General features: G+C 43.5%; 2 protein-coding genes across 5 annotated transcripts; both read right to left on the reverse strand.

The window, feature by feature from the left end:
• Positions 1-5410: 5410 nt before the first annotated feature.
• Positions 5411-20464, reverse strand: FBXO5 (F-box protein 5). Of its 4 annotated transcripts, none has more exons than XM_077813219.1 (6): positions 19591-20464; positions 17408-17516; positions 11232-11968; positions 10561-10651; positions 8808-8990; positions 5411-6593 (listed from the first exon to the last, which is right to left on the reverse strand). In XM_077813219.1, exons 3-6 carry the CDS (start codon positions 11948-11950, stop codon positions 6342-6344), a joined length of 1245 nt encoding a protein of 414 aa, XP_077669345.1. In that variant the 5' UTR covers positions 11951-11968; positions 17408-17516; positions 19591-20464; the 3' UTR covers positions 5411-6341. The 4 variants fall into 4 exon arrangements, with proteins under 4 accessions (XP_077669345.1, XP_077669343.1, XP_077669347.1 ...); XM_077813217.1 differs by lacking the exon at positions 19591-20464 and adding an exon at positions 17697-17807; XM_077813221.1 differs by lacking the exons at positions 17408-17516; positions 19591-20464 and adding an exon at positions 16076-16095.
• Positions 20465-20530: 66 nt separating this feature from the next.
• Positions 20531-44278, reverse strand: MTRF1L (mitochondrial translation release factor 1 like). The gene is made up of 7 exons (XM_077813222.1): positions 43646-44278; positions 34348-34427; positions 31301-31484; positions 24832-24995; positions 23715-23832; positions 22425-22561; positions 20531-20993 (listed from the first exon to the last, which is right to left on the reverse strand). Exons 1-7 carry the CDS (start codon positions 43944-43946, stop codon positions 20778-20780), a joined length of 1200 nt encoding a protein of 399 aa, XP_077669348.1. The 5' UTR covers positions 43947-44278; the 3' UTR covers positions 20531-20777.
• Positions 44279-55498: the final 11220 nt, after the last annotated feature.

Below are 55498 nucleotides of genomic sequence, written 5' to 3' on the forward strand. Positions count from 1 at the left end.
CTTTTGGCCCAATCCTCCAATTTGTCTAGGTCCTTCTGTATCCTATCCCTCTCCTCCAGCGTATCTACCACTCCTCCCAGTTTAGTATCATCCGCAAATTTGCTGAGAGTGCAATCCACACCATCCTCCAGATCATTTATGAAGATATTGAACAAAACCGGCCCCAGGACCAACCCTTGGGGCACTCCACTTGATACCGGCTGCCAACTAGACATGGAGCCATTGATCACTACCCGTTGAGCCCGACAATCTAGCCAGCTTTCTACCCACCTTATAGTGCATTCATCCAGCCCATGCTTCCTTAACTTGCTGACAAGAATACTGTGGGAGACCGTGTCAAAAGCTTTGCTAAAGTCAAGAAACAATACATCCACTGCTTTCCCTTCATCCACAGAACCAGTAATCTCATCATAAAAGGTGATTAGATTAGTCAGGCATGACCTTCCCTTGGTGAATCCATGCTGGCTGTTCCTGATCACTTTCCTCTCATGCAAGTGCATCAGGATTGATTCTTTGAGGACCTGCTCCATGATTTTTCCAGGGACTGAGGTGAGGCTGACTGGCCTGTAGTTCCCAGGATCCTCTTTCTTCCCCTTTTTAAAGATTGGCACTACATTAGCCTTTTTCCAGTCATCCGGGACTTCCCCGGTTCGCCACGAGTTTTCAAAGATAATGGCCAATGGCTCTGCAATCACAGCGGCCAATTCCTTCAGCACTCTCGGATGCAACTCGTCCGGCCCCATGGACTTGTGCACGTCCAGCTTTTCTAAATAGTCCCTAACCACCTCTATCTCCACAGAGGGCTGGCCATCTCTTCCCCATTTTGTGATGCCCAGCGCAGCAGTCTGGGAGCTAACCTTGTTAGTGAAAACAGAGGCAAAAAAAGCATTGAGTACATTAGCTTTTTCCACATCCTCTGTCACTAGGTTGCCTCCCTCATTCAGTAAGGGGCCCACACTTTCCTTGGCTTTCTTCTTGTTGCCAACATACCTGAAAAAACCCTTCTTGTTACTCTTGACATCTCTCGCTAGCTGCAGCTCCAGGTGCGATTTGGCCCTCCTGATTTCATTCCTACATGCCCGAGCAATATTTTTATACTCTTCCCTGGTCATATGTCCAACCTTCCACTTCTTGTAAGCTTCTTTTTTATGTTTAAGATCCGCTAGGATTTCACCATTAAGCCAAGCTGGTCGCCTGCCATATTTACTATTCTTTCGACTCATCGGGATGGTTTGTCCCTGTAACCTCAACAGGGATTCCTGGAAATACTGCCAGAAATTCCTTGAAATTCTAGTCTTATCCGAGAGTTTCCTTTCTTGGACTCTTCATATCCCACAGTCTCACATGGGTTTCTTCTCCTGTAATGTGATTTGACAGGCAGACAAAACCTTTGGTCCTGACTGGAGCATACTGCCTTTGAACCTTTCCCAGAATGATAATTTCCAAAACTATGAAAGATTAATTTTTTTTTGTTAACCAAAATACTTCAGCATATAAAATGTAAACCATTTGTAACTGAGCCTTCAGCTACTGGCATCATGTCTGAAATATAGCTTAATTCTGCAATTTCTTAGACAATCTACCAAGTGAGGGTCAGAATAAGTTGTGAAACATGAAGGGTCCAAAACCCAAATTGATCAGGTAAGATTTTCCCTTATGTTTCCTCCACTGCAGGAGAGGCCATTCCTCACAGGTGGATTAAACTGATAGTTTAGATTCTGAGGCAATATGCTTTTGTTTGGAGTTTTTGCCATCCTTCACTACCTCTGGTTGCTGAGGTTAGAGGTACAGGAGAAGTCTCCTGGAGTGTCATCTTCCTCAAGAGGGACAGTTCCCTCTTCTTTTGGGAACAATAAACTAAGTGACAAAGCCTTTTCTTGCTTTTTGATTTCTGAGACTTGTCTTGAGGTAAGTGACTTCTTTGGATTGCAAAGGTCTAGAGCTTAAAAACCCTTTCTAATTTTAAGGAGCTAGTCTGGGTCAAAAGCAGAATTAGGGCACAAGATTATCTGTCTATTCTTTTTATTCCTATTATTATAATGTTGGGGTGGGGTGAGTTCTGGGGATAAGTGAAACTCATGGGAGGCGTTTTTCTTTTTGGTTTACTTCTTTGGGGCAGGCTGAATATCCATCTGACTGAGGATTGTGGGTCTCAGCCCTTTCAAGTCGATTCTGACAACTGGTAATCTGGGACTGAGGCTGGGAACCTTGGACGGCAATAGAAGCCATAGAAGCAACATCCCATGAATTGGGACGTAATAGTCTCTAGACTGGGGTTCCCAAACTTGGTTCGCAGCTTGCTCAGGGTAAGCCCCTGGGAGGCCGCGAGAAGCTTTGTTTACCTGATTGTCCATCAGTACGGCCGCTCGCAGGTCTGAGTGGCCGCAGTTCGCTGTTCCCGGCCAATGGGAGCTGTGGGAAGCGGTGTGGCTCGCACCACCGCTTCCTGCAGCTCCCAATGGCTGGGAACAGCAAACCACGGTCCCTGGGAGCTGCAAGTGGCCAAACCTACGGATGCTCAGGTAAACACAACGTCTCGTGGCCTGCCAGGGGCTTACCCTGAGCAAGCTGCAAACCAAGTTTGGGAACCCCTGCTCTAGATATAGCGGTGCTGGAGAACAGAAGACATATTGGCCCAAATCCTCAAAGGTGCTTAGACCAGTGGTTTTCAAACTGTGGATCGTGACCCAGTACTGGGTTGCGGAATGTAAGGTGCTGGGTCGCAGTGGCTCTGGTCAGCACTGCCAACCAGGCCATTAAAAGTCCCGTCGGTGGTGCTAAAGCAGGCTAGTCCCTACCTGTTCTGACACCACGCTGTGCTTTGGAAGCAGCCAGCAGCAGATCCAGGTCCTAGTTGAGGGGGAGGGGGGCACAGGGCTCCATGCGCTGCCCCTGCCCCGAGCACCGGCTCCGTACTCCCATTGGCTGGTTCCTGGCCAATAGTAGCTGGCGGGAGGCGTGGGACAGTGCCTGTGGGCAAGAGCCCTGCGCCTCTGCCTAGGAGTCAGACCTGCTGCGGGCTGCTTCCAGGGTGCAGCAAGGTCCACGATGCCAGGACAGGCAGGAAGCCTGCCTTAGCACCCCTGCTGCGCCACTGACCAGGAGCTGTTTGAGGTAAGCCTGTGCCCCAATCCCCTGCCCCAGCCCTAAGCCCCCCCCAAATCCAGAGCCCCTTCCTGCACACCCAGCCCAGAGCCCTGACTCCCTCCTGCACCTCAACACCCTGCCCCAGCCCTAAGCGCCCCCTGCACCCCTTATCCCCACCTGAGCCTGCACTCCCAGATCTGCCCGTCCCACACCCTGAGCCCCTCATTCCCGGCCCCAGCCCTGAGTCCCTCCCACAACCCAAACCCCTCATCTCCAGGTCCGTTGGGTCAAGGGCATCAATTTTCTTCAACTGGGTCACCAGAAAAAAATGTTTGAAAACCACTGGCTTAGACATTGATCAGTTCAATGTTGCAATGCCTGCCTGCTACATGCCCTGTTGTCTAGTAGAATCGTCAGCCACAAGCTAGGCACTCATGCTTCCCAAACAATTCACGGTGAGGATTAGGTCTCTAAGGACTTGTTTACATGATGCGTTAGTGCACACCAGCTGAGTGGTAAATTCTAGTGCACATCAGCATGTCATACACTAACTTGTCCATATGGACCCTGCTGGCTCATATAAAAAGTTTCCCAGTGTGTACTGACATAGCACTGTGAAACTGAACTACGTCAACACACACTAGGAACTTTTAATGGAAACCAGCAGGCTCCACATGGCCATATTAGCACACAACACGCTGGTATTCACTAGAATTCACACCCAAGTTGGTGGGCACTAACAGTGTAGACAAGCCCTAACAAAGGAAAGCCCTAACATCCTCAGAAGTCAGCAAGCTGAGCAGGGAGCTGCCCAAACTAGCCATGAAGAAAATGCTGAGAAGGATGTAGGCACCTAAACAGCTGACTGACCTGGTTTGTGGGCTAGATAAGCACTACACTCCACTTGGAATCCTCAGCTGTGAACTTCTCCTGGAATTAGACATTTAAGCCAGGTCAGCCGCTTAGGTAGCTCATGTCTAATAGCCAAAACTGCATGGCACCTGCTCATTCACAACACCTCATGCTTGCCTATGTTTCCCTGTTTCCTGGCTGTCTTCTTGAGTGCTGTCCTGCACCCAGCCTATCAGTGGTCTGCATTAGAGCACATCTACAGAACTGGGTCCTGCTGGCAAGATAGGTGTTCCCCTACTTAGTCTGACCTGCTCCAAAAAAGCAAATTTGCTGGCTAAATAAACCTAAGTTCCAAAGCAGGCATAGAAAAGTTTTGAGTTAAGACATCTGAATGTTCTGCCAAAAAGGTCCGAGACTTAATGCTTGGCTCTGTTGGCAGAGATCTATAGAAGAAGGGGAAGTCCTACGGCCCCAACCAAAATGTCTGTTCCGCAGAAAGTGTTACAACTGTGAGACATGATGGATACAACAAAATATATTTTACAATCCATAAGCTTGTTAACCTATAAATCTTTGTAATGAGCTCAATGTATCACCTTACAACTATATGAAAAAGCAATCACTAAAGCAACCTTATCTTTTCCAGTTCCCGGCAAATGGCACTGGACACCATTTTCCCCATCCTCAGGGCCATCTCCCTTGCAAACACTATTCTTCCTCGGCCAGAAGAGCATGTCTGCATAGACTTAGAAATAGTCTTACCATATAGCTCCACTTGTTGGAGCACTAGTATAGACAAGGCTCAGGCACACACTGGCATTTTAACCACATTTAAGTCTGCACTAACCGATGTTAAGACAATGATTAACATGATCGAGGTTGGTCTGCACTACTATTCCCAACTTGGTTGCAAAATTAAGAAAAAAGCTGAGCAAAGCCAGGATGCAGCATTCTGACAGAATAATAAGAACAAGCACTAAGAACAGGAAGTCAATATACGACCTACTGTGCTGCTCTTTCGTTGTCTGAAATCTATCTACCGAGGCTGTAGGGGCCCACAGCGGTTGCCAATACTCAGGTAGTTACATCTGGCAGCAGTCGTTTCAGAGTCTTCTGTTTCAGAGCCTGCCTTTAAACACCACAGAACAGTAGTGACAAGTTGTCTGTGGACTGGATCCAGAAAATTAGAACCACAAACTACTGAGTCCACAGTAGATCTTCACTGATAATGGGCTTGTTCTTGGAGTGATGAGCACTCACCTCCCATTATCTTTCATGGGAATTGCAGATGGCCTGAACCTCAGGAACGGATTCAATGCGAGTTTTACACAAAAAGGGAAGGTGGAATATTTTTTTTTTTATAATTAAACTTTTAGGGATTGGAAATCCCAAAAAATGTTAGACGTGGACTAATGTTAGAACTGATATTATGATGTAACAAAATCAGGAACTACAGAGCATCTACATTAAATTCTGTTGAAAACATTTTAATTTATTTTCACATTTACAGTATAAAAGGTAGACTGACAAATATTTAAAGTCATATTTACATATATACAAACATCTAAAATTTAACATACAATTTGAAGAAAAGTGACAAATCATTTCTTTAGCAATGTACTATATACTTTTTTTTTTTTTTTTTTTTAACACTTTTTTGGAATGGAGTCAGTATGGCAAGAGTCCTAGGTCAGTTTGTAGCTCCTTGATCATACCAGCAGGCGAGGAATGAAGAAACACCAGTCAAATCCAAGATTAATTTCACGTAAATCATCAGACCAGCTAGTGTTTTGAAAATTTAACTTAAAGTTCCAATTTTAGACTGATGAGGCTCAAATGCAAAGCATGTACTCTAAAACAAAGAGTCCCACAACTTTTTGTATATAAAAGGACCTCATTAATATGCACACTCCAATTCAAATTTCCACTGTAAACTCATTTAAAAGACTTTTCTGGAACAATAAAATCAAATATTACTTAATTAAAACAAAATTCAATCCTTAAAACAATTCTTCTTCCACCCCCCCATTGAAAAATGCTAGCTTCAGACATGTAGGAATACTTGCCAAAAATGATCATTTAACCTTGCTTTTTTTTTTTTTTAATTTAAGTTAATAGTTAAGAACATCCTTTAAAAGATACTGTAGAATTCGTATCTAAATTTTTCTTTTAAATTTTATAAATCAGTAAAAAAACATGTTTGGGTATGGACAAATTTCTGAAAAGTCTCAAAAGTTTTTTAAAAATTGACTACAGCTGAGAAATGGATCTAGAATACATTCAACTTATTTTTTAAAAAGATATTTACTAAGAACCACTCCCACATTCACTTTTCTTTAGGATAACTTTCATCTCTGAATTAACCTCTGTGATAGAATAGCAGCTGCTGACAGCACAACAGATCACAATCTCCGCAAATTCTGTTTGCTCTTTTTGGTGCCAGGAAGAAGTCCTAGCTGAGAGCTTGATTTCACAGGTTTGCCACTTGCACAGTCTCTGGAATTGTGGTAGCAGCACAGGCACTTGGTGCAAAAGTCAAAGCTACAGCTTTCACGGCTGCATGTTGCCCTCTGTAGATAGGAGTCATATTTTGCAGGTGAGCTGCAGCGACTACAAACCTTAAGGTTTTCAGTGTTTTTCAAGGTCTTGGCAGCCTATTGGGAAAATATACATTTATTTTTAGCGAAATAATCACTGGAACGAGTAAATACACAAACACCAAGTCTTCCCCCTTGTTTTATAAACTTCCCCCTGAGTTTGTTAGTCTTCAGGGAATGTTGCAAGACCCTTCTTTTCTCCCTTCTCCCGAAGGATGAGTGAAAGAGCTGGAGAGTGGTGGTATGGAACTCTAGTGGGGATTCTGTGGTGAGGTTAATCAACTTACTAGAGTTATACTGTTGATGAGCTATTGGATATGTACGATTTTATGGAAACAGATCTAAGACGCTTTCTAAAACATTGTCAAGGGTAACCAGAACATTGGACTAAGTCTCTCATTGCAGAGTAATAAATAAATAAGTAAATGGAAATAAGCCTGGATCCCTCAGCCCTCATCTAAAGAACATATATGATGGGCCTCAACTACATTTACTTTCATAAGGGACTACCATCCATTTAGAATTACATTCAACTTAAAACACTATAAATAGAACTAATTTTCAGAAGTGGTGAGCATCCACGCTCTGAAAATCAGTCCCTCTTCCCCAAAAATCCCCCCACCCCAAAAAAGACACCTCAAGTTGGGCACTCAACCAGAGGCAGTCAAAAATCACTAATCGGTACACTCAGATTACATTTCAATTTTAGTCTTATGGATTTCATGGAAAACATACTAGAGTTTGATGTGGAATGGCTAAAAGCAGCAGCCAAAGAACAGCAACACTGAAAGTTATGAATGTGGGTTTACAGAAACTTTACACTTGTTTGTCTTTGTGAAGTCAGTATTGAATGTATTATCAGATGAAGTAACAGATCTGCCTAACCTGGATACTTTGCTGTGGACTGTAATATTTGTAACTTATTCCAACTATGAAGCACTTGGTTAACCTCATAATCATCTCTAAACAGGTAAAACACTGAATTTGCGGCAGCTATTAGCCAACCAACACACCCAACTAAAATGAAGTCAGAAACTACTCTGATTTGAAAGACACCAGGCAAATGAACTGAACTGGAAAATCTGGAGGTTAGTAAATTGTTGAACAGCAAAAGCCACTGGTCCCAAAGTGCAGATTCAGCACATCAAGGACAACAGTCCTGTGGCCAAAGTAGGAAAAATTAGTCTTAATTTTGAGGCAAACTATAAAGCCAAAGCAAGAGATACAATTTACCAAAGAAACCACACAAATCTGTGCTGAATGTTCCATACAATTTGATTGGGGGTGGAGATTCAGCACATGTATTGGCAATTCATCTTTAATGTGTACAACAACAATACTTTTTAGATAAGCCATATGACAGGCAAACAAGAGGGGTCCAAAACACAGAGTAATCAGAATTCTATCTTTTCACCATTTATGCTCCTTGGGAGATAGACTGGTCAGTTTAGTCAGTTTCACCATCCGGTTGTCCAGTGCTATTGTGTTAGGGAACAACATTTAAAACATTGTTGTCAAGAAGTTTCCTGAAAACACAGATTCAGCCTAGTTTTAGAGGCATGGCTATGATCCCTTCTATACAAGATGAACTGTTTTATGACAGGCTTCTTCAATGAAGGTTGCAGAGTATGTGAGGCCTTACTCTTGGGTGAATAAAGGGGCTAAGAATACAAAACAAAACTTCAGCAGTCTCATTCTGAGGCACGCTAGTATGTACATTTTTGGAAAAAGAGCCTTTTTTTCAATGCCATAAAACTTGAAGTAAGAGAAGCATAGCATGGGCAGGCAATATACAGATTTCCTTCAATAGTTGCGTTGATATGTGTCAATCTTTAAAAATAAGTTAGTACAGGCCTGTTAGTCATTGGCTTTTCTTGAGTAGACACTGCTAGTCATGTTATATTACAAAGTGAGACAATTCTTTGAGGGCAGGGACTGTATGTTTGGAAAACTCACTGCACACAGATGGCAATCAGGGGGAAGCCACAAAATTACTTTTCACTTGTGCCCTGAGCTAAGATTTACACCCAAGTATTCTTCTCATAGCCTTATTCAATGAAGACCATCCCATTGTATTATATAACTCCCCACCCAGTTTTATACATACAGCAAAAATAGGTTCCATAATCTAAATTTGTCAGTTATACTTGCAAAGTGTTACCAGTGGTTAAAACTGTGGTGTTCATTTTAGAAACATGAGTTACAAACTGTTCACGTGCTATTCTTGACAGCACATTAGCAGTTAAAGAGGAATAAAAACATCAGTATTACCTCAGAAAACTCCATGTGTCGGCTGTAAGAACCATTCTGATTGCTCTGGTTGGATGATTTGGATCTGGATGCTTTTTTGGATGAGCTGTTTGGAGGGGCTGCGGTCTGAACAGAAGCTAAAGCTGCTCGATACAGAACATATTCCCTTGTTACAGTATGTCCTGAGGGCTGTACACTACCATCCTGTCAAGAAGTAAAATGAGGTTAAGATTTAACAAGGCTCCTCTAAGTAACTGTCAGTATAAAAATTTAACTTTGATGTAAAGTAGCTGTGTATCTTTAAAATAAAGTATTGAAGTTTTCTTCGTAAACTTTTCTTTGGCGAGCAAGTTTATGGTAATTTTTTCAAACCTTGATAGTAAGCTATGTGGCTTTCATTTTACCTGTACTTTTGGTATAAGTAGCTATTCTTATTACTATTTTAAAGGAGGGCTGACAAACGATTAAAATATTAATTACAATTAATCACAAGATTTAAAAAAGGTGATTAATCACACGGTTAAACAATAGAATACCAATTTAAATTTACTAGAAATATTTTTGGATGTTTTTCTACATTTTCAAATCTATTAATTTCAATTACAACGCAGAATACAAAGTGTAAGTGCTCACTTTCTATTCTTTTTTATTACAAATATTTGCACTGAAAAAATGATAAACCAAAAAAATAGTATTTTTCAGTTCACCTCATACAAGTACTGTAGTACAATCTTTTTATCGTGAAAATGCAAAAGATAGTGCGATCTACAAGTCGAAGCATGAAGGGGCATAGGAGTATTCAGCATATCTGGCACGTAAATATCTTGCAATGCCAGCTACAACAGTACCACGCAAACACCTATTCTCACTTTCAGGTGACACTGTAAATAAGAAACAGACAGCACTACATCCCATAAATATAAACAAACTTGTTTGTCTTAGCAATTGGCTGAACAAGAAGTAGGACTGAGTGGACTTATAGGCTCTAACATTTTTACATTGCACTCAAAAACAAAAGTTATGTAAAAAAATAATTCTACATTTGTAAGTTGTACTTTCACAATAAAGAGATTGCACTGCAGAACTGAAAAATACTATTTCTTTTGTTTCTTTTTTACAGTGCAAGTGAGCACTGCACACTTTGTATTCTGTATTGTAATTGAAATGAATATATTTGAAAATGTAGAAAAACATCCACAAAATTATAAATTTACATTGGTATCTATTATTGTTTAACAGTGTGATTAAAACTGTGATTAATTTTTTTAATCGAGTTAATTTGTTTTGAGTTAATTGCTTGAGTTAAATGCAATTCATGGATAGCCCTCTTTTAAACATCTGTGGGACAACATGGTTTAGGCCACCATTAACTTCAATAATCTTCAATTATGCTGAACATTATTTCCAAGTTACCACAATTTTTAACCATTTGACAAATCATGCAATTGAGTCAACAGCAAAATTTTAAAACTAAACAATTTTTTCATCAATATTTTGTTGTGATGAATAGGAATGTTTGTCTCTTTTCCACCAAGAAGTGAACTTTTAGTCCAGATTTTCCAGGTTTGCACTTCAGGTTAAAAAAAGGATGTCAACCTTAACAGGATTTAAACACCTCAGTTTAAATATCACAGGGCCCAGCTCAGAGAACATATTTTCAATATATAATCAAATAATTTTTTTGATCTTCATCCTCAAGAGCCACAGCTAGCCCTCAAGCAACAGGTTGTATATCACTGATTCAGATTTAAAGTTATCAAATGCAGGAACTTACAGAAAGGTTTTTCACTGCTTTACTATACACTTGGAAAGCCCATTTGTCTTCCTTTAGAATTTTCTTCCATGTTGGACTCACTTTAGCCACACTGTAGTGAAAACACAAACACCTTAACAACTTCTGAAAGTAAAAAATAAACTTGTTGCTCAAAAATATGTCCAAGATCTAGTCCACTAGTGTAAGTGTCCTCAAGAGACTGAGTCCACACCCTCCCACCCCCTTCAAGAGGCAGGCTATTCCATTACCTCTCTTCTATTTATATCTGGCAGTACTCAAAATGTGCTAGACTTGTGCAAATATAAAACGTGAGAGGGTGCCTGTCCCAGTGAGCTTACCATATGAACGGACAATAGAAATTTTTAAAATTTTGAACAGGCAAATAAACATTGTGTCATGGTAAGGGCAAATGAGTGAATTTTGGTAGATTTTCATGGTAGTTTTGTAGAACTGGAGTATTATACTTTTTCTATGAAAGATGCACATCACTCCTATATAGCAACATGCATCATGTTGAGTAATGCAACTTTTTAGGATACTTTTGAAGTTGTAACATAATACTAACCAATGTGCAGAAGTCAAGCTCATATGCACAGAGCAGCATCCCTTCTGGTTCCCACTAGCACTATTGCTTTCCCAATGACAAACTCCCATAAGGTTAGTAAACTTACTTTATTAAGTCCATCTCATCAAGATGTCTTAAGATGTTTGCTAAAAGATGTCTGAGGTGCCTTTGGAAGAGTTCACCAAGAATGTCTATTCCATCTAATCCCATTTTTCTGCCAATTAGATTCCTAAGTCCAACGCTTCCCCGGGAAACAATTCTGTCCACAATAGCCCATGATTTAAGATTTCTTTTACCACTTTTTTTCAAAGTTGAGCAAACCAGTTCTTCAAAATAGGTAACTGGTAACAAGGTTTTTTTGGAAAGCTGTGCTTGGCTTTGGTTCATGAGACAGTGATTTGGTGTGCCATATATATTTCCCGCCAGTAATATACTGTCCTCATGTTCTGTTGGATCATTGTACTCGCTGCTCAACATAGAGGAGTAACCACTCTCCTCATTAAACCTACTGTTTTCCAATGCCTCCATTTCACAGGCACCTTCACCAAATCTGTACAATACTTGCTGGTTTTCTTTGTTATGTACAAGCCTTCCTTCAGCTTTGGGGTCAAAATTCCTGGGTGTTGCATTCTGCAGTTCACTATGCAATAGCCTCTGATATTCTTTAACACAGTCTTTACAAGACCCTTCCTCATAATTCGAGGTAGAGGATTCTTCTAGTCTTGCCTTTACTGCATCAGTCTTTAATTGTGCGAGTCCAGAGCGGACATGGTTACAATTAAAATCACATTTCATTTTCGTGGAGTGGTTAAGGTTTGCTTTCATTATTTTCTGGTTTGTATCCTGCAACAAAACAACAAAGTATTAATCCAAAACAGCTCTAGCCAGAACAAGTCAGTTGCACAGTTAAACCAAATTTCTCTATGGCAAACAAGTATTGTAGGTTTCCACTTAAGTGATGAGATTCCGTGTGACAACAGGATTCCCTGTGACTGTACTCTACGAACCAGGAGGTCCCTTCCAGTCATATGTCCCTAATCCCTATGCTAAAAGCACACAACACCAAGAAGAAAATGTTTAAGTTGGAAGACATTTACCATCAGATACATACGAGGACAACCTGCCAAACTTCTGGGCTCACCTGTCCATTTAAAATTCATCCTATATGGAAATGCTCTAAGAACCCATCAATACAAGACTTTCGTCCTTTCCCAACAGACCTTTAATCTTACAGAAAAACATTTAAATAATTGTTTGTATCAAACTGAATACTACAGAATAGATTATGGTGATCTTTTTAATGAAAGATCCAGTAAAAAAACACGTATTTTAATGTTTCACCATGCGTCTTATACTAATGGACAATTTGTGTAAATTTCCAGTTTTCCACAGAATACATGCCTATTCTTATACTTTCTGAGATGTCTGGGATGGAGAGTTCTACCTTCGCACTGGCTGCTAGATAGTATAGGTGCGGAGGGGGAACTCCTCTCTATTCTTAGAAAAAAAAATGCTGTGAGGGAGGGAAAGGTATCACATAGCTCCGCTTCATTTCTTTTCATGGTAGATAAGCTCCATTTTATAGTTTCCCTATTTCTCTCCTGCTGACACGAAGCTCTAGGATATTTTGGACCAACCAGGCAGCCAGCTATCCTGCATTGATTGAGTGAGCATGTGTCCTGAGCTGAAGTTCTACTTATACTGTCTGAATTTAGTCAGAGCCATTCTTTTAATGGGGCTCCAAATTCCGTAATGCGGAATTCAGTCTACCATTTACAAAAGTGACATTCACAGCACATTTGAACCTTTCCGCCACTTAACTGCAGCCAACTTGAAATGAAATGCAAAAGCTGTTTTAGACCAACTCCACTATACATTTTTCAGAACGAAACTGAGTAACTTCTCCAACTGAATATGTAGGAGGATGGGTTAGTGGGCAGAATGCAATTTCCCAATTGTAATTTGGATACCATACAAGCATCACTTTTAAGTCTTGCAAGAAGTACCATCAGATCTTATTATGAATAGGTAGCTCTTCTCCAAATCCACACAAAACAGTAGTTACTGAAAATAGTACTAAAAAAATGTATCTTGCCAGTTTTCAAAAGCCAAGCACAGTTGGGCCAAGTCAGTACTTGAAGGAGACCCTGGAAGTGGAAAACAACCAGTGCTGTAGGAAGTCAAGTATTCAAAATATGGCACTCTCTCCACAGAGACAATCCTGAATCTATACTCCAGAATGGAGTTAGGGCACTCTACTACTTGAGTGCATGCCTTTCAGGTCCCAATCAGTGATCATTAAAATTCCAACAGCACCTTTTCATAAGAATAGAGTGTTACCCTGGATATAATTGTGCCAAAAATAATTCACTAACTTTTTTTTCTGCTTTTTATGATGGATATAATGGCATCCTCACTTCCTGTCTTAAACACCATAGTACATTCAATGTATTTCCAAGTGGCCCCTAGAACAGTGGTTTTTGAACTGCGGATGGCGACCCAGTACTGGGTCACGGAATGTAAGGCACTGGGTCGGAGCATCTGTGGTCAGCACTGCCAACCAGGCTGTTAAAAGTCCCATCAGCGGTGCTGCCCGGCTAGACTCTACCTGTTCTGACATCTCGCTGTGCCCTGAAAGCAGCCAGCAGCAGGTCCGACTCCTAGGCGGGGGGGCCACTGGGCTCTGCATGCTGCCCCCACCCCAAGCGCTGGCTCCGCACTCCCATTGGCTGGTTCTCGGTCAATGGGAACAGTGGGGGGCAGTGCTTGCGGGCAAGAGCTGGACCACTTCCGGGGCACAGTGCAGTTCCAGGACAATCAGGAAGCCTGCCTTAGCACCCCTGCTGCGCTGCTGACTGGGAGCCGCCTGAGATAAGCCTCCCCAACCCAGAGCCCCTTCCTGCACCCCAAACCCCTCACAGAATCATAGAATATCAGGGTCGGAAGGGACCTCAGGAGGTCATCTAGTCCAACCCCCTGCTCAAAGCAGCACCAATCCCCAATTTTTGCCCCCAATCCCTAAATGGCCCCCTCAAGGATTGAACTCACAACCCTGGGTTTAGCAGGCCAATGCTCAAACCACTGAGCTATCCCTCCCCCATCATCCCCAGCCCCACCTCAGCGCCTGCACCCACCAGGCCAAACTCCCTCCTGCACCACAACCCCCTGCCCCAGCCCTGAGCCCCCTCCCACACCTTGAACCCTTCATTCTCGGCCCCACCCCACAGCCCTCACCCTCGCACCCCAACCCTCTGCCCCAGCCCTGAGCCCCTCACACACCCCAAATCCCTCACCCCCAGCTCCGCTAGGTCATGGGCATCAACAATTTTCTTCAACTGCGTCGCCAGAAAAAAGTTTGAAAACCACTGCCCTAGAAGGAACAGAGTGTTAGTGAGAGGGTTCCATGACTTAAGGAGGACAGTTGGCAGGCAGTCACTGAACTGGACATACTGCTTCTTGGATATTAATTTGCCACCAGGCAGAACCAGGATAGGGGCTCCTGCACAGGGTACCAAGCCAAAGTACACTTCAGAGGCAAGGTGGAGGTGTCTCAACCCCCACCACGAAGGGGAGGAAATGGTGGTTGAGGGGGAGGAGAAGCCACCCCCAGGCACAATTTTGCTGACTGGGAGCAGGGCATGTTTGGGAAGCTAAGTATCCCTTAATGTTAATGGAGATATCCCTTCACATATGTTAGTGGTGAAATAGGAGGGTACGCTATGTTGCCCTGATGGATATTTCTCCTGTGTGTTCGTAGAGGGGGGGAAAGAGATGTGATCTCCTGCACACTGGGAATAGCCTGAGAAGTGTCCTTCCATGTGGTCATAGTACAAAGGCAAAACCAACTCCTGTGTTTGCGGAGAGTGAGGAGTACCCAGGATTTTTAAGGGGTTACAATCATAGGCATTTCCAGGAGTTTGGGGAAAAGGGTGTTCCATAAATGTTTGAGGTGGAGGGAAGAAGTGTCCCCTGTATATTTAGGGTGATGCATATCTTTTTGGAGTGAAATAAAAATAATTGGTTCCCTCTGTGTACTGTGAATGGGGCAAAGATGTGGTTCTTGTATACCTGAATTAGTGAAGGTGACCCCCTCTGGGCTGTGGTTAGAGAAGGTGCCCCTAATGGCCTTGTTTGCAGCACAAATGAGTTCCTGGCCGCCTTCTGCGGTCTCTAAAGCTACATCAGCTCAGTGCATCTGTTCCTAGCGTGGTTAGTACATTGCAGGGTCTGAGAGCTGTCAGTGTATTTCCATTCCCAGCACCCAGTGCCTGAGCTGGGCCGCTGCCGACAGAAGAGCCCCCAACTCTGCCATCCTCACACTGAGACAGGTCTTGCCTCCTCTTTCCCTCATTTTTAATCACCCCCCTCCCCCCCCCAGAGGGCCGCGGGGCCAATCTACCGCCAGTTTAGGCAGTGTCCTCTCCCGGCGGCATGGCCTGGACGGGCGGGAGACGGGGCTGCGCGGCTGCTCCTCAGCCTTCCTCCCGCCCGCCAAGACCCCCGGGGCTGGCGCTTCCCTCGCTTGGGGGGAGCAGCCCGGGGCCCGCCATCCCGCCGCAGGGCGGGAGACCGAGAGGAGTGACCGGGGGGGGAAGTGGCTGCAAGGCCCTGGGGAAGGGGTGGGGGGGTGATAGGAGGCTGGCGGCCCCCGAAGGACCCCCGGGCTACCTGCCGGGTCTGAGCCACTCGGCGGCCGCCCTGGGGAAACCCCCGCCCCGAGGCACGTTCGGTTTCCCTAGCACAAGAACCGAGGCACGCAGCCAGAGCCCCGCTCCCGCCATCCACCCTCCAGAGCCCGGGGCGCCCCAGCCCGGGCACGGACGCCAGGGCACCGAGCCCGCCGTGACCCGGGACGCGTCACAGCCCCACCGCCTCTGAGACCGGGACAAGTCAACCCCCGCGCCAATGCGGCGGCTCCTCAGCCCCGTCCCCCTCGCCCGGCCACAGTACCTGCGGCGCTGCTCCCTCCGCGCGAACCGCGGCCGGTGAATGACTCTGGGCGGCTGCCGCGCTTGCCGGGTACTTTTAAAAACTTTGAATTTGGTATCCAAAATCCCGGCGGCCAATCAGGTGCCGCCCCACGAGCCCGGCCGCCAATGGCGGGGAGGCTGTAAACGGCAGCCAATCCCGGGCCTCGCGAGGAGGAGCCCCTCCTCCCTCGCATTTTCCCTCTTCTGAGGGAGAGGGGCGAGGCAAGCGCGAGCCCGCGCTCGCGCCCATGGGCGTGTCCAAAAGCAGGGAGGGAGGCTGGCAGCGCGCGCTCTCCGGGGTGGACACGTGGAGCGCGGGAGACCGGATGCGGCGCCGCCAGCAGAAGCGGCTTTTCTGAACGTCCTGATTGCTTCTCTGGGGCCCAGCGCTCGCGCCATCAGTAAGCGCTGCTCCATGCAGTCACCCCGCGCCTGGGTTCTCTGCCCTGGCTGTGCCAGGCAGCTTAGATCCCTTTTTTAGGGAAAAGTATTTACTGCAAAGGACTGGGACATGGGGTAGCTACTGAGGTTTATTTGCTAAAAGAAAAGGAGGACTTGTGGCAGCTTGGAGACTAACAAAGTTATTTGAGCATAGGTTTTCCTGAGCTCACTTCATCGGATGCAGCCGATGAAGTGAGCTTGTAGCTCACGAAAGCTTATGCTCAAATAAATGTGTTAGTCTCCAAGGTGCCACAAGTCCTCCTTTTCTTTTTTTCGAATACAGACTAACACGGCCGCTACTCTGAAACCTGAGGTTTATTTGTAAGTTGTTCTCTGACCATGGGTAAATCATTCCCTTACCTTTGTGGCGCAGTTTCCCCAATCTCTAAAGCAGGGGCAGTTGTACCCCCTTGGCAGCCTGGAGGGTGGCTTAACACTAATGTAAACTAATGTAAACTCCTTGGGATCATCCGAAGGGAGACAGGGAAATACAGATCATTCCCATATGCTAACCCAAGTAAAACAAGCTCACGTTAACCATAAGCTGCAGAAGAGTCTGCTCCTGCTGGAATTCTGTGCAATGCAGAATTAATATTCTCTGCAAAATTTTATTTTTTCCAGCAGAATTGATCCCCCCCCCCCAGCACTCTCTAGCAAGGGCGACAGGTGCTCCTGCAGCCAGACAGCCTGGGGCTGACAGCTGGAGCATGATGATGTTGTGTTATTCTGACACATAAGATGTGCTGAATTTTAAAATATTGTGTGCAGAATTCCCCCAGGAGTAATTGTCTCTGTAAATTAATGTCTCCTCCCCTTTTATATGTTATTGTACCATTTAATTATTCCCTTGAACTACAGGAGTTTCACTTACCCTCTGCTGCAGCTTGGTTTAGGCCTGGCTGTCAGGTTCCAACCTTCTCCCTCACCCCCAGTGGTTAGCTGACCAAAGTTCTTCAGTACCCCCAAATATTCAGTGTCACCTAGACGATAGTGGAACAGAGTTTAGCAGGCAGAATCCTGTCTCAGCACTGGTTTGGCTGTGCAAAACGTTTAACAAGTATCCTCCATGTCAGCAACATGGGATTTACTTTATTTGGAGAAAGGAGAGGATGGAACAGGTTCCCCTGCTGCCCCCATAATAAAACCAACAATCCACTCACTTTAGACTCTGCTTGCCTGGCTACTAAATAAATTTCCAAGGCTATTAGAACAATAGCAATGCTTATTCCTTTAAATTCTTCTTGTCTATAAGATGCTCAGTTGCAGTGAAGAAGGAATTCAGGATTAAGTCCACCATCTGCACAAGACAAGAATCCAGGTCTAGAACTAGGCCGCTATTTAGGTTTAAATAAGCCCTTCTCTTTCCAGCAGCCATTTTGTTCCCTAAGTGATCCTGTATTTTGGCCTTAGTACTAAGCTCCATTCTGTAGAGCAGTGATGCATGCTTAATTTCACCCATGAAAGTAGTTCCACTGAAGTCATGGGAGTACTTATACTCAAAGTTAGGTATATGGATCACTGTTTCCAAGAGTGGCGCCTTTACACTATAATTTTGGTATCATTTATATGCAAAATCAGAAGCTATTATGTGTCTGTTAGTGCAACCCCCATTCCTTCACGTTCTTAAAATCAGCTCCAGTGGGAGCACAATACAGTCATCTCACATCTCAGTGGAGTTGTATCAACGTAGGAGTAGTGTCCCTGAAGCCCCAGAGTTGTTAGAGAAAACAGTCCCTCCATCAAAACTAACATGGAACAGAGAGGTGATTTTAAGAACTCAAGAACTTGAAGGGAAGGGGAGTTGCACTTACAGATACACAATATGACCTTACACTTCTGATTCTGCATATAAATATACCAAAATTGTGACGAGTAAGGCTCCATTCTTGCAAAAAGTGGTGCAGATACCTAACTTTGAGTGTAAGTACTCCCATCACTTCAAAGGAACTACTTTCATGGATAAAGTTAAGCTTGCGCATCACTGCTTTACAGAATAGAGCTTAGTACTAAGGCTAGCATACAGGATCATTTTAGGAAACAAAATAACCTCTAGAAAGCCAAGCTTAAATAAGCACTTACTTGTATACAAAGGACTTGTATATTTCCTGGTTCAAACTAGAGAAGCGAGTAAATGTAAGATAATGGAATGTAGATATAAACTTTGTTTAGTTTTATAATTGCATTCCTTAATTGTTTACAACACATTACATTTTGTATGTACTTTATTGAAATTATAATGTTTATAAGCAAACTCCTGCAAAGTTTGTCGCAAATACTAACTTATTTTTATTCTAATATGTTTTGGTGATTTTGTTAAATAGAAATCTGAAGTAAACATTTTTACCCATAGCAAAATTTTTCCTCATTATATGAATCACTTGTTGCCCTACAGATTTTATTATATATGCAATATATGATAGTATGGTCTGGTATAAAAATTGTGCTCATCACTGTGTCTGTGTGGACAGTCACAATTACTTTCAGTGTTTTGCATACCCAAATATAAATGTAATGTTTCTCATTTATCCTCTGTTTTAACTACACAAAAAAGATCACCAGCAGATCAGAGAGGCAGAATTTTCCTTTACATAAACCATGCTGATTTGTCCCTATTCTCTGGTCTGTAATTTCCAGGATTACCTATACCACCTTTAGAAAGACAGATTCAGATATAAATTGCTACCCTCCAGTACAGTAGCTGGAGAGAATAGGTATTTTTGTTATTAGCTAAGATACTTTATATTTAATTAGCGTTTGCCCTACTCCTGCAAGAACTGCCATCTTTAATGACACTGGCAGGACAATTTGCACTGCCATCCCCAGACTGGACCATTCTGAGTAAAGGACTTCAGATCTCCAGGGCTGCTAATGCAACTCTTACACAGCCATGATTAGTCAACACAACAATGTATACAGACAATAAAAACTCCACCTTTACAGATGAGCTTAGCATCTTGCTGAAGGTTACAGAAAATAGTCTAGTCACCACTAGTTTTCTAATAGCATATAACCTTGATATAACTGATAAAAAGAGGAAAGCAAGAAACAGAAGACCTGAAGTTCAGGCTTCAAGAGAGTACATCCAAAATCCACAAAAGGAACTTGGGCATTGCAACGAGCCTAGCTTCAGATGCCTTGAAAATCACAGGAATCCACAAAGCCTACGTTAGATGCATAGGCTCCCTATACAATGCATGGGGAGAGAGAGAGCGCACCGTAAAAATGGGATACACAAAGATCAGCAAGTTAGGCATGCAGCTGCCTAAGCTAGCAGGTGGGAGATGCTGATGGGAAAGGTGTGTCCTGAATCCCGGTCATCTCAGGGGTCTGTTAAAGTTCGGTGCTTAAAATCTGGTCTGCAGGGAGGCACCTATTTCTGCTTGTGATCCACAACCAGGAACCCCTCTCTTGGAGTCAGGTGACTTAGGTGCCTAAGTCATTTTCACAAGAAACAAACAGTTTAGGTGTCTGTCTCACTCCACACAAAATGGCTGTGGGGAAGAGGGGGTCTCCCTTCTAATCTTTAGCTCAGTGCATGAGGTACTCAGCTGAGATATGGGAGATCCTAGTTTAAATTCCCCCCTTTGCCTGATAAGGGATTTGAATAGGGGTGTGTAACCTCTAAGGTGAGTACCTTAGCCACGGGACTATGGGATATTCTGATGTAGGTCTCTCTCAATATCTCTTGTTGAATTCATTCTACTTTAATAAGATAATTAAATATTAATTGGGCCAGACAGAAATAGAGTCATTGTGTAGTCAGGTGGCTAGGTCACTCACCTGAGAGGTAAGAGTAGCCCACTCACAGCTGAGCACCCTAACCACTAGCCTAAATGTTATAAAAGGGAGGCTCCCTGCATCCTTGGCTTTATACTGTATGGAACAGATTTTTACGCTCAAATGAAACCTAGAACTAGAAGCAACTCCGTTTTTCTGCATACCTTTTGAAAGTAGAGCAGCAATGTCCAGGTGAGAAAGTAAAAACTGCAATCACTTCAAACTCAATCATATTTACTTTAGATTTTCTACACTGTAGTCATCTCATACAAAAGTCAACAGTCTTCTACTCCAGCAAGTAGGAAAAAAAACTGTTTATCAGTCATGAGGAGATAAATTAGTTCTTTTTGATGATCTGAAATGCAGTTTACACCTCCTGTGTGATGCTCCAGCAAACAGTCATGCAGCTAATTTGTGCCAGGGTAGCCATATCTGTCATTACAGGTCTTAGCAAAGAACAAAGTTCAGGTCAGATTTGTTTTTACATTTTCTGAAATAATTTCCATTAAAGTTTCATAATCAGCACATTCCATCAGGGATGTTATCATTTCATCTAACAGTTCTTCCCCTAACATAAAACTTTCAATATGATGCACAGTTCTGTTTATCCTGTGGTCAGTAACACGATTCTGTGGAAAGTTGTATGTTCTGATCTTCTCAGATCTTCCTTTGGTCCCAATCTATCACATAAGAAGAATCAGTTTATTATCATGGTATTCTTTTTAAGCATAGAATAATATACTGGTTAAGCATTTGAACGTCAGTTTTTTACTTCCTACTAGAAATACACAATATTCATGACAGAGATTTAGTAATAGTACTAACCTACAGACCTGTTCACTACAGCTATGGCTAAGAATAACAAGTTCCTAGAGTTCTTTATATTTTTTTATATATATATATATATATATATATATATATATAGATAGATATAGATTAGATATAGATATAGATAAGATATAGATATAGATATGAACTGTAGTGTTCTTTTAGTTATTACAAACCTATATGAAGTGCTAAAGTAGCTATCACTGGATAATAAATGTATATGTGAATTAAAAACTAGTATTGTCTCTAGTATTCTGGTTACTGTACTCAGCAGTTGTTTTGTTTCACTTGTCTCATTAGGTCTCTAGATCTTGTATAGCACTGTGTATGAAATATAGCTAGAATACAAAGTTTGACACTGAACCAGAATACATGTTTTGTGTATGTCATTTCACACTTAAAAGGTCAAATATTTAATAAATTATCAGGTTTAGAAACGTGTGCTCTATCCTACTGCAAAGCCATAAGTCTTTCCTTTCTAATGGTACATAGTTTCTAATTGCGATAGATTATCAGACATCAGCCCTTTACCCTGTCACTGACCCAGGACTGAATATTGTCCATCATGTACCCGAGATATTTTTCAGACAGGTTAATTTAAAAAACAAAGTCAGCGGTTTGAAAGCTATTCAGAGACTTAATGTGGGTAGTACTATGTCCTGATGGAACTAGATAAGTAGTCAAAAGTGCAGAATGCGTGATCATGCTGCTATTGACATTACATGCATGTAGATAAGTTTTTTTCAATCCCTGTGTATGACAGCTAGCTCAATGTGTAAGATTACTAGCCAGGGTGAAAAATACCTGTGCCACCAAGCCCTACCCAAGCCTTATGCACTGCAATTTAATGGAATAAGACAGCAGTTCTCAAACAGTGGGTTGGGACCCCATTTTAATGCGGTCACCAGGGCTGGCTTAGACTTGTTGTGGCCGGGGCCAAAGCCCAAGCTCCACCATCTGGGACTAAAGCCAAAGCCCAAAGGCTTCAGTCCTGGGTGGGGGGCTCAGGTTACAGGCGAGACAGTGGGGCTTGGGCTTTGGCCCTGCTACCCGGGGCAGCTGAGCTCAAGTTTCAGTCCACCCTCCTGGTGTCACTTAATTTTTGTTGTCAGAAGGGGGTCGCTGTGCAATGAAGTTTGAGAAGCCCTGGAATAAGACATTTGTGCACTGCATTTAACTTTAATATATCGCAATTAAAATTAGATTAAAAAGAAAGTTAAAATGTAACTTGATCTCAGCAGTCCCATATGCATAGAGCTATTCGTTTGCAAAGTAAATCCTACCTGAATCTTTCTGGCATTGTATCTCTTTCTTGTCTCTTCTTCTAGTTTGATGCTGTATAGTTTAGCACGAAGCATTTGCATAGCCTTCTCTTTATTTCTGATTTGAGATCTCTCTTGTTGACATTCAGACACTACACCTGATTACAGCAAAAATATAATCAGATTTAATGTTTAATAAGAATACGTACAAAAGTATTGTTGTGATTCCATCTTCAATGGAGATTATTTTTATGTTAAAAGTAAAAACAAGCTACTACCTTCTTTACCGCGTTAAGGGAGGCAAAAAAATAAAATCCAAAATCTGTAATAGTTAAGAATGCGATTTAATCACGGAGGTCACGGATTCTGTGATTTTAACAGAGTTCCATGACTTCTTCGGCTTCAGATTCAGCCCCACTCCAGCTTCATTCCCGCTGTAACCATACACTGATTTTTTCCTTTTTGTACCAAGACAGTCCTGTGAATTTTGCTTAATTTTACCATACAAAATTATATCCATAGTAAAAGTTTAGCCTGAAATTCTGGGTTGAATTGCACAGGTCCTTTACCACATACACAAGATGTTTACATTTATAATTGAATATGATACGCTACAGGGAGTCTGTGGAAGAAGAGATGAGTGATGTGATCTGATTCACAGGTGTGGAAGATAATCTTAGCATCTATGTTTTGCAAGATCTTGATTAAAGAAATTTAGGAATTAGGGAGGCCAGAGAAGAAGAGGCTGCAGTAATCAATGTGGGAGAATCAGGGTGTGGACAATTATTATTATAGCAAATCATTGTCCTAATAGTCTGACCTGCTTTTAAGCACTACTTCTCTTTATATGTGAAATTTAACAAACATGGAAAGCGATAAATTGTAATCAAGAGGATTATAGGCTACCCCCTGAAAACAGACATGTATCCCAGTGCACCTCAATCTTCAGTTCCAACACTAATAATTTAGTACTGGACCCATGAAGCAGAAGCCACCAGGTTTGCCAAGAGGGATAGTGGTTTTGTGATGTGGAGAACTGTCCACTGAGATCTAAATTTGGATGTAATTTTATAAAGTTTGTAGAAATGAATAGTTATTTCACTAACCCTTTCCAAAACCCTTATCCCATAAGGATTTTACAATATTAAATTACATGAATTTTTGTCTCCCAGTACTGAAAATTGTTTTTACAAAGCGATTGAAGAAGAAGTAGAATTATTTAGCTTTTTGACCTTTCAACCTGATAAGATATCTGCATTTTAGTTATGCCAATAGTTTCATATTGTAGATCCTTTATTAAGATTTAGGTACCTGTTGGAATATGAACTATCCGTACAGCGCTGTCAGTTGTATTTACATGCTGGCCCCCAGCTCCACTGGCTCGCTTAGTTTCAATTTGTAAATCTTTGAGATTAATTATCAGATTGATCTGTGATAGGGAAGATAGAACAAAAAAAACCAAAACAAAACAAAAAAACCCACACACATCTTTGTTTCTCCTTTCTATACAAATGACAGTTATTTTTAATACAAACATTTGGATTTTTTTTAAACAGTATATTTCAGTAGGAGATCAAAACCATTTCAAGTTGATGAGGAGTGCAATGAAACAACCTAACAGTTACAGCAAGCACAATACAGTCCTGTTGATCAGACTGCAGTGCAAGCTCCTCTGAGGCAAAGATCAATACAAAGCTTTAATTCTCAGCTAGTTCAAGGGTGTTAGCTTAGCAAATCCCTGATGAGAACAAAATTCTCAGCAAATCTTTTTAGGGGGAGAAAAATATGGAATTTATAGATAATGCATATGTAAACAAAATCTCTAAATTCCACATTTTTTGGTCCCAGTTCTTTTGTCACTGTGTCGGGGATACAAGTCCCCCTTTGACATGCCTCTGGTGAAGTCCAGCTAGGAAGAGCCAATATTTGGATGAGGGATTCCTGAGACATTTTTCCCCCCACACAAAAACCTCCTGTGACCAATTTGTATTCCCACTTTCCATACACTAAAGCATTCCTCTTAAATTGTAATAGACTTTGGTTCTAAAACGTTGTTTTTGAATGGAACATTTTTCAAGCTTAGGAAACACTTTGTGTAAATAAAATATAGAAGCTAAAGAGATCTTACTCCATACAAAGTAATTCTCTGCAAGCTATGTAAGAGAAAATCCTATTGAACTCACAACAGTTTGTTGGTGGGAAAACGTTGTGAGGCAGGAATGTGAAGAAATCCACGAACACACACACTTAAGTGTGCCCGTGCTCTCTAGCCTCTCCTGACATAAATATGATCATTAGATGCAACATGACTTGGGGTTTTTCAGGGAGCGGTCAAAAGATTGAAAAAGGAAAGATTTTACATGTCTTCAAGACGGCAGGTAATGGGGGTTGTTCATGGGACGATTAGTTATATTTAAATACATCTTACCTCCATGGGTTGGGGTAATATTGCGATAGTCATTGTACTGGTGTGAACACGGCCTTGCTTTTCTGTCTTTGGCACTCGCTGAACACGATGCACTCCTCCTTCAAACTTCATGTGCTTGTATGCTTCAAGACCTGCTATACTGGCAGCTGCATGTCTCAGGCCACCTTAAAGACAAAGAGAAAACAGTCTTATTATAACTATCCTATTACAATTTGAAACATTTTATTTAGATGATACTGACACTTGTTGTTGGGAAAAAGTTAGGAATAATTTATCGAGTAACTTATGTGTAGTCTGAATCAGGCTTTACTTAATTATCAAGTACCTCCTCACCAGCCAACCTGTGTTCCATTCCTCAACATTCTGCAGCACTCTTGCTTTCTATATGTTTTCTCATGTAGCTTTTGGTGTTGGGGAAAATCAAGATTGCTGATTACACAATGAAGAGGCAGGCAGTGTCCCTTCTTGGCTAAGTGTTCCACTAGGAAATTTCCATAGGAATTATCTTCTATTTTTTTTTTTTTTTTAAACAAGCAGTTAACAAGGAAAAATGTTTTAACTAATATCTTTAGTCAGGTTTAATACCCAATGATGCAAAAAACCTCCAAGAACAGAAATTCCCTGCAGGTTGGTTGTTAAAGGGAGACGTGTCAAATTCATTCTGTGGAGGAGGCCAAATGCCATTTTAAATTATGTCTATGGGCCATGATATATATTTACACCTACGTAGCTCCCTCCATTCATGGAACTCCCACTGATGTCAATGAGAAGTTTACACAAAGATCATGAGCAGAATACGGTCTTTGTATAGTAACAAACTTACTTATTATTTGTTAGTATCTTGCCATATTCAGCATCACTCAATGGAAAAATTTGCTCAACTTTAGGACCATGACTATTTTTGTTCTTTGTGTCTCTTTCCCACCCACCTTTAGTCCCTTTCCCCTCTTCCCTGTTTTTGTATTTCTCTTCCTTTCTTCTTTCTCTGCATTCCCTTTCCTGCTGAGAGGGAGGAAAAATCCTCAATTCCCAACCACCCCTTTCCAGTCACTAAAATTATCAGCAATGAAATAGTTAATGCTGACAAAAAGTGTCACACCTTGAATTTGGAGTTGAACCCAAAGAGATTAATAGGAGTGGGAAGGTTCAGATCACTAAAAGCTATTCCTGCAACAGTATACGTTAGAAGAAAAGGAGTACTTGTGGCACCTTAGAGACTAATCAATTTATTTGAACATAAGCTTTCGTGAGCTACAGCTCACTTCATTGGATGCATTCAGTAGAAAATACAGTAGAAAATACAGTGGGGAGATTTATATACATAGAGAACATGAAACAATGGGTGTTACCATACACACTGTAAGGAGAGCTGTTACCAGCAAGGGGTGGGGGGGAGGGAGTGGAGGGAACCTTTTATAGTGATAATCAAGGTGGATCATTTCCAGCAGTTGACAAGAACATCTGAGGAACAGCTGTGGGGGGGAGGGGGAAGGGAAGAATAAACATGGGGAAATAGTTTTACTTTGTGTAATGACCCTTCCACTCCCAGTCTCTATTCAAGCCTAAGTTAATTGTATCCAGTTTGCAAATTAATTCCAATTCAGCAGTCTCTCGTTGGAGTCTGTTTCTGAAGTTTTTTTGTTGAAGAATTGCCACTTTTAGGTCTGTAATCAAGTGACCAAAGAGACTGAAGTGTTCTCCGACTGGTTTTTGAATGTTATAATTCTTGACGTCTGATTTGTGTCCATTTATTCTTTTACGTAGAGACTGTCCAGTTTGGCCAATGTCCATGGCAGAGGGGCATTGCTGGCACATGATGGCAAAAATCACGTTGGTAGATGTGCAGGTGAACGAGCCTCTGATAGTGTGGCTGATGTGATTAGGCCCTGTGATGGTGTCCCCTGAATAGATATGTGGACACAGTTGGCATCGGGCTTTGTTGCAAAGATAGGTTCCTGGGTTAGTGGTTCTGGTGTGTGGTTGCTGGTGAGTATTTCCTTCAGGTTGGGGGGCTGTCTGTAAGCAAGGACTGGCCTGTCTCCCAAGATCTGTGAGAGTGATGGGTCATCCTTCAGGATAGGTTGTAGATCCTTTATGATGTGTTGGAGAGGTTTTAGTTGGGGGCTGAAGGTGATAGGTAGTGGCATTCTGTTATTTAATTTGCTGGGCCTGTCCTGTAGTAGGTGACTTCTGGGTACTCTTCTGGCTCTGTCAATCTGTTTCTTCACTTCAGCAGGTGGGTACTGTAGTTGTAAGAACGCTTGATAGAGATCTTGTAGGTGTTTGTCTCTGTCTGAGGGGTTGGAGCAAATGCGGTTGTATCGTAGAACTTGGCTGTAGACAATGGGTCGTGTGGTGTGGTCTGGATGAAAGCTGGAGGCATGTAGGTAGGAATAGCGGTCAGTAGGTTTCCAGTATAGGGTGGTGTTTATGTGACCATCGCTTATTAGCATCATAGTGTCCAGGAAGTGGATCTCTTGTGTGGACTGGTCCAGGCTGAGGTTGATGGTGGGATGGAAATGGTTGAAATCATGGTGGAATTCCTCAAGGGCTTCTTTTCCATGGGTCCAAATGATGAAGATGTCATCAATGTAGCGCAAGTAGAGTAGGGGGTATTAGGGGACGAGAGCTGAGGAAGCGTTGTTCTGAGTCAGCCAAAGAAATGTTGGCATACTGTGGGGCCATGCGGCCATAGCAGTGCCACTGATTTGAAGGTATACATTGTCCCCAAATGTGAAATAGTTATGGGTGAGGACAAAGTCACAAAGTTCAGCCACCAGGTTTGCTGTGACATTATTGGGGATACCATTCCTGATGGCTTGTAGTCCATCTTCGTGTGGAATGTTGATGTAGGGGGCTTCTACATCCATAGGGGCCAGGATGGTGTTTTCAGGAAGATCACCGATGGATTGTAGTTTCCTCAGGAAGGCAGTGGCATCTCCAAGATAGCTGGGAGTAATGGTAGCATAGGGCCTGAGGAGGGAGTCTACATAGCCAGACAATCCTGCTGTCAGGGTGCCAATGCCTGAGATGATGGGGCGTCCAGGATTTCGAGGTTTATGGATCTTGGGTAGCAGATAGAATACCCCAGGTCAGGGTTCCAGGGGTGTGTCTGTGTGGATTTGTTCTTGTGCTTTTTCAGGGAGTTTCTTGAGCAAATGGTGTAGTTTCTTTTGGTAACCCTCAGTGGGATCAGAGGGTAATGGCTTGTATAAATTGGTGTTGGAGAGCTTCCTAGCAGCCTCTTGTTCATATTCTGACCTATTCACGATGACGACAGCACCTCCTCTGTCAGCCTTTTTGATTATGATGTCAGAGTTGTTTCTGAGGCTGTGGATGGCATTGTGTTCTGCACGGCTGAGGTTATGGGGCAAGTGATGCTGCTTTTCCACAATTTCAGCCCGTGCACATCCAACAAGAGACTGCTGAATTGGAATTAATTTGCAAACTGGATACAATTAACTTAGGCTTGAATAGAGACTGGGTGTGGATGGGTCATTACACAAAGTAAACAATTTCCCCATGTTTATTACCCCCCCCCCCCCCCCCGAACTGTTCCTCAGATGTTCTCGTCAACTGCTGGAAATGGCCCACCTTGATTATCACTACAAAAGGTTCCCCCCTCCTCCCCCCACTCTCCTGCTGGTAATAGCTCACCTTAAGTGATCACTCTCCTTACAGTGTGTATGGTAACACCCATTGTTTCATGTTCTCTATGTATATAAATCTCCCCACTGTATTTTCTACTGTATTTTCTACTGAATGCATCCAATGAAGTGAGCTGTAGCTCACGAAAGCTTATGCTCAAATAAATTGGTTAGTCTCTAAGGTGCCACAAGTACTCCTTTTCTTTTGCGAATACAGACGAACACGGCTGCTACTCTGAAACCTGTCAGCATACGTTAGGTTGTCTCTTCAAGGGCTAGATAGAAGCTTTCTAAAATGAAAGCCAAAACAGTGTAGAAATCTGACTATGCAATCTAGGCCACCAAAAATACATCTAGCAGGCCGGATCCACACTGTGGGACTGGTGTTTGACAACTGTAATTAAGGGTTTTGCAAATACTGCTGTTCTCTGCAGACTCTTAATATTCTATTAACATTTTCTCACAAAAAAGAAATAAGTTTTGATTCTATTAAGTCAGTCTGTAGGGATCCCAATTTTTTTTTAAAAAGTCTGTATGCCAACCTTATCATTTCCCTCCCTGCTCCCTTACAAAGCCATTTGACCTATCCTGGTGATTTTTTAAAAATGTTGCCCATACTTGCCAATAAAATAGGGTTTTATATGAATTTGTAAGTGTATCACTTTGTTACCTCAATGCATAATTAAACAAACTTTATAGCTTAAGTGATTTGTCAGCATGTATCAGTTTATTATGTTAATGCTATACATTAAATCCACCACTTAACACTAATAAATACAGCTATCCAAGATACAATTTGGATATGTCTGTTAAATAACAATGGCTGCCAAAGAAATCTGAAAGTTTAACATATGCTCTCCATGCTAACAATTCTTGTGAAATCTTTCAATTGTATAAATATGGCCATCATCAGACTGAGCTAAAGATTTATTGCTGTATATTCAAGAATTCTTGCTCAATTACACAGAATTTAGGCTTACTGTAATATTAATGCTTAAGCATGTTTATTCTAATTAAAAAGCTAAATAAAGTATCTCTTCTACATAGCTAGCTGAAGAGGAAGCTGGCTGATGATCACAGTAAAAATACTTTGAAAGGGCACAGTGCTATGGTTTTAGTGATTATTAAGTCAGTTTCTAGTGGATTCTAGTGATTCAGCTTTTCCCCTACATTTCCCATCCCTTGTCCCAAAAGTTTTTATGTTTCCAAAATAGACGTACGAGCTATACAGGTCAAACATCTTATTTGTTTACCATTTGGTGAACCTACATTTATGTCTTTTGTGAAATGTTTTAGGGAGTTAATCTGCTTTAGTAAACCATTTGTATTTAATCAGAAGCTACCACAGCAAGTGGAAATAAAAGAAACAAAAACAAGAATGGACATTAACTAACTTGATTAAGAAACAAAGTACTACCACCACACCTAAGGCACACCCACAGGAACACCTGATACCATCTGTACTGTGACTTGGCAAGCTAATTTACTGGCAAACTGGGTATGCTTGACCATAACAATCAGTTTACTTGTGATAGAGTTAGTCTACCTGATGGATGTCCTTGAACTATAAATCTTGGCATGTTTAAGAATTAGCACATGGGGAATTGATTAATCCAGTTAACAATAACATCTCTAGAAGGAAATTCTGAAATAATAGAAAATTTGAGCTCATCATGGTCATTAGCAACTAGCAGTCCAAATTGATCAGCTAATGAGAAAAGAACTGAAGAAGACTGTAGCATAGACCAGTTTTACATATTTGAATTTTTCTGCTTTTAAAAAAAATCCTGTTACACAATTTAAACTTTACTAGATTGAATAAAAGATACAAATGAATAAATCCTATCTTCATTAAGATGGAGTCACAAGGATCATTTTATGATAGTCAGAAAGTGACCACCAGTCTAGCTTACCAAGAGGATGGGTTTCACAAAGGAACCAGATCTATATTTTCAGAAGTACAAATGCATGCAACAACCAATACATGTGTACTTGTAAGTTTGCCCATTAAGATATATCCCTATAATTCCCAAAGGGTAATATTCATTTCAGTGAAGAGTGCCAGGTCAAGGTCTTTCACACTATTTAAGCCTTTATCATAAGAGTTATATGGTTATATGGAGATCATCAGGTTTATGGAATGGTTCAACCTTTAAATTTACTGTCCAGGTGAATTTACAATTGAGCACGTGTGTGATATTGAGAAATATCACATTTTTGGTGCAGACTAGTGAGGTTTTATTGAACATTTTTACTGAAACAAAAAACTTAAAATGGATGAGAAAATATTTGGCAGAAGACAACATTTCAGATGAATTCAAGATATTTCAGCTTAGTCATTGAACATAATTTTAATTAAATAGTGCCCCTCTCTGTGTCAAAGCACCCAGAGCAATGAACAAACATTCAGAATACAACAGAATGAAGGTATTATAAAAACAAGAATATTAAACAGCTATATAAAACAACTGTGTCCAAATCAATAAAAAAATATACTTGAGACTAAATAAATGTACCACTATGCAGATATCTTCACCCCAAACATGTAACGTCAATTAATATTTATTTTTCTCAAGCTACGCCAACTACATTGTGTGAAGCTATAGATCTTCATTCTTTGTGAAACATTAGAAATGCCATTTCATACTCACAGTAAAAATTGAGTAAAATCTTGTTTATATATTAAAACAGCTTCACTGATTCTGTTTACTTAAATTTGGAAGTGAAGTTGTAGGTAGGCAAGCAACAAAACCCTCATATAAGTAAATTTCTTTTAACTATACAACTTTTCTAGTCTAGTTATTAGAGCATTAATTACTAACCTATTTCACTCGGAAAATATTCCAGTATTTCAAATCTCCAGTTTTTATATGCAGCATATTGTTGATACATATCAAATATCTCTGCAGTGAACAGCATGGCTTCCTGTCCACCAACGCCAGCAGTTACTTCCATGACCAAATCACTCTTGTCTGTTTCTTCTGAAGGAATCAAATGCAATACTATCTGTAAATACAAAAAGTAACACCTTTTTACCTGTTTAAGGGCTTGTCTAGACTGGCAAGTTTCTGCGCAGTGAAGGAGCTTTTTGCGCTCAAACTGCAGACATGTACAAACTGCCAAGCCACTTTGTGCGCAGAAACTCCTCACTTGCAGCACTGCAAAAAACCACCACGAGAGTCATAAGGCTATTTGCACAGAGGCTCCAGCGCTCTATTGCCAGTGTGAACGCTTGATTGCTTTCTGCCCTGTAATTGGCCTCCACAGCTGTCCCATAATGCCTCAAGTGACCGCTCTGCTTATTGTTCTGAACTCGGCTGCCCTGGAGCCACGCGCCCCTCCCCTTTCAAAGCACTGTTTCTGACAGCCATTGAATGCTGTGCTGATCTGCTCTGGCACACAAAGCAAACCATTAATGTGGAATGCTCCTGCAGTTGAACAAAGAGGGGGTGTGTGTGTGAGCCCAGGGAGGAAGGCAAGGGCTGCTGTTGGGGTTTCCCTCTCCTCCTGCCTCAGGACTGGTTGCTTCCTGCTGCTGTCTGAACTTACAAGACAGCATGCTGACACATTCTCTGTCCCCCAAAACACATTCTCTCCCCCACCACCCCATACACCCACACATACTCACTCTCCTCCGCTACCCCCTCACTTCAGCTGAAAAGCAGCTGGCAATGTAGTAGGAAGCCCATGGAACAATGGGATTGGGAAACCTGCATCATGTGACGCTGTGCCTGCCCCATGAGGCATTGCAAACCCTCCCCAAAGCACCCTGTGGCCAGTTGCACAGTGGGATAGCGACCACAATGCACTGTTGTCTTTGCCGTTGCAAGAGCTGCTAATGTGGATGTGCTCCAGTATCACAAGGAGCACCGTGTGGACACCCAACAGCGGTTTAATTCCAGCGTTTTAATAAAAGTGGTATAACTTGTGGCACAGAAACTTGCCAGTGTAGACATACCCTAAGATTTTCTTCCCCTGACATCTCAATGCATACTTGAAATGTTTCAGGTTTCAGAGTAACAGCCGTGTTAGTCTGTATTCGCAAAAAGAAAAGGAGTACTTGTGGCACCTTAGAGACTAACCAATTTATTTGAGCATAAGCTTTTGTTAGTTACAGCTCACTTCATCCAATGAATGCATCCGATGAAGTGAGCTTAGCTCACGAAAGCTTATGCTCAAATAAATTGGTTAGTCTCTAAGGTGCCACAAGTACTCCTTTTCTTTTTGAAATATTTCAGTATGTTCAGATGGTATGAAAATGTCATGCAAGCTGGCAATCGTTTTATTTTGCAGTCTCTTACAGTAGCTCCTTGACATTCTCCAAGTAGGTAGTTTTCTTAATGCTCTTTCTCCATACTCAGCGTGTTAAGCTCAGCCTACATTTTTGTATTATAATTTTCCTCAGGCAACTCCCATTAATACATGAATATATAATACTTACTAGCATTTCTCAGTAGACTTCAAGGAAGGTAAGTATCATTATCCTCATTGTATAGGCAAAATAACCTGCCCAAAGTCATACAGCAGGTCAATGGAAGTCCTAGGAATAGAACCCAAATCTCCTGACTTCCAGTCTAATGCCCTTTTTGTTAATACACTACCTCCCTGAAGACTAACTGGAGTCAAGTGTGCGTTTGTTGAGAAAAGGCTTTTTTGTGTTTGTGATGGTGAAAGGCTCCCTTCAAGATGACCAACAAAACCTTGCGCAGATTTCCATCAGCCGGAAGAGGCCTCTGCTTCTGGAGACTACAGAAATCACTGACCAATATCTGGAAATGGAAAGTCTTTTTTAAACAGATCTTCTTTTAACTCAGTACTAGCTTATCAACTAAGTAGCTCTATGACTGAAAAAGTTCGAAAGTGTGTCATGGAGCTGTTGAGGATTTTTGTTTTGTTTTATTTTATTTCTTTTAAATCAGGAGAGATGTGAATTTGTATTGAGTCACAAATTAAAAATGCCCTGAAATTAAAACCTGAAAATACATCATTAATAGCCTTTATAAAACAATTTTACACGTTGGACCTAGCTCGCTTCAAACACTTCCCTGTAATGTTTTCACCCATTACTGCTTGCTTGTACTGAGTAAAGTTTCTCTATATCAATATCTTTGTCCTATCTATTCTTCCTGTAAATCTATACATTTTTGTATGTTTACAAAAAAATAAGCATATAAACCAACTGTCATTTTGGTGCTGGATGAGCATGTGGCAAAATTAATCAATTTTCTTTAACAGATCAGATTTAGAAAAAAGCAATAACTTTTTAACTTGTTATCATGCACATTCCAGAGGGAATGATTTTGATGAAAGTTACTACTATGCAGATGCCTATACAAACTAACAAGTGGGAACTAGTTACATAGTTTACAAATGTCTTTTGTAAAAGCAATAGCCTACTCTCACAGTGATCCTATGTGTATTTGCCCTTATCAGTTGATAAAGGCCCTGGGCACATATATAAGCAGTAAAACTAATTAACTGTTTCTCTTGCAGCCAGAGAAAGGAGGAAGCCTTATTAGCATTTATAGTTTGACATTCTTGAGAAGTGCTCACATAGTTGCTCTATAAATACAAATAAATGCTTTTCAGGTTTCAGGAATGGTCTAAGGATATTTGGTCCATGGAGGGATGGACTAGATTACCTCTCAAGGTCCCTTCCCCAGCCCTGTATTTCTGTGATTTTATAATATGTCAACTTTGCAGTTCTTCACTTCAAACATGGGATGGTATTTCATTCTATCAACTATAAAAAATGAAAAACTAATTTGAATGAAGTTGTATGGTTATAAATGAGGACAGGATTTGGCTAGTGCTCATTTAACTTTGGATAGTAGACGGACATATGCCGTTACTTTACAAAGGACTATACCTGGCGCTTCAATTCAGTTATCTCTTCCTGACAGGAAACTATTTCTTCTTCTGCAAGCTTCTGCAAATCTTCATTCTCACCTGCAATATCGGAGTGTGTTAATCCTCAAGAGCCATGATTTACACAATCTCATTAATCCTCCCTCCACAATAGCTGTATGATAAACCACACTTCTTACTGAATAAAAATATATTTTGCATGTCATTAAAAGTTGAAAAATATGATATGCGATTACCTTAGACCTTAGTCCATCCCGTGCTTTGCTGCACATTGGGCTACCCTAACATTTGCCATGATACATGATAGAGTTGAATAATTATTTTTAATAGTATTTTCTAGTATTGTCTAGATTAGATATGGGAAGATCCACTCTATTCAATATCTCTTTATTCTATCCAGAAAGAAACGTGAAAACTAACTAGGGGCATGGCTACACTGGAAACTTCAAAACGCTCCCACGGCAGTCCTTTGAAGTGCAAGTGTGGTAGTGTGCAAGCACCGGGAGAGAAGAGAGCTCTCCCAGCGCTCCTGGTAATCCACCTCCATGAGGGGATTAGCTCTAAGTGCTAGGAGCATAGCCTGTCTACACTAGCACTTTAAAGCGCTCAGACTTGCTGCACTCAGGGGGGTGATTTTTCAAGCCCCTGAGCCAGCAAGTTAGAGCGCTATAAAATGTAAGTGTAGACAAGCCCTAGGAGTTAATCTTAAAATTCTCTATTTACCTAAGGGTTTGCCTGAATCACAACATTCTCACCTCTACCCCACCCCTCAGCACAGATGACATTTCTTGAATATTACAAGCAATTCTTAAAATAAATTAATCCAGCCCAGACAGATTTTTAAACAACCTGCAATTATCACTTCTAGCAATGAAGGGGACTGTTATATTTGTCATGCCCATTCAATCCTTTATCGTTCTTCTGCAATTATCAAGAATGGTGCCAATGTGGTGGTAGTTTTTGTGAAGCTTACACCAGTCCACGGGATACTGAACTAAAAATACTACGTATATTTAGCTAGCACACAGGCCAAACCGGTCATCATATTGCAGTAACTCTTGGCCACTTCTGACCTTGACTGGATTCCGAATGGTAACCCAGAAGTTGAAGGCTTTATATCCCATTACCAGTCACCTCATAAAAATGTTTTCAAAGCATAGAGTTCTAAACAATAGTTTCTTTTCAATGTAAAATCAAACACTTTTGATGTAGAATAGCTGAAAGAAATTACATTTAATGTTGAAAGTTGAAAACTATTGTGTACCTATCATTAAAAAATTTACTGGAATAGCGTTTCACTGAAAAATTCCTGACCATGCTTGATTTTAGATACTACCAATATTTGTACACAAGCTTATTTTAGGACCAGACTACACTAGAAAGGCTTTGCGATACAGCTATATTGGTATAGCTACATCAGCAGAGGCCCAATTGGAGACGCAATTTATACGGGCATAAGGAGGTCTCTGCAGGTATAGTTAAACAACTTCCCAAATGACAAAAGCTATTCCAGCAAAAGGACTCTTTTGCTGATATAACTATGTCTACACAGGGTTTTGCCAGTATTGCTGGGCTGGTCACAGCTATGCCAGCAAGATGTTGTTACCTAGACTTAAGCGTTGCCTACATTGGCAAGTTTCTCTCCAGTAAAGCAGCTTTCTGCGCTATAACTCCCAAGGTGTACACACTGCCAGGCCACTTAGTGCACAGAAACTGTGCAGTTGTAGCGATTTAATTAAAAAAAAAACAAAACAAAAAACCACACCCCGACAAGAGGCGTACAGCTTTCTGCGCTGGGGCTACAGCGCTGCAATGCCACTGTTGACACCGTGGTGATTACAGCGCTGCGACTGGCCTCCGGGAGCTGTCCCACAATGCCTGTTCTCGCCTCTCTGGTCATCGGTTTGAACTCTACTGCCCTGCCCTCAGGTGACCAATCGTCATCCCCACCCCGTAAATTCCTTTGGAAATTTGAAAGTCCCCTTCCTGTTTGCTCAGTGACATGTGCAGTGGTCTCAGCGCATCTTTCCAGGTGGCCATGTCTGCTCCATGCACCATGCGATCCCCCGCTTGGAGCAATGCCAAGCTACTGGACCTCATCAGTATTTGGGGAGAGGAGGCTGTCCAGTCCCAGTTGCTCTCCATCCGTAGGAAGAATGATACTGACAGAGATTTCACGATGCATGACAGAAAGGTCCATGACCGGGACACATTACAATGTAGGGTCAAAGTGAAGGAGCTGCGCAATGCCTACTACAAGGTGCGGGAAGCAAACAGCCACTTCAGTGCTGCGCCCACAAGCTGCCGGTTCTACAAAAAGCTGGACATGAAACTCGGCAGTGATCCCACCTCCACTGCGAAGGCCTCTGTGAATACTTTGCTGGCTCGCGTGCCAGTTGAGATGGGACTGAGCCAGAAGGAGGAAATCTTGGATGAGGATGTGGCGGGGGACCCAGAAGCAGAAGATGACTCAGAGGCCAGAGATGCATGCAGCCATGAGCTCTTTTCTACCCTGAAGGAGCTTAGCCAGTCACAGCTGTCGGAGACTGGCGAAGCGCAAACAGGAGAGGAGGCCCCTGGTAAGTGGATTTGATTTTGGGAATTGCTGAAACGAGTTGTTGGGGGCAGGAGGATGGCAGAAAGCAGACTTGTCTCCCACTGTATGCCTACTCTGAGTGGCGGAACAGGCTGTTGATTGACTCCCTCACTTCACAGGCATCTCCCTCAGAGATCTCCAGGAAACTCTTGTGGAGATATTGGGCAATCTGCTGGCACTGCTGCAGGTTCTTGGGCAGAGCTGCTTTGTTTCTTGCCCCATTAACGGTAACTTTCCCACACCACTGTGCCATCATGGGGGGGAAGAGGGGAAACATTGCTGCACACAGGTGAGCCGCATAGGGGCCAGGACGGAAGCCATAGGCTTGGAGAAGACCCTCCCCTGATTCCCTGCTCACCCTCAGCAGCAAGATATCTTCCATAATGATCACATCCTGTGGAAAGTGTGGGGACAGGAATGATTATCAGCCCCCCAACAGTGCTGGCTCTTGCCAAGAGCCATGTCCCCACTGTACAGCAGGGTCCGGGAAGAGTGATATACCCTGCCCCTGCGGCTACTCACCATTTTGGGGGTCTTGTGGCTCATGTGTGCTTGCCTGGGATCAGCCAGTTAGTGACAGGTGTGAGAGTACTGGCTGTGTTTTAAAGCTCTGAATCAGTGTTGTCTGTGTTGCAAAGAATACTGCTTCTGTAAAACGTTGCGTTTAAACTTCACAGAGATGACCTTGGGAGCCCAGCCTCCCTCTTTGTTAGCGGCGGCTGAACGGCTGCGCAGAATTAGAAAGTGGCCAAGAAGAACTAAGGAGGACTTTCTGCATGAAGTTATGATGCACTCCGCTGCCAAGAAACAGGAATTGAAGGAGTGGAGGGACAGCAAGAAGAGGGACCGAAAGGAGAACACAGCACGTGAGAACGAAGCCACGGAGCAGCTCTTAAACGTTATGGAGTGCCAAGCAGACACGATCCAGGTGATACTAGCTCTTCAAACTGAGTAGCTCTGTGCCCACCCTCCCCTACAGCTGCTGTTGCAAAACTCTTTCCCATGCATATCCCCCCCAACACATTCTTATCAACCTCCTGGCTCCAGTCTCTACCCGCAGCATTCCACTCCTCCCTCCTCACAGTCCGGCACTATGGACTCCCACTGCACTCAACACCATTCCCTCAGCAGTTTGGCCCTGCTGAAGTACAGTACCCACATTATACTCCAAAGAAGAAGGTTGGATATGATCCCTGGACATACACAAATCTTTAGGCATCCCGGGACCCCTCCTCCCGCTGCGATCTTCCCTTCCCCCATCCCCCTCCCTGCGGATGTATTTTTTTGTTTGACTCTCCTCTGATTGTTGTCTTTTAATAAAAGAATTGTGTTGATTTGAAAGCAATCTTTATTCTATCAATTGAAAGCAAAAAGAGCACTGCAAAGCAACATACAATTATGTTAAACCCCTTTATTGCATCATGTGCACCAAATCACCTCCTAGCATTACAAACGCTGCACTCCCGAGCATAGCAACAAATATTAGAGGCTTTCAGCTTCAAATTGCTGTCTCAAGGCATCCCTCATCCTTATGGCCCTGCGCTGTGCCCTTCTAATAGCCCTGGTCTCTAGCTGTTCAAACTTAGCCTCTAGGTGCTGAGCCTCTACGGTTCAGCCCTGACTGAAGCTTTCACCCTTCCCTTCACAAATATTATGGGGCATACAGCACGTGGCCCCATGTATGGCTTCATAAGCCACGGCATTAAGGGGTAGGTGGGGTCTCCCAGGATCACAATGGGCATTTCAACTTCCCCTACAATGATCTTCTGGTCCAGGAAGAAAGTCCCTGCTTGCAGCTTCTTGAACAGGCCAGAGTTCCCAAAAGATGCGTGAGTCATGCACCTTTCTGGACCAGCCTGCCTTAATGCCTGTGAAATGCCCACGGTGGTCCACAAGTGCCTGGAGAATCATTGAGAAACTCCCCTTGCAATTAATGTACTCAGTGGCGAGGTGGTCGGGTGCCAGAATTGGAATATGCGTGCCAACTATCGCCTCTCCGCAATTAGGAAGCCCATTTCTGAAAAGCCGTCCACAATGTCACGCACGTTGCCCAGAGTCACGGTCTTTTGGAGCAGGATGCGATTAATGGCCCTGCACACTTCCATCAACACGAGTCCAACAGTTGACTTTCCAACTCCAAACTGGTTAGTGGCTGATCAGTAGCAGTCTGGAGTAGCCAACTTCCACAGTGCAATCGCCCCACACTTCTCCAATGGCAGGGCAGTTCTCATTCTCGTGTCCTTGCACCACAGGACTGGGGCGAGCTCATCACACAGTCCCATGAATGTGGCTTTCCTCATCCGAAAGTTCTGCAGCCACTGCTCGTCATCCCAGACGTGCATGACGATGTGATCCCACCACTCAGTGATTGTTTCCCAAGCCCAAAAGCGGCATTCCACCATGGTCAGCACCTCTGTGAATGCCACAAGCAATCTTGTGTCGTATCTTCTACGTGTGGCGAGATCAATGTCGCACTCCTCTTGCCTTTGTAGTTTAAGGAATAACTCCACTGCCACTCATGACGTGTTGTCAGAGCGAGCAGCATACTGGTGAGCAGTTCAGGATCCATTCCTGCAGCCCGAAGAGGCAGGGCACGCAGTACAGAAACCACTGAAAGATTGCGCCAAAGGAGGACAGAAGCTCAGGGATTTCTGGGATGCGAAGCAATGCATCACGATGCATTGGGACAGGACCCAGGATGCCCCGCAACCGCCTCTGCCTTCCCACAAGTCTTAGCAGCAGAAGAGGTGCTCTGTGGGATAGCTGCCCAGAGTGCACTGCTCCAAATACCCTTGCAAGTGTGAACACACTATTGCACAGGCAGCTGACGGTGTGAAAACACAAGAGCAGTTTCCTTTCAGCGCTCTCTGAGCAGAGCTGTAACTTTGTCAGTGTAGACATGCCCTTAGGCTACCAAATATAATTTCACATACAACAAAACACCACACCCAAGACAATCTCTTAAGAAAACACTATGACCCCACTGAAAGGCGAAGGCTCTTTGTGTACGGTCTACTCAGAAAATGAAGGTGTGACTGGAGTGCAGGTAGGCATATCCACACTAGCTTTAATCCAGCTAGCATAGATAACAATAGTAGTGAAGACATGGCATTCAGTGTAGGTTAGCTCAAGTATGTAGCCAGGGTCCTTAGTGGGCTTGTACTCAGGTGAGTAGCCTGCAATGAAGTCCATGTCACCACATCTTCATTACTGTTGTTATCCATGCTAGGTAGATTAGTGTGGGTATGCCTGCCTGGGCTACAATTACACCTGTGTAAATATACCCTCAAGTGTCTGTTGCTTGAATGCAGTGAGGGATAAGGAAACAGTATCAGCATGGATTAAGCAGGTGTGCGTTACACACACACACTCCTTCCCTCCCCAGTTCAGTTAGTAGATATAGAGCAGCTCTTTCAATGAGTCTGCTCTCTACACTTCATTGCTTGGGCTGCACTGCTACTCTTTGCTGAGAGCCTTTCACTCCCCTGTTACTTCTGTTGGCTTCCGAATTTAAGTCTGAATTAAACTTTTGACACAACAAGCCTAGAGCAACATAGAAAAGATGCTCTGCTACATTGCCAGCCTCAGGCAAATAAAAATATCCTCTGAGGGAACACTGGTAAAGAGTGCAGAAGGTGGTGTTTGCCTATTTGCTATATATGCTAATACAGGTTAGAAGCATAAATTGTCATGCATACTTAAAAGACCAGACGATGCTCTAAATAAGGATGGGTGGACTCAAAACTGATTTCCAATACATGATTTTTTATTGTGATTAAGACAGTAGCTGTACTGTATCTCATTTTTCCTCCTCTATCTAGAAGGAAAATGCTGTGCACTGTACTATTTCCCACACACGCTCAATTCTAAATTGACCTGCAAGTATGTTTAAAGGGAGGATCATTAAATAAAGTTGGTGATCTGCATTTATAGACAGGCTCTCAGCACCATGTAAGCCTCATGTTAGAGGCTTGAGAAGTGTGTAAAACCTTGATTGGGCACTCTTCACTAAATTCAATATTACCCATTAGATGTAGCGTAGTAGCCGTGTCAGTCCCAGGCTATTAGAGAGACAGTATGGGTAATGTAATAGCCTCATGGTCTCGGACACCATCCGATGGTCCAAGGACATCTACATCGAACACATCACCGGCCACTGACAGTACCAGGAGGTGTGAGCCGGTACGACATCATGCATTAACTATGGGAAAGGGACTGAGAGACTTTTTCCATTGGACCATATGAACTGGAACCATAAACTCACTGAACATTAAATCCCACCAAATGAGGTTAGATCCATCCTCATCATCATATCCGCTCATTATACTCCACACCTGAATATAGCCATTAAATGGACAACACACCCCCATAACTCAATGTCTGTACTTTGACCCGTTAAACTTTTACCCCAAATCAGGGAGACTGCAGATTATGTATTCCTTATGCCACCCGCTCCTAAACCAAATTTCACACCCCTTGATAATCTGTACCTTATTCCCTGATAACCAGAAACTTCTATGCCTAAACTCTGTACCGTTTTCTTTTTACTTCAACATTATCTTAATAAAATTAATAAATCTCTCTATTACCCGTTGTAAATTATAGGGCCATATCTTAATGGGAAAAAAAAAAAGGTGAAGTTTTGAATTAAGTTAGCTTAGTCAAGTTAGCTTAGAACATCCAAAAGCCCTTTAAGGCCTTACCATCACTAGGAAAGAAGGTATGCTTTTAACAAATTAATTTAATATGTGTTAAAACCCTGGTGTAGTCAAAGTTATTTTTAGTTTTAAAATCATAGCTGGTCAAGTAAACTGTAGGCTCCCCACTATGGTTTACCTCAATCAGCTAATGTGTTAAAAGTACAACTGCTTGTCTACATTAGGATTTTAACATGTTAATATACATCTTTTTCCTAGGTTTCAGAGTAACAGCTGTGTTAGTCTGTATTCGCAAAAAGAAAAGGAGTACTCGTGGCACCTTAGAGACTAACCAATTTATTTGAGCATGAGCTTTCGTGAGCTGCAGCTCACTTCATCGGATGCATACCGTGGAAACTGCAGCAGACTTTATATACACACAGAGAATATGAAACAATACCTCCTCCCACCCCACTGTCCTGCTGGTAATAGCTTATCTAAAGTGATCATCAGGTTGGGCCATTTCCAGCACAAATCCAGGTTTTCTCACCCTCCACCCCCCCACACAAATTCACTCTCCTGCTGGTGATAGCCCATCCAAAGTGACAACTCTTTACACAATGTGCATGATAATCAAGTTGGGCCATTTCCTGCACAAATCCAGGTTCTCTCACCCCCTCACTCCCCTCCCAAAAACCACACACACAAACTCACTATCCTGCTGGTAATAGCTCATCCAAACTGACCACTCTCCAAGTTTAAATCCAAGTTAAACCAGAACATCTGGGGGGGGGGGGTAGGAAAAAACAAGGGGAAATAGGCTACCTTGCATAATGACTTAGCCACTCCCAGTCTCTATTTAAGCCTAAATTAATAGTATCCAATTTGCAAATGAATTCCAATTCAGCAGTTTCTCGCTGGAGTCTGAATTTGAAGTTTTTTTGTTTTAAGATAGCGACCTTCATGTCTGTGATTGCGTGACCAGAGAGATTGAAGTGTTCTCCGACTGGTTTATGAATGTTATAATTCTTGACATCTGATTTGTGTCCATTTATTCTTTTACGTAGAGACTGTCCAGTTTGACCAATGTACATGGCAGAGGGGCATTGCTGGCACATGATGGCATATATCACATTGGTGGATGTGCAGGTGAACGAGCCTCTGATAGTGTGGCTGATGTTATTAGGCCCTGTGATGGTGTCCCCTGAATAGATATGTGGGCACAATTGGCAACGGGCTTTGTTGCTAGGATAAGTTCCTGGGTTAGTGGTTCTGTTGTGTGGTAACTTGGAGAGTGGTCACTTTGGATGAGCTATTATCAGCAGGACAGTGGGGTGGGAGGAGGTATTGTTTCATATTCTCTGTGTATATATAAAGTCTGCTGCAGTTTCCACGGTATGCATCTGATGAAGTGAGCTGTGGCTCACGAAAGCTCATGCTCAAATAAATTGGTTAGTCTCTAAAGTACCACAAGTACTCCTTTTCTTTTTATTTTTTTTCTGGTTATAGAGCCTTTAGGGTTCACATTTGCAATTTTTTCTCTGCATCCCTGAAGGCTGGAAACTTTTTTCAAAAATGAAACCTGTAATTCTCACTTAAAAAAAAGACAATTGCAGGAACTATGGCCCAGATCCCCAAGGGGATTTAAATCCTAGCCTAGACAGGACCGTCAGGGGCACAAGCCCAATTAACACTCACTGATACTGGGGAAATTATTTCAGCTTAAGGTAAAGTGTGAATTTAAAGCAGAACAGCTATTGCTGATTAACTCCTTGTGTGCAGGCTCTTATTCTGCAACAGGAGCATCTTAATCTCAATTGCATTAAACTAAAATGCAATAAAGCACCGAGCACTCTTAATTCCAGATTTAATCAGGAATTAACTCCCCGTGTAGACAAACCCAGAGCTAGCTGCCACGGGCACGCACACTGCGCAGGCGCACACACACAGCAAGCTCAGTCCCAGCACCTGGGGTTGCGCGTCCGCGCGGGCGATATCCCACGGGGCGGGTGGGCGGAGCCAGAAAGAGGGGGCGGGGCCATTCGCGCTCTGCGGGGGTCTCTCACCTCCTCGTGCCAGCTCTTGCGTGTCCCGCAACTCCTGCTCCTTGGCCCACAGCCGCTGGATCCGAGCTCCCAGCTCGGGGCCGGCTCGGCCCCGCGCCTGCTCCTCCAGGAAGCGGCGCAGCCCGGGCGCGGCGAACAGCGTCTCCAGGCCAGGCCAGGAGCTCAGCGGGCGCCGCGGCGGCTGCGCGGCACGTCCCCAGCCCAGACAGGCCCCGGCGGCGGCCCCGCCACAGCTCCTGGCCGGAGGTGGAGCCGCGCGCAGCCCTTGCCCCGCGAGGAGAGTCCGCGCGAGCAGCCGCATGACCCACTCGAGCGACCCGCGGCGGAAAAGACCGAAGAGGCTCGAGTCTGTCTCCGGCCGCGACCTCTTCGGGAATGGCCGGAAACGTTCGGGTGGCTCCCCTTGAATCCCGGAAACTGCCGAAGGCGCTCGGCTCCCCACCAGCTTCGGAAACAGCCGACAAGGGATCGGACTGGACGGCCAGGAGAAGGGGGCGGGGCGGAGACAGACCCAGGCCCCACCACTGAAGCGGTGTGTCTGAGCCGCCGGGTCCTAGCTCGCCCCGGCACACGGCGGCGGAGCCTTCGCCAGAGGCTGGGCAAGACCCAGGGAAGGTCCGAGAGAGCCAGAGCCACCCGTGATCATCATCCTGCGTCTCTACAGCCTCTGCACCCCTCCTACCTATACATCCCCACAGCCCCTGCCAGCCACACAGCCCCTCCTTCCTCTAGTCCCCACAGCCCCTGCCAGCCACACAGCCCCTCCTTCCTCTACGTCCCCATAGCCCCTCCTTCCTCTACGTCCCCACAGCCCCTGCCAGCCCCACAGCCCCTCCTACCTATACGTCCCCACAGCCCCTCCCAGCCACACAGCCCCTCCTTCCTCTAGTCCCCACAGCCCCTCCCAGCCCCACAGCCCCTCCTTCCTCTAGTCCCCACAGCCCCCCACAGCCCCTCCTACCTATACATCCCCACAGCCCCTGCCAGCCACACAGCCCCTCCTTCCTCTAGTCCCCACAGCCCCTCCCAGCCACACAGCCCCTCCTTCCTCTAGTCCCCACAGCCCCTCCCAGCCACACAGCCCCTCCTACCTCTAGTCCCCACAGCCCCTCCCAGCCCCACAGCCCCTCCTTCCTCTAGTCCCCACAGCCCCTCCTTCCTCTAGTCCCCACAGCCCCTGCCAGCCACACAGCCCCTCCTTCCTCTACGTCCCCATAGCCCCTCCTTCCTCTACGTCCCCACAGCCCCTCCCAGCCACACAGCCCCTCCTTCCTCTAGTCCCCACAGCCCCTGCCAGCCACACAGCCCCTCCTTCCTCTACGTCCCCATAGCCCCTCCTTCCTCTACGTCCCCACAGCCCCTGCCAGCCCCACAGCCCCTCCTACCTATACGTCCCCACAGCCCCTCCCAGCCACACAGCCCCTCCTTCCTCTAGTCCCCACAGCCCCTCCCAGCCCCTCCTTCCTCTAGTCCCCACAGCCCCTCCCAGCCCCACAGCCCCTCCTTCCTCTAGTCCCCACAGCCCCCCACAGCCCCTCCTTCTTCTAGTCCCCACAGCCCCTTCCAGCCACACAGCCCCTCCTTCCTCTAGTCCCCACAGCCCCTCCCAGCCACACAGCCCCTCCTTCCTATACGTCCCCATAGCCCCTCCTTCCTCTACGTCCCCACAGCCCCTCCCAGCCCCACAGCCCCTCCTACCTATACGTCCCCACAGCCCCTCCCAGCCCCACAGCCCCTCCTTCCTCTAGTCCCCACAGCCCCTCCCACCCCACAGCCCCTCCTTCCTCTAGTCCCCACAGCCCCTCCCAGCCACACAGCCCCTCCTACCTCTACGTCCCCACAGCCCCTCCTTCCTCTACGTCCCCACAACACCTCCCAGCCACACAGCCCCTCCTTCCTATATATCTCCCAGCTACACAGCCCCTCCTTCCTATACATCCCCACAGCCCCTCCCAGCTACACCGCCCCTCCTTCCTATAGGTCCCCACAGCCCCTCCCAGCTACACAGCCCCTCCTACCTATAGGTCCCCACAGCCCCTCCCAGCCACACAGCCCCTCCCAGCCCCACAGCCCCTCCTTCCTATACATCCCCACAGCCCCTCCCAGCTACACAGCCCCTCCTTCCTATACATCCCCACAACCCCTCCCAGCCACACAGCCCCTCCTTCCTATATATCCCCCAGCCCCTCCCAGCTACACAGCCCCTATACATCCCCACAACCCCTCCCAGCTACACCGCCCCTCCTTCCTATAGGACCCCACAGCCCCTCCCAGCTACACAGCCCCTCCTACCTATACGTCCCCACAGCCCCTGCCAGCTATACAGCCCCTCCTACCTCTATGTCCCCACAGCCCCTCCCAGCCACACAGCCCCTCCTACCTCTACGTCCCCACAGCCCCTGCCAGCTATACAGCCCCTCCTTCCTCTACGTCCCCACAACACCTCCCAGCCACACAGCCCCTCCTTCCTATATATCTCCCAGCTACACAGCCCCTCCTTCCTATACATCCCCACAGCCCCTCCCAGCTACACCGCCCCTCCTTCCTATAGGTCCCCACAGCCCCTCCAAGCTACACAGCCCCTCCTACCTATAGGTCCCCACAGCCCCTCCCAGCCCCACAGCCCCTCCTTCCTATACAGCCCCACAGCCCCTCCCAGCTACACAGCCCCTCCTTCCTATACATCCCCACAACCCCTCCCAGCCACACAGCCCCTCCTTCCTATATATCCCCCAGCCCCTCCCAGCTACACAGCCCCTATACATCCCCACAACCCCTCCCAGCTACACCGCCCCTCCTTCCTATAGGTCCCCACAGCCCCTCCCAGCTACACAGCCCCTCCTTCCTTTACGTCCCCACAGCCCCTCCCAGCTACACAGTGCCTCCTTCCTCTACGTCCCCACAGCCCCTCCCCGCTACACAGCCCCTCCCAGCTACACAGCTCCTCCCAGCCACACAGCCCCTCCTACCTATATGTCCCCACAGCCCCTCCCAGCCACACAGCCCCTCCTTCCTCTACGTCCCACAGTCCCTGCCAGCTATACAGCCCCTCCTTCCTATACGTCCCCACAGCCCCTCCCAGCCACACAGCCCCTCCTACCTATACGTCCCCACAGCCCGTCCCAGCCACACAGCCCCTCCTACCTATATGTCCCCACAGCCCCTCCCAGCCACACAGCCCCTCCTTCCTCTACATCCCCACAGCCCCTCCCAGCTACACAGCCCCTCCTTCCTATACATCCCCACAGCACCTCCCAGCTACACAGCCCCTCCTTCCTATATATCCCCCAGCCCCTCCCAGCTACACAGCCCCTCCTTCCTATACATCCCCACAGCCCCTCCCAGCTACACCGCCCCTCCTTCCTATAGGTCCCCACAGCCCCTCCCAGCTACACAGCCCCTCCTTCCTATACGTCCCCACAGCCCCTCCCAGCTACACAGTGCCTCCTTCCTCTACGTCCCCACAGCCCTCCCCTCTACACAGCCCCTCCCAGCTACACAGCCCCTCCTACCTATACATCCCCCCAGCCCTTCCCAGCTACACAGCCCCTGCACCCCTCCTACCTATACATCCCCACAGCCCCTGTGCCCCTCCCAGCTACACAGCCCCTGCACCCCTCCTACGTATACATCCCCACAGCCCCTGCGCCCCTCCCAGCTACCGAGCCCTACAGCCCCTGCGTCCCTTCTAGCTACACAGCCCCATGCCCCTCCCAGCTATGCCACCCTACAGCCCCTGCAGTACTCCTAGCTATACATCCCTACAGCCCCTGCGCCCCTCCCAGCTATACCGTCCTACCACCCCTGTACATCCCTACAGTCCCTGCGTTCCTCCTGGCTATATAGCCCTATAGCCCCTATACAGCCCCTGCGCCCCTCCCAGCTATATAGCCCTACAGCCCCTATACATGCCTTCAGCTCCTGTACCTCTTGTAGTTATATACCTCTATAGCCCCTATACATCCCTACAGCCCCTATACCCTCCCTCCCATACATTGTCACAGCCCCTATTCCCCACCTCTCTATAGATTGGTATAGCCCTCCCATCCAAACATTGCTAAAGCTCCTGCACACCTCCCTCATCTACATCCCTGCAGCTCCTCTTCACCTCCCTCTCCTACATCTCTACAGCTCCTTAAACTCTCTCCCCTACCTTGCTACAGCCCCTGTACTCGGCCCTTCTGTACATCATTACAGCCCCATACACTTCCATCCTTTACTTCGCTACAGCCCCTATACACCCCGCATCTACATATGCAATGCCTATATGCTTCCCTCCCCTACATCTCTACAGCCCCAGTACATGTCCCAGTACATGTCACTACAGCCCCTGTACGACTCCCTTTGGTCCTGTATGCCTCCCATCTATATGTCGCTACAGCCCCTCTATGCCTCCCATCTATATGTCACTACAGCCCCTGTATGCCTCACATCTATACATGGCTAAAGCCCCTGTACACCTCCCTTCAGCCCCAGTATGCCTCCATTTGCTACATCGCTACAACCACTATACACCTCCTTTCCACACATATATCACTACAGCCCTCATACACCTTGTTCCCCTATATCACTGTGGTCCCTGTACACCTCCCTTTGCTGCAGCTCCTATATGCCTTCCTTCCCTACATTGCTACAGCCCTTGTGCATCTTCCATCAGCCACTGTATGCTTCCCATCCATATAGCACTTCAGTCACCTACATATATTGCTTCAACTCTATACCCTCCCCTCAGGACATGGCTTCAGCTCCTCTACACTTCCCATCCATGCACTGCTTCAGTCCCCTATCTGCATTGCTTCTGCCTAATACATCTCCCTCCTGAAGATCACTTCTGCCCCTATCTACATCACTTCCGTCCCTGCATGGTGTAGAGGCTTTGACCACTTTATTTTTCATGTTTCAGTCCAATGACTAGGTTATCCACAGTACAGAGCAGTCTCAGCCCTGTGCTAGTTTGCTTTGGCCTTTTCAGGAGCAAGCCCCAAAAGTTTATAAACCCAGGTTAAAAGCAAATAGAAAACTCACCTCTTTGCTTAACCTTACCTGCACTAGAAAGCTTACCCTGGCTTTATCAGAAGCCCACTAGAGATGCCACAGTTAGTCAGCACTGATGATGTAACCTTTTCCGGTTCTCCACAAACCATGTTTGGTGGCAGCAGTAGTGCAAGCTTCCAGCAATATGTCCACAGTCCTGACCTTGAGGCCCTATATCTATGGGATAATGACAGTTCATTCTCCATTCCTTCCGAATTTTTGGGTTTAATGCAGAGACTAACGACAAGAGTATGAATTATGGCAGTGATTTTGACACATGACTTTTGTCCACTGGGAGATAGATTGAACCATTTCTTTACTAGTAAGTACATCTTCACATACATACACGAGCTGTCAAATGTTGTTTCACTAAGGTAAGTATCATCTCATTGTCTCTAATGCTTCACTCATGCACTCAGTGGCAGTGGGAAGGCTGCTGGAACTCCACAGTCAGGCTTACTCTGTTGGGAGATTTTAAGACTGGAAGGAACCATAGTGATCATCTAGCCTGACCTGCATAGCACAGGGTGTGGAATTTCCCTCAAACGCTGCCACACCACTTGCATAGTGATGGAAGGACCACCGGCTTACTCTACCCTTCTGTGAATAATGACGAGAAGCTTTTGTGCATGTACCGAGGTTGACTCTGGAAGTAGCAGGGAGGATTTCTTCCCAGGATGAACTGCACATGAACACACCTTGACTGAAGCTAGGGAAGAAGACAGGCCATCCTATTCTTCCCATCTCGCCAATCAGCACTAGCTATTTCTTCCTTGCAAAGGCATTCTTTTCTCCTTTGGGGGCAAGCTCAGGGATCTAACCCACTCCCTTTCTTCCATTTTGTTGCTGTTCCATATGGGTAACAGTAGGAACCTCCATTATTCCAGCATAGAAACAAAGTGAAACATCTGAGGGACAAGGATCTTATTTCCTCAAACTCCGGTATGACTTCGATATATGGTGATGGATACTGTAGATGAGCTCAAGCACAAAGGCCCAGATCCTCCAAGGTAGTTAGGTACCTACATACCTTCAAGGATCTGAGCCTAAGACCCCAAAAAACATTGTGGATCCCACCTGGGTCACTTCAGCCCCATACTCACATCAGAACAACTAGGCTCAAAATAAGGGCTTGTCAATATTGAAGAATTTTAACAGTTATTCCAGTATAATCCTATGTTTACACATTTTCAGGTATAAGAATTTTTGTGTGTTTTATTTAGCTTAAACCCCTTCCTGAGCAACATAAGCTAACATGAAAAAGACATACTGGAATAAGAGTCAACAACTATGTTTAGACTGGTATAACTATATTTGTTTAGATTCATACCTTAAGTTATTTTAAAAAAGGATAAATAAGGCCCAAGTCAGTTTATTGAGGCGCTGGTAAGCACAGGTATGAAGTGTTTGTAATCCTACGTAAAAGCTGTACTAGGATTGGGCTCCTGTTAAGTATAATTTCAGAGTTCTTGGCCACTCCTCCTGCTATAAGGAGTCCTCAAAAATATAGTGGTGAAAGAACTTCCTTAAAATACTTTAGGCATCTTTGCATATGTATCCTGTAGTTACAGCACATGCAGAAATTGAACATTCAGAGTAAAAGCAGAACTAAAATGTTTTGTAAGAAAGAGATAAGGGCAGTTTTCAAGAATTACTGAAGTAAAAGCTCAGTGGATACCAGTTTCTAAAATACAGCTCTGCTAAACACATTTTAATGTTCAATTGCATTGGAAATGTAAAAGATATACAAAGAAGTCATTTAGTAGGCTGTGGTGTGTTAAAAGATTGTGGGATAACTTTGTTTTTGCTGTCTGGTATTATCAGTTCATCCCTTCTGATATCTCCTTGTGTGCAAACAGTTTGCAATAAAGTCACTTTGTTTTGGATGACATCAGAAGTAAGACTCTCAGCTAAACTCAAAACATAAGTAGTTTAAAGAATATACTTTATTATGTTGTAAAAAGGTGAAATTATCCGTAAAATTGTATTAAGCAATAAACTTATAGTACAGCCATTGGAAGGAATCAAATTGAAGTATTCTGTTCTTCCTTTCATGTTCACATCTTAAATTAACAGAAGTAAATAAGCATACTTTACAACTAAATTAACATACACCAGTAGAGTAACAGTAACTTCTCCCAAGCTTACATTAGTGAGTTGTCATTTCAAAAGATTTATTTTTTTAAAAAAAGTTAATGTAATGCATATGCATGTAAAGTTGCCAAAACAGTCAGAAATGAAAACTTGTAATCCAGATCCATTTTGGAAATCCACAGGAAATACATTCAACATGAGAAGATGGTTTTGGATATTAAAATGAAGGGTTGATTAAAAATGGTAATTCTGAAATGTTTAGAAAACCATTTTCAGCAAGTCTGTCGCTGTGTACAATTGGATTGACAAAATACATTGTAACAGCAATATTTTTAAAAGAAGAAAATTAGACTTAGAGGATATGTAGCGAATGTACTGTCTTTGAAGTTAGTCTGGCATTAAGAAATAGCCTAAAGCACTGCCTCTGAAACCTTATTCATGCATGCAAAGCTTCTTTGTGATCCACTGGTATCTGTCAGTGGAGTTCACTTAAGTATGATGGATAATTTAATACAGTAAGCATCTCTGTCAAAGGGAGAAATGAAAAATGATGAAGTTTTATGGATTTCACAGGACCAAATAGTTGAGTTCCTATGAATGTTAGAATTTATGAAATTCATAACTACTATGTATAATTAAACACGCTTTGTGACAAATAGTCAAAAGCCAGGAAATTTAGAATACATGATGATATAGTGTAAATTAAAGCTTGTGAGGGAAAAAAGCCAGCATGAATTAATGACTTACTGTCAGCAGTTGAATTATCTGGCTTGTATCACAATTTTAAATTGCAGGGAAAGTTTTTGTATTGATATCTTAGTTTATGGGATAAGTAGGGTCAATTTCTGACTCCAAGCATCTCCAAGCCAGCATACTTGGGCATATATATTATATTTAATATATATGTCAGTGGGCATATATATTAAAAACACGGGTCTCATAAGCCCCACATCAAATGTTTTGTCTGCAGAGAATCTGCAGAACAGTAGCAACTTGCATTTAAAGGGAGCCTTATTTTGGGGTTGGTAGCCAGAGAGGAACAAGCAAGTTGAAACTGACATTTTGGTTATTCAAGTATGTAAAGTCTAAATCCATTCAGTCACCAGGTTCCATCAGCAGGATGCCCGCTGTGGGTCCTTGGCTGTGTTAACTCTGCAAGGAGAAGGGTTACTACAGCCATTGATAACTGAAGGCCTTACTCCTTGTGGGACATGGATTCTGATTCAAAGGCCATTGAAGAAAATAGTCTAACAATTTCAGTGGGCTCATTGAACACATGTCCTAGTCAGCCTCTGCAAAACAAGCCTTATAGGAAGATCTTACTGTAATTTGAAGCTGCTTTCCCCTCTATGGCCCCACAGCCTGATGTCTGGCAGCAATTCTATCCACTTGCTCTCCCAGGGAGAGCATCCCCCTCCATTGCACCTACCTTCACAGGTAGGTGCTATCTGTGTAGACATCCTGTGCCAGGGGGAGCAAAGATGGCTCCAAGTCAGAATTTGGACCATAATTATTTAACCTGAAAAATGGGGGTAGCTTCCTGCATACTGTTGACTTAGAGTACAAACAACTTACGCATGTGAGTAATTTAAACAGAACCATTTATTGGCTTCAATAAGACTATTTGGGCAACCCTAAGTTATTCACGTGTTCCCCAATTCAGCAAAGCCCATGTTTAGTTTCTTTGAAGCCAATAGAAAAGGAGTCCTTGTGGCACCTTAGAGACTAACCAATTTATTTGAGCATGAGCTTTCGTGAGCTACAGCTCACTTCATCAGATGCATACCGTGGAAACTGCAGCAGACCAATGGGATTTAGGCATATGCCTAAATGCTTTGCTTATTCAGGGCCATGCAAAGGTGTCTGCAGGATTAGGCCCTATGATGTATCTGCATTTAAGCTTCTTTTTTTCTTTTTTAAAGCTTATGTTTATATTTTGTACTTGCATTTCAGTTTTTCATGAGACCAGAAGTGGCAAGGTATATACATATTTGTTATTCCAGTCTATAGAGTAAGCAGATTGGGCAGTTTAAAAATTGTATTGTACATTATATGTGCAAGTAAATCAGTTTTCAAGTATAATAGCATCTGTTTACATTTTTTTCAAAATACTGTACCAAAAGCAATGAGATTGTGTTATGACCTAATTTGTTGTCAATGTCAATTTCAGAAATTTAAACAGTTTGAGATATCCAATAAGTTGACATGGACTGTAGTTGACTATTCATATAATTTTGAAAACCCCAATTATTGAAGTTTATATTAACAGTAATTATATTAATATTTACTCCTTGGAAGAAAGTTTCTATGTCATAAATTATGGTCAGTTTATAAATCCCTGAAAATAGGGGATTTAGAACATAATCTCATTGCAATATTACACTGAAGACCTATGTAATATTTCTTAAAATGATGTAACAGTTTCCAGATACAGATTTCTGGAATGCCTATGCTAGAAATCAACATGTATTTTAGGGCCTTTATCTTTAGTGAGAAGTGTCCTAAAGGATGAACTGTCTGTTTTGACAAGAACATCTACTTGTCTAAAGTATCTTATAAAGATAGCTTATGGCTAGCAGGTCACCATGAAATGGTAACGTCAAGAATATTCAAGTCTACATTTTTAAAGGCTTATACATGCAGTATTGTCTTGTTACACATTGTCTAGTTGTTTGCACCAAAATGCATTGTGCCTCAAACACTAGCAAACATAAAATCATACCATATAAATATATATATGATGCTATATATGTATAGTACCATAGTAAATATCATTCTAACTAAATGGCACAATAGATATGTAGGACCAAATTTAATTCTAATTAAGAAAAAGTATCTTAAATTCATTTTTAAAATTGTATTTCACAGTAGAAGGAGGCAATTCTTCCTTGTTGAATTCCATCCTCCCCTTCAGGAAGAAAAGTTTTTTGTAAACATCATAGCTATTACTATATCAATATAATTGAATATTTTATTCATAATGGTAAATAGCTAACCAACATGAATAAAGTATGTCATAACACAACAACACTTTCAGACAAAACAGGTATTTATTAAAAGAAATGTTTATAAATATTATGTCTTGCATTTTAAACTACATTTTCATAAACAACAATATTTAAAAGTGCTGAATATAGTAGGATAGTCAGCAACGCCACTGTAAACAGAATTTTGTTTTCTGCCTTGCAGAATTTGTTTAAAATCCCATTTTGTCATCCACTACAACATTTAAAATATTTGCATAGGGAATAAAGAATAGCCCTTTTAATAATATCCTGAATTCTATATAAGTTACAAAACCAAATGAGTTTAAGAAACAATTCTTCAAATTGTTCATATTCATCCAGAAAAAAACACACAGATTTCAAGTAAAAATGATAATTTAAAAAATTCCCCAAACTGGCTATTTGAAACATATTCTATAAATAAAATAATAATAATAATAATTAATAAGTGTGAGAGAGAGGTAGTAAAAAAAGGGAAAAAAGTAACCCCCAGAAAATAAACATCTCCAAATCCTGCAAGTTATTCCATGCAAGCAGATCCCTGTGCCTGTATGAGTCCCATTGACTTCAATAGGGCTCTGTACAGAGGTCGGCCCATCAGAAGTAATTTACAGACTGAGAGGAAGGGCTCAACATTTCAAGGCTAGATTCTGCTCCATTACAAAACGGTATAATCTGTCAACTCCAAAGTTAATGGAGTTACTCCATATTTATATGCATGTAAGGGAGAAGACTCTTGCCTCTCTCTAAGCCTTAGTATAAGGACGATGTTCCCAGTAATAAGGGCATTTTAAACTTCTATTCAAAGCCATTCTATCATTTGTCTTTCAGGATAGTTTGCAGGGGATGCTAGCACTCAGAATATAGTTTAGTGTGCTGTAAGTATGAAGATGGTGTTTTGTAAGTTACAAGTTATGGTATCTTTAAACATCAAAGTGCATATCAAAATAGGACAATTTTTTTAAAAAAGGCCAAGCCAGATATCTGCAAAAAATAGCCTGGCAGCAAGGTGATTTGAGCACTGTGCTGCCTTCTTAGTTCTGATTGTACTGGGCCCTTAATATTCAGAATTCTTTACCCAGGAAAGACACCTGTTAACTTCAACAGTTTTGCCTGGGTAAGGAGTGTAAGATCACAAGCCCTTGAACATTAATCTCCACAACCCCTTGTTTTCAAGGAGTTTTTCAAAATCAAAGAGACTACAAGCGGAGATAAGTCTTCCTTAGCCCCTCTCCCCCTTTGTAAAATACTACTTTTAAAAAAAACAACATCTTTTCACTGGATTTCTCTTTAAAAGAAAAATATCTTACAGGACAGATGCAATTCCTCAAAATGTTCTAAAATGCTCTAAAATGCTACATGTAGGCAATCTTTTATTAAACTTCTTTATTCAAAAACTAAATTATAAACTTTTTTTTTTGCTGAAGTACATAACATTAGACAACAGTGTTAGAACTGGATCGCCAGTCTTTAATAAATCAATTACAGTATCTGACATCTGAAGTGTACATTGAAAAACTTTGTTCTTATAACAATTAAACAATATCAGCGCATAAATCGTGTCACCCAGACATGGATCCCTTTAAGTGGTTTGTGCTTTCTTTTTTTTCTTTTTTTTCGACATTGCAGACGCTAATGAAAATGCCAGTTTTGGCAGTGAACAACCAGAGGAATCCCCACTTTGATTTATTTTAAATAAACAGTGATAAATAGCTCTTTT

This window comes from Eretmochelys imbricata, chromosome 3 (genome assembly GCF_965152235.1).
Source record: "Eretmochelys imbricata isolate rEreImb1 chromosome 3, rEreImb1.hap1, whole genome shotgun sequence".
Taxonomy (NCBI): Eukaryota; Metazoa; Chordata; order Testudines; family Cheloniidae; genus Eretmochelys; species Eretmochelys imbricata.

Bases quoted from the DNA above. Each gene is read 5' to 3' on its own strand.
- MTRF1L (XM_077813222.1), bottom strand. From the start codon at position 43,946: ATGCGGCTGCTCGCGCGGACTCTCCTCGCGGGGCAAGGGCTGCGCGCG. The intron at 34,428-43,645 runs GTGAGAGACCCC...CCGATATTGCAG, and splicing joins GCAAGAGCTGGCACGAGGAG to GTGAGAATGAAGATTTGCAG. The intron at 31,485-34,347 runs GTATAGTCCTTT...TTGTATTTACAG, and splicing joins TAACTGAATTGAAGCGCCAG to ATAGTATTGCATTTGATTCC.
- FBXO5 (XM_077813219.1), bottom strand. From the start codon at position 11,950: ATGAAAGCAAACCTTAACCACTCCACGAAAATGAAATGTGATTTTAAT. The intron at 8,991-10,560 runs GTAAGTTCCTGC...ACTTCTTGACAG, and splicing joins AAGCAGTGAAAAACCTTTCT to GATGGTAGTGTACAGCCCTC. The intron at 6,594-8,807 runs GTAATACTGATG...TTTTCCCAATAG, and splicing joins GACACATGGAGTTTTCTGAG to GCTGCCAAGACCTTGAAAAA.